Here is a 71,513-nt window from a genome sequence, read left to right on the forward strand (position 1 = left end):
AGCATTCCAAGTATATTCATATCTATCAAATATGAATGATTGTATGGTTACTGTGTCTTCAGACACAAGGTGATACTGTGATATTTGTGAATGAAATCTTGACCTAGCCATGCGGCCTGTTGCCTAAGACTAACTCATTAACATTTGGCTCAGAGTGCATTCCTCTGGGAAAGGGTGGGTTGAAATCTACACGCCGAAACGGTATTACCCTTACGTTGCCATACAATCTGAATTATCTATGTTTTGTTACGTAATTGATACGTGCTTGAGAGTACCTCCTAAAACACGCTGTAATAAAAACAGAAGGCAGCCCCGTGATTGTTCTCTTGGAATCCCCTCTTCTCTAGGAATCTCTCTCTCTCTAGAAAACCTTCTCCTCTCTTGGAACTCTAGCCTCTCTCAGCTTTGCATTCTCTGCCTTAAGCTCTTCCTCTACCACGTGTTCCATTGATTCTCATATTTTCCTCCCAAGGAGAATATCATAGGGGTTTTGCCTGCCCTATCTAAATACTGATTTGTCTGTGTCTGTCATTCTTCACCCTGGTTCTCAGACTCCCTGCCTCTCCTCGGGTCCCTACCACAAAGGAGAACCCCTTCTTGTGGGCCCTGCTGGACAGGGAACCCACACTATACATCTTTAGGTTAATTGTCCAGGGGTAGATATGAGGTCCATTATCAAATTTCTTTTATTATTTCCTAAAAACTTCATCAAATATATCTTCTATTTATATATAGGTTACTTTCATGAAAATTATGTACGCATCAGAGTAGACATATGATATGACATGCCTCAACTTCTTTTCAGTGGATCTAATAAACAGTCCAAGATTTTGTTAAAGTCTTTGGAACTTTCCCCTCCTTCAGATATTTTGTATATTGGCCCATCAGTGGCTTTACAATTATAAGGTCTTTTAAATATACTTGGTCTGCTCTGGTGGATTTTCCCATCCATGTTTTCACCATCTCTATCTCCTCAATAAGCACATCTGGGACTGTGATGCTAGGCTCCAAGTATAGTAATTTTAATATACTGATGACGTATAATTTGAGCAAAACTTCTTCATTTTTCTTTTGGTTGGAGCCCTTCCACTTTCATCCTAAAATGCTCTTGGGATTATTTGCTTCTTGGTCATCTTGCTAAGATCTCTTTTAACTGTTTTTGCCCTCCACTGCTTCTCTCTGCTTTAGGAGATGTTGCTGCTCAAAATCATACATCATCTTTTATCTTCATAAGAATTTACAAATATATATATTCTAATTTGTTACTGGCTTTCAGTTGGTTCATTTGATGACCAGGACTCTTTCTGGGCTCTCCTGGGCTCCTTGTGGCAATTAATTTGCAATGTGCAATTATTCAGTTTCCTCAACTATAAAATGGGGATAATAATAGCAACTTTCTCACAAGATTGCTATGAGAATCAAATATTTGTAGAGCTCTTAGCATAGTGCCTGGCCCAAGAACATGTTTAATAAATGCCACTTCAAAGAACACCTTAACAGCTCAGTAGATTGAGAGCCATTCATAGATATGTGAAGTTCTGGTTTTAAATATGGCCCCAGACACTTCGTAGCTTTGTGACCCTGGGGAAGTCACTTAACCCGCATTACCTCACTCTTATGCTCTTCTACCTTGGAACCAATACACAGTATTCATTCTAAGACAGGTAACAATTTTAATAAATAAATAAATGCATCTTCTTGTCAGAAATTAAATGAAGGGTTTAACCAGAATATGTGAGAAATTACAAAATAACATGTTGGTCACCAATTTAAATTATTATAGCTCAAAGTCAAAATGATTTTTAATAGCTTTTATTTACAAAAGAGGTGGAAAGATTGAAAGTAGAGAAATACAAAAAAAGGTAGAGAAGATGTCTAGCCGATCACACTAAATATTGCTCTGGGCTCAACCCAGCAGAGGGCTTCTTAACCCTTGATGGGAGGACTAGGTGTTCCATCAACTTGACCTCCTCCAAGAGGGAAAGGCCTCTCCAGGACTAATCTCTCTCCAGGAAACCAGGAAAGGAACAGCCAGCTACTCATTGACCCAAGAAACAGTCCAAGAACTGTGAAAAGGGAATCCATTATTCTCTTTGCCTAGTTGGAGTTAACACGATGGTTAACAGTAATTTAAGTACCCCGATTTAGTACCTCTCTAGATTGTGAAGACAGGATTAACTCTCCTTTGTCTAGCTTTTGATTGAATCAACACAACCTTGAACTAGGTGGAGGAGCTCACAAACCTCTTTGTGAATTCACACCCTCAAAAACTCTGTCTGTGGGATTCACACCTCCCATCCTCTGAAGGTGTAAACTCCCATTAAAAGGATTCACAAGTTCCTAACTGATTGAGTTTCTGAGAGTGTGAACTCTTCAAGTAAGTGACTTGTGAATTCTCTTGCTTGATGACTAATAAAGTGTTAAGTAGGGGTGTTTTCAGTTTTTGGTTGATTAAATTAAAAGTTGCTGATTGACAAGGAAAGTTTGATTCACACTATACATTCTCTTCTCCTTCCCTACCTTTTCATCCCCCCCCCACTTTTTCATGATGGTTAAACTATTAGATGTAATTATTACTGTCAATGTCACTTATATTCTCCAGTGCCAATTTTTTCTTTTTAATTACTTATTTAAATCATGGTGGTCACTTCAATTGCATGCCATGTCTTTTTATATTTTTCTTCTTCTTCATTCTGATCTTACTTCTGATAAGTTAATGGTCTAACCATTTACAGAGAGATGACACAGGTTTCACTCCCACATCAATAATAATCTGTTAAAATGCAATCTAATTCATTCTTTTTTGGGCATTTAGGTAGCTCAATGCTGGCCCTAGAGTCAGGAGGACCTGTGTTTACATCTAGCCTCAGACACTTACTATCTATGTGACCCCAAGCAAGTAACCTATTTGTCTCAGTTTCCTCATGTGTAAAATGAGCAAATGAGGAAATGGCAAACCACTCCAGTATCTTTACCAAGAAAATCCCAAATGGGATCACAAAGTCAAATGACTAAACAAGAAAATATCATTCTTTATTGTACTATTTGGTACTCATCATATCCAGCGTCTACCAGTTATTTTCTTGAAGAAAATACTCATGATATATCTTGTCATCTATAGTTCTTTGGTCTCTCATTCTTACTTTTTCTTCCTCTGCTGTGCCATATTTCTCCCATCTTCATCTTTTCCCATCTTTACATTGATCTCAAAGTCTCTGTAGAATTTCTCCACTGCTTCATATAAGCTACTATCTTTTTTTTCTAAGTAAAACAAAATCCTTCACTTACAACGTCCAAAATTTTTTTTCCTCAATCTGCACTCTATCAGTTCTATATCTAGATATAGCTAGCATGGTTCATTATGAGTCTTCTGAAATAGTGTTTGGTCATGTTGATCAAGGTACTGAGATTTTCAGTTGTTCATCTTTGCAGTAATGTTGTCATTGTACATATTATTCTGGTTCTGCTCATTTTATTTTGCGTCCATTCACACAAATTTGCCCTGTTTTCTTTAAAACCATACCTTTCATCATTCCTTCAACATCACATGCATATACCAATATTTGCTAAGTCATTCTCCAATTAACAAGTACCCTCATCAGTTCTAATTGTTTGCCACAATGAAAAGAACAAGCAGCTATATTTTCTGCAACTACTTATCATTAGCATTATATGTCATGAATAAATATCCAATGAAATAATGTTTCTTATTGCCTCTGGGAATACTACTGTATAAACTCAATATCTAGGAGATCATCAGATCCCAGAATTCTGAAGCCACAGGAATCATAGAGTCATGTAACTTAATTTACCAGCATGGCAGGTGAGATTCCTGATCTGCAGAAGCCAGGGAAGTGAGATGAAACCTGGGGCCAGTTGAAGGATCCTGGGCAAAGGTTTAGACTGAGCTTGAAAATTCAGGAAGTGATGCTTAGTCCAGTTATTGGTCATTCCTTTGAAAATTTTAATTTAATTAGGGTAGCATACCAGGCATGTTAGCATCTTAGAAGTATGGTTGATGTATTGATATTGCATCCTATATATTTATTTACCAGACACATGGTCACATCAGTTAATTTTCATTGTATAGAAGTTACAATCCAAAGGGCAGGAGAATTCCTGAGCAGCCACAGGGTCCTAGCTCACACCTTGTCAGACCACATTCCTTTTCAAGGCACATGTCAGGCTAATCTCCACCTCTTTGATCTATCCTCATTGTCAATTCAACCAATGTTAAAACCTATGCCATGTTACCTATTCATTGATCACCTCCCCATCCACATTCCTAAAACTTCCAATAAATGCTGGGGAACAAGCACAAATCTCTCTCTTACTTCCCTGGATCTATGATTATTCTGTCCTATATTTTTCCTCCTGGTCTCCCTTTCCTCCCGACGCTATCATTCCCATGCTTCCTATTAATCCTCTGCCACTCTTGTCCATAGGAGGCATTAAGGAGTTCTTACTCCCCACTTGTTTTCTTATTCCTCATATTTCCCATTAATTACTTGTCCATGGGAAATATTCACAGAGATCGTGCCACTACCCATCTGTTTTAACTTTTTGTCTCTGAGTCTTTATTATTCACCTATTTCCTTCAGTCTCCGTTCTCTTTCTCAGGTTATCACCCACAAGTAAAATATATAGGGATCACAAGTCAGTCTTTATACTTAGTCAATTTAGAACATTATTTCTTGGTTATAAGAATCATATTCTTTCCCTCCCTCCCCTTCCCCCACGCCTTCCTGTAGCCAAGGCGCAATTCCACTGGGTTTTACATGTGTCCTTGATCAGAACCTATTTCCATGTTGTTGATGTTTGCTCTACGATGATCATTTAGAGTCCACATCCCCAATGATATGCCCCTCATTGGTCATGAGGGCTTTGGGATCATGAAAGGATGCCTCTCTCTCAGTCATCAGGCTTATCTATGTAAGTCATCTCTGGAAAGCAGGAACCAAATCCTGGGGGAATCTAGGAACTTAGTCTCTTGGACCCTGTTCCTTCTTGAATTAAAGTTTTCTCCTTGGCTGGCCTTACCATGTGGGTAGTGGGGTAACTGAGGCAAACAGGGTTAAGTGACTTGGCCAGGATCACATTTCTACTAAGTGTTTGAGGCTGGATCTGAACTTAGATCTTCTGGACTCCAAGTATGGTACTCTATCCATCATGCCACCTAGCTGCCCAAGAATATGGCAATATTTGCAGTTTATCCTATTTTATACATAAGGAGACTGAAACTCAGAAGAAATAATTCTCCCAGAATCACCAAAGTTTTCACATGCAGAAATTGCTGTTGCTTCTATCCAAGTCTAATTCTCCATATGATATGGCAGAAAACTTTCCTAAGGAAAAATGAGGATAGAATCTTATTTCAAGGTCTAGTACTCCTGTCCTCATAGACAGAAAACTCAGGTGGGCTCATCATTTTGAAACCTGTGAATCTTTAGGAGCCAGAAAAAAGTGTGAACTTGGAAGACCTCAAGGGGACTGCATATTAGAGGTGTGAACTTACCTCAGTGCTAGTGAACTAGTAGGGAGGAGTCAGTGCAAGGGGGGTTCACACCATGTCCAGGAGTTCAATAAAGGGTCCCTATAAAAGGCCCAAAGAGCTCAGCTCAGACATTTCCTTTGGAGGATCTGAAAGTCAACAGATCACAGCTGCTGAAGGAGAGAAGCTACAGAGAAAAGTAAGAGCCTCAGAAGCGGTCTGAGACATCAGGACAACCAGACAGTTTCAGCAATACCAACTGCTTCTGGAAGACCAGAATGCTGGGCAAGCTTGGGAAAAAAATTCCGGCCCAGATCATCGCCCAGGCACTGATGAAGAGAAAATGCCAGCTTCTTGCTCTTCTCGGGGTTAATGGTAAGCAGCGCGCTGGTCCACGCCGGAATGCCACCAGCCAGCAGTCCACTTTCACAGTTCAAATGGATGAGCCCTGTGGTGAGAGGGAGAAGGAATTTCTTAGCCCTAAAAAGGTGCAATGTGAGGACAAGAGATGGGACTTCAATTCGGCTGTCTCCCTACCAGCCACAAGCAGACCTTTGGTGCCCTGCAATCAAACAATGGATGTCAGTTTTGAAGCTTCTCTTCCCCTGGAAACGTCCATGAAGCTGGAAGCCCCCCCAAAACTACCAAACATCATGGAAGTCTCTGACTACGCAGAAGACATCTATCTTTACTTGAGGGAAATGGAGGTGAAATTTAAACTGAATGTGGATTACATGAAGAACCAGCCAGACACCATTGATGGCTTGAGGGTTCTCTTACTGAACTGTCTAGTGGTCGCAGGGCAATTACTGGAGCTCCAGAATGAGACTCTGCACTTGGCTGTGAAGTATTTCGATCGGTACCTCTCCTTAGAGCCAGTGTCCGATGAGACCCTTTACCTGCTGGGCATTGTTGCCTTGCGCCTTGCCACAAAGTTTGAAGAAGCCTACCCACTCCGAATAATTCAGCTTATTCACCACATGGATGGCCAATGCACCAAAAAGCAGATCTCAGAAATGGAGTGCAGGATGCTGCAAGTGCTGGCTTTCGACCTTGCCCTGCCCACAATCAATCAGTTCCTCACTCAGTATTTCCTTCATCAACAGCAGCCCAACCCTCATGTGGAAAGTTTAGCCATGTTTCTGGGAGAGCTGTGTTTAGTTGATACGGTCACCTATCTGAAGTATCTCCCCTCAGTAACTGCAGGAGCTGCATTTCATCTAGCACTCTACACGGTCACTGGGAAGAGCTGGCCCGAGTCATTGGTCCAGAAAACTGGATATACCCTGGAAACTCTTAAGCCATGTCTCATGGACCTTCATCAGACCTACCTCAGCGCATCACAGCATGCTGTATATTCCATACCAGAAAAATACAGTCAGCCAATATACCATAGTGTAGCACTCATCCCACCTCCAGAGACACTCAACTTGGAGTGAGCAAGAGACTCAGAGCTGAAACTCCAACAGAAACCTTGCTGTGCAATTTTTATTATGGGCCCCATTTTGTTCACAAAGAATCACTGTAGCTGAAGGACACTAGATTTTTTTTTCAGCCCTTTACCTTTCTGTATGTCTATCACCCTGTTTTAAATGTATTTTTTTTTAGATAACATTTATTGGTATTCTGGCTTTGAGTCCATTCTGCTATTTTCTTCCATTTTATGGGGGTTTATCCTGTTCACATTACAGTTATTATGACTAATGATGTTGTTTCTCTTCATCTTATTTTTTCCATTCATCCTTCTGTTCTCCTTTCAGCCTTTTCCTGTTCAAAAATGCAGTATTTCTGTTTGAGTACTGCCTGACCTAGTTCACCCTCCCTTTCGTTTATCCAAGGGGAGCAAATATGGAAATATATATATTATACAATAACACATATACAACCTATATCATATTACCTGCCATCTTGTGAAAGAAGTGGGAGAGGGAGATAACATGGATGGAAAAATGTCAGAAATCAATTATTAAAAAGTGTATCAATATGTTATCTGGAAAAAATGAAAATAAAAAGCTTTTTAAAAAAATGACTTTGCAAAGCGTAAGTTGTGCTTACCTTTATGATTAATATGCGCATGCGCACACATACACAGAGGCAGGCAGGTGCAATCCTGCGCGCGCACACACACAGTTCGCGGTGTGCAAGACCCTAGGGGATGTCATTCTGAGAGCAAAAGGGCAGATGTTTTGCCAGAGATATGTAGCCCTACGCTTGAGCAGAAATATCCCTCCAATCCTTTGCCCCAGTCCCAATCCCAGTCCATGACTATATTTCCCAGAATCTCTTGGCTGAGAATCCTATTTGAGGACCAGATTCCATTTCCCAGAACACGTGACTGAAATGTACTTATTCCAATCCCAGTCCATTCTGGGAATTGTAGTTCGCGGTTCACCCTACCCAGGTGCAGGTCTTAGGGATGGAACTTTTTATTCGGCTCCCCCCCTTCCCCCCCGCTGCACTGGGCAGCTATTTGGTGAGTGTGGGTGTGTATCCGCTCACGCGCTCCTATGAATGGCAAAGCATGAGCGGAGAAGTAGGGGGATGGGTGGAGGGGATCGACCTTGGGCCAGACGTCAGAACGAGGCTGCCCCACATGCGACCAGCCCGGAGGCTAGCAGAGCCCGGAGGTGGGCGGTGTTTGGGGGAAAGCAATTACTGCCGACTACCGGCAAACCTTTAAAAGTTTATTTAAAAGTTAAAAGTAAAAAAAAAAAGTTTATTGTATCCCCGTGAGGGATTAAACGGTACTTAAGATCTTATCGCGTTGGTTGAAGCTCAGATGGAAGATGTACGGAAAGTGTCCTGTAAACCTGTGTCTCTGGTTCAGCTTTGAAGCTCAGTAATTCCGACCTTTCTAGTAATTCTCACTCTCATCAACGAGGTGCAGAGAAAAGTGTCCAAGATTGGAAGTCAACTGAGGGAGGCAGAGGCAGAGGCAGAGAGAGATGGAAGCGGGGGTGCGGGGGGGGGGGGGGGGGGGAGGGAAAGGGAGAGAATGTATCTCTACTGGTTCCTTCCCTTCTCTCTGCAAATATCCTCCGCTCTTCTCCATCTCCTTCACAAAACTCTCAACCTGTCATCCCCTCTCTCACCTTTCATTGGCCAAATTCCTAGAAAATTCTGTGAATTGCTCTTGCTTACTTCTGCCATTCTCTTGGAAACTCTGTTCTCACCACTCAAGGGAAACTGCTCCTACAGGCTTACTTAATTACCAAATCTAATGGCTTCTCAGTCTTCTTTCTTCTTGGTCTGCAACTGTGGTATCAGACTCAAATAGAAATGATCTTTGTGGCCCCAGATTCACTTAGAAACCACGGATTAATACGATTTGTGTTGTATGGTGCTTGTATTTATTCTGTTAAATAGTTCCCATTTATATTTTAATCTGGTTTTGTCTGACACTAGAGGACCATGAATTTTATGTCTCTGGTCTAAATTATTAAACAGTAACTACACTTCTTGAATAGATAGCTAAATAAAGTATTTACTAAGTACTTAGTGGTTTGGTTTGGTTTGGTTTTCTTTTTAAAAATTTATTTTTTCAGTTGCATGTAGAAACAAATTTTTACAATTGTTTTTTGACATTTTAGAATTCAGATTTTTCTCTCTCCATGGGGTAAATAGATTGATATAGGTTATATGCAATCTACATTTCATATCGTTCATACAATAAAAATCTCATGAAGGAAATAAAGTGGAAGATGACATTCTTTGATCTGCATTCAAACTGCAACAGTTCTTTCTTTAGCTGTGGATAGCATTTTCATCATGAGTCCCTTGTGGTTATCTTGGAGACTTACTTTGCTGATAACAGGTTAGTCCTTCACAGTTGAACACTGTATCATATTTCTGTTACTGTGTACATTGCTTGCCTGGTTCTGCTCACTTCAACTTGCATCAGTTCATAGAAATCATTCCAGCTAAGAATTTAGTTTATACTCTTCAGTGATCTAGTTGCTGAGGAATCAAAAAAGAGAAAATGGTACCTTCTCTTAAGGAGTGGAAGGGGGTGGCGAGGCCACCCTCTCTTCTCTGGGATTCTATGACACTGCTGGCTAGACCTGAAATTTATATCTTCCTGTGATGTCATTTTTCTGAGTCTCTGATTTCCTGAACTTGACTTTAGAGCTGGTCTGAGGCTGGTCTTCTGAACACCAGGAGTCTCATGGAACAAGAGACAAGCATCTTCTGGATGCCAGGGAGCCACAGGGCTTCTAGCATCCTCCCAGAGTTTGTTTTTGTCCCCTTTATGCAGATAAGCCTCAGATCTTGTTTTTAATTCAATCAGAAAGTAGGATTGAATTGCAACCTCAAAAGAACAGGAGTTCAAATTGGTAAATTCTCCCATGAGCATATTTGTAAATGCCAGGAAAGAGGGAAACAAATACATTTGCCACCTAGAAAACTACGTGACAATAGTTAAGGAATTTGAGAAACAGGATAAGCCCAAAATAGAATGAGGGTATCATAATGGGGAATTTCAAGTATCTGGATATCTGCTGGTTCTCCTGCTAGCTATAGAACTGCTCATACGATCTTGATTCACCATAATAATGTCATCCTTCACTTTGCTGTTTGATTTTTTTTTCACTTGCATCCTACTCTTCATGACCCCATTTGGGATTTTCTTCATAAATATCCATCAGTGCTTTGCCATTTCCTTCTCCAGCTTATTTTACAGATGAAGAAACTGCAGCAAATAGGGTTAAGTGACTTACCTAGGGTCACACAGTAAGTATGTAAGGCCAGATTTGAACTCAGGGAGATGAGCCTTCCTGTTTCTGGTCCCAATCCTTTATACATTTTGCCACCTCATTGCCCCAATTCTTCACTAGTTGCAAGAATTAAGCAGAATAAATTTTATACTAGATCTCCTACATCTGAGCTAGAGAAAACTGACTGAAACTTCTCTCTAGAAATTTTGATAAAGAAAGTAAAGGCATGGTCTGATGGGCATTCTAGATTTGGGGATAACAGAGCTCCTAGGAAATGGAAACATCCCATGGACTAAAATTCTTTAGGAAAAGTCAGAAGAGGAAAAAACAGTCCAAAGCAAAACAAAAAATGGGGGTTGTAGAAAGAGAATTATGTGGTTATAATTAAAGGTCACCAAGATACATTTTTTTAAAAGATATGCAACACATGGTAGTGTGAGTTTTAAAATGAATAATCAATGGGTATTTTTAAAATAAAGTTTTATTAATAATAACAAAAACAAAACGACTGCCTGACTTCAGCCCAGTCTCAGGTCCAAAAGAGGGAGAGAGGGAGGAGTTACAGCCACTTCAATACAATCAGGCCAAATGTGGGGATACAGAAAATTGGAATTTTGGGAAATACTAAGGGACTTCTGGGGGATGAAGTCCCAAGGCTCAAAATCTCCATTTATACAGTAGCAGGGCCAAGCTGATAGATCATGTAACACATATGACACCAAGAAATAATAAAGAATAGGTTGACTCAATTCCCCAAATTGGGTTAGAGCTATTAAAGCTTAGCATGACGTGAGTCTAAAGAAGAAAAAAAAATTACTTTCTATACAATTTCACTTGGTTTCAGTGATCATTTGTTTTTGGAAATTTTCTTAATTAATTAATTTAGAATATTTTTCCATGGTTACATGATTCCTGTTCTTTCTCTCCCCTCCTCCCAACCCCCTCCTATAGCTGATGTATAATTCCACCAGTTTTACATGTGTCATGGATCAAGACCTATTTCCATATTATTGATATTTGCATTAGGGTGATCACTTAGAGTCTACATCCCCCATCATATCCCCACCAGGTGATCAAGCAGGTGTTTTTCTTATGTTTTGTCAACATGGAATCTAGGAACCCCAAAATTATGGCCTAGTGGGATCTGATAAACCCCAAGTTTCAGGACTAGCTTATAGTTTGGGGACCCTAAAGTTTGTCCTCGTTCCCTTTTCCCATGGGATTCTACCCTGAAGGGATTCCAGACAGGCAATTTCAGACTGAGGGGGAGACCCTCAGGGAAATGACAATCCTAGCTGGGTGAGACTAAGCATGTGCTAAGGACCCTCTTTGTTTTAGGTAGTCTCCCCTATTCTATCAGAACCTTTCCCAAGAAGATCCACTCCTGGGCAGGAACCATCCCTTAGTGTCCATTATAAGCAACCCCTCCTCTTACACCCTCTCCTCTAGCTATGATTACTTTCCCAAGCTTGATTGTATCCTGTCAGTGTAGATTGAACACTCCCATTTCCTTGTGGCTATAGTGATATCCATCATCTTTCCCTGCCCCGGGATCCCCCAAATGGTATAGAGGTTCCCCTAATTCTTTTGTTTCATGAAGTCCATCTTGAGTGGTGGCACTCCCAGGCATCAGTGACCAGAGCAGCCAGAGTTCAATCCTCAGACTCTGTGCAGTCATGTGGTGGGCAGCTCTGTGTGGAGGCCTCCTAGTGCTGAACCCCTTTTTGCCCTGGATTAGAGAGATTTTGACTATTTGATTTTGGAGGTCCCCCGAGATCCGAAGTCCGGGCGGCCTGAGCCCCCATGCTAATGACGACCCCAAGACTTGAGCTACCCACACAGCCCCTTTGGGGTTGAGTCTGGTTAGCAGAGGGCCAGGCAAGTGGCTCTAGGAGGAAGGACTCCTGTATTTGGGACAGACTCACTCTTTAATTAAGGCATTGTGAAGTCTGTGGGGTACACAGAGAGCCGCATCGTCCAGAGCTACCTGGGTGCTGCTGGACATGGTAACAGCTTGTCTGTGACCCCAAAAATGGAGGTAGGGGCGGTTGGCAGCCCGAGGAACCACCTCATGATACAGCCGATTTCAGAGTTTGGGCCTGATGCAGGGAAGATGAGAAGATGAGCGGATGGCCCAGTTTGGCCCCAATGCAAAGTGGACAGCATGGAGCCTAGTTCAAGCTGGCTACAATCTTGGAGCATAATTAGAGTTGGGGGGAGGGGGTGTGTGTTGGTGCCTGAGTGAGTGCAGCCCTGTCTGTGCTAGAGGGGAGGGCCAGGAGAGCAGTTCAGAGGGGGAATGGTTGGCTGAAAGCTTTGAATGGGGAGCTGAGCTGGAATGAGAGAGCCTCAGTGTTCCATTGAGAACAGAAGCTTAAGAACTTTGTCACCCTGTTCATTGATTTCAAATACAAAGGTTTTTCTGAAACACGTGTGGCAATTCTGGAGTAAGGAAAAACCAACTACAGACGCGACTGGCCAGTGAATTGTTGGAAATGAGGAGAAATATTGGGGGAAAGGCTTTGCTTTTGCCCCTGCTACTGTATAAATGGAGATTTTGAGCCTTAGGACTTCATCCCCCAGAAGTCCCTTAGTATTTCCCAAAATTCCAATTTTCTGTATCCCCACATTTGGCCAGATTGTATTGAAGTGGCTGTAACTCCTCCTCTTTCCTTCTCTCCGACCTGAGACTGGGCTGAAGTCAGGCAGTCCTTTTGTTTTTGTTATTATTAATAAAACTTTATAAAATATAATACCCATTAATTATTCATTTTAAAACTCACACTACCATTTGTTGTATATCTTTTAAAAAAATGTATCTTGGTGACCTTTAATTATAACCACATAATTCTCTTTCCACAACCCCCATTTTTCCTTTTGCTTTGGAATGTTTTTCCTCTTCCTGAAGAATTTTAGTCCATGGGATGTTTCCATTTCCTAGGAGCTCTGTTATCCCCAAATCTAGAATGCCCATCAGACCATGCCTTTACTTTCTTTATCAAAATTTCTACAGAGAAGTTTCAGTCAGTTTTCTCTAGCTCAGATGTAGGAGATCTAGTATAAAATTTATTCTGCTTAATTCCTGCAACTAGTGAAGAATTGGGGCAATGAGGTGGCAAAATGTATAAAGGATTGGGACCAGAAACAGGAAGGCTCATCTCCCTGAGTTCAAATCTGGCCTTACATACTTACGGTGTGACCCTAGGTAAGTCACTTAACCCTATTTGCTGCAGTTTCTTCATCTGTAAAATAAGCTGGAGAAGGAAATGGCAAAGCACTGATGGATATTTATGAAGAAAATCCCAAATGGGGTCATGAAGAGTAGGATGCAAGTGAAAAAAATAAACAGCAAAGTGAAGGATGACATTATTATGGTGAATCAAGATCCTTTGAGCAGTTCTATAGCTAGCAGGAGAACCAGCAGATATCCAGATACTTGAAATTCCCCATTATGATACCCTCATTCTATTTTGGGCTTATCCTGTTTCTCAAATTCCTTAACTATTGTCACGTTGTTTTCTAGGTGGCAAATGTATTTGTTTCCCTCTTTCCTGGTAATTACAAATATGCTCATGGGAGAATTTACCAATTTGAACTGTTCTTTTGAAGTTGCAATTGAACCCTACTTTCTGATTGAAAGAACAAGATCTGAGGCTTATCTGCATAAAGGGGACAAAAACAGGCTCTGGGAGGATGCTAGAAGCCTTGTGGCTCCCTGGCATCCAGAAGATGCTTGTCTCTTGTTCCATGAGACTCCTGGTGTTCAGAAGACCAGCCTCAGACCAGCTCTAAAGTCAAGTTCAGGAAATCAGAGACTCAGAAAAATGACATCACAGGAAGATATAAATTTCAGATCCAGCCTGCAGTGTCATGGTATCCCAGAGAAGAGAGCCTGGCCTCCCCACCCCCTTCCACTTTACACTCACTAGAGTGTCAGCTCCTTAAGAGAAGGAACCATTTTCTCTTTTTTCATTCCTCAGCAACCAGCTCACTGAAGAGTATAAACTAAATACTTAGCTGGAAAGATTTCTATGAACTGATGCAAAGTGAAGTGAGCAGAACCAGGAAGACAATGTATATAGTAACAGAAATATGATACAGTGTTCAACTGTGAAGGACAAAACTATTATCAGCTAAGCAAGTCTCCAAGATAACCACAAGGAACTCATGATGAAAATGCTATCCACAGCTAAAGAAAGAACTGTTGCAGTTTGAATGCAGATCAAAGAATGTCATCTTCCACTTTGTTTCCTTCATGAGATTTTTATTATAAGAGCGATATGAAATGCACATTGCATATAACCTATATCAATCTATTTACCCCATCGAGACGGGAAAAATCTGAATTCTAAAATATCAAAAAACAATTGTAATAATTTGGTTCTACATGTAACTGAAAAAATTATTTTTTGAAAAGAAAAACCAAACCACTAAGTACTTAGAAAATACTTTATTTATCTCTCTATTCAAGAAGTGTTGTCACAGTCTAATAATTTAGACCAGAGGTATAAAATTCATGGTTCTCTAGTATCAGACAGAAGCAGATTAAAATATAATTGGGAAATATTTAACAAAATAAATACAAGTACCATACAACACAAATAGTCATCATAATTGTAAATGTGAACAGGATAAACCCCCATAAAATGGAAGAAAATACAAGAATGGACTCAAAGCCAGAATACTAATATATGTTATCTAAAAAAAAAATACATGTAAAACAGTGTGATAGACATACAGAAAGGTAAAGGGCTGAAAAAAAATCTAGTGTGCCTCAGCTACAGTGATTCTTTGTGAACAAAATGGGGCCGATAATAAAAATTGCACAGCAAGGCTTCTGTTGGAGTTTCAGCTCTGAGTCTCTTGCTCACTCCAAGTTGAGTGTCTCTGGAGGTGGGATGTGTGCTACACCATGGTACATTGGCTTTCTGTATTTTTCTGGTATGGAATATACAGCATGCTGTGATGCGCTGAAGTAGGTCCAATGAAGGTCCATGAGACATGGCTTAAGACTTTCCAGGGTATATCCGGTTTTCTGGACCAATGACTCGGGCCAGCTCTTCCCAGTGACCGTGTAGAGTGCTAGATGAAATGCAGCTCCTGCCGTAACTGAGGGGAGATACTTCAGATAGGTGACCTTATCAACTAAACACAGCTCTCCCAGAAACATGGCTAAACTTTCCACATGAGGGTTGGGCTGCTGTTGATGAAGGAAATACTGAGTGAGGAACTGATTGATTGTGGGCAGGGCAAGGTGAAAAGCCAGCACTTGCAGCATCCTGCACTCCATTCCTGTTATCTGCTTCTTAGTGTATTGGCCAGCCATGTGGTGAATAAGCTGAATTATTCGGAGTGGGTAGGCTTCTTCAAACTTTGTGGCAAGGCGCAAGGCCGCAATGCCCAGCAGCTGAAGCGTCTCAGGGGACACTGGCTCTAAGGAGAGGTACCGATCGAAATAGTTCACTGCCAAGTGCAGAGTCTCATTCTGGAGCTCCAGTAATTGCCCCGCAACCACGAGCCAGTTCAGTAAGAGAACCCTCAAGTTCTCAATGGTGTCTGGCTGGTTCTTCATGTAATCCACATTCAGTTTAAATTTCACCTCCATTTCCCTCAGGTAAAGATAGATGTCTTCTGCGTAGTCAGAGACTTCCATGATGCTTGGTAGTTTTCGGGGGGCTTCCAGCTTCACGGAGATTTCCAGGGGAAGAGAAGCTTCAAAACTGACATCCATTGTTTGATTGCAGGGCACCAAAGGTCTGCTTGTGGCTGGTAGGGAGACAGCCGAATTGAAGTCCCATCTCTTGTCCTCACATTGCACCTTTTTAAGGCTAAGAAATTCCTTCTCCCTCTCACCACAAGGCTCATCCATTTGAACTGTGAAAGCAGGCAGCTGGCTGGTGGCATTCCGGCGTGGACCAGCGCGCTGCTTACCATTAACCCCGAGAAGAGCAAGAAGCTGGCATTTTCGCTTCATCAGTGCCTGGGCCATGACCTGGGCCCGAACTTTTTTTTGAAGGACGCCCAGCGTTCTGGACTTCCTGAAGAGGTTGGTATTACTGAAACTGTCTGAGTGGATGGTCTCCAGGTTCTCCTGGGAGCTTGTTGCTGTGGGCCTCAGTTCTTCCCGAGCCAGTCCTTGCATCTCACCATGCCAGCTTCCCCAGACTGCATTCTGTGCCAAGGTCTGTACTGTTGGTTGAGTCGGGTATACTCCAGGCAGTCCCAAGGGGTGGCCAAACACATAGGGAAACATGTCCTTGGCAAGCCAGGGGAGAAGCAGATGAGTAGCTCCTACCCTTGGCTACAAGATTCAATCTCAAAATCTTAAAAAATAAAGTAATTCTGTAAGACACTTTTCTCTGTTGCTTCTCTCCTTCAGCAGCTGTGATCTGTTGACTTTCAGATCCTCCAAAGGAAATGTCTGAGCTCAGCTTTCTGGGCCTTTTATAGGGACCCTTTATTGAACTGGACAAGGTGTGAACTCCCCTTGCACTGACTCCTCCCTACTAGTTCACTAGCACTGAGGTAAGTTCACACCTCTAATATGCAGTCCCCCTGAGGTCTTCCAAGTTCACACTTTTCTGGCTCCTAAAAATTCACAGGTTTCAAAGTGATGAGCCCACCCGAGTTTTCTGGCTATAAGGACGAGAAAGAAGAGAGGAGAGGAGAGAAGACCGGGCTTAAGACTGAAATTGTCATAAATGGTTTTTTTTTCCTTTTTTTGTTTTATGAAAGAGCTTCTCATAGAAGCTTAAGAATTTTGTCACCCTGTTCATTGATTTCAAATACAAAAGTTTTTCTGAAACACATGTGTATGAGTTCTGGAGTAAAGAAAGACCAACTACAGACGCGACTGGCCAGTGAATTGTTGGAAATGAGGAGAAATATTGGGGGAAAGGCTTTGCTTTTGCCCCTGCTACTGTATAAATGGAGATTTTGAGCCTTGGGACTTCATCCCCCAGAAGTCCCTTAGTATTTCCCAAAATTCCAATTGTCTGTATCCCCACATTTGGCCAGATTGTATTGAAGTGGCTGTAACTCCTCCCTCTTTCCCTCTCTTGGACCTGAGACAGGGATGAAGTCAGGCAGTTCTTTTGTTTTGTTGTTATTAATAAAACTTTATTAAATGTAATACCTATTAATTATTCATTTTAAAACTCACACTACCATATGTTGCATATCTTTTAAAAAAATGTATCTTGGTGACCTTTAATTATAACCACATAATTCTCTTTCCACAACCCCCATTTTTCCTTTTGCTTTGGAATGTTTTTCCTCTTTTGACTTTTCCTGAAGAATTTTAGTCCATGGGATGTTTCCATTTCCTAGGAGCTCTGTTATCCCCAAATCTAGAATGCCCATCAGACCATGCCTTTACTTTCTTTATCAAAATTTCTACAGAGAAGTTTCAGTCAGTTTTCTCTAGCTCAGATGTAGGAGATCTAGTATAAAATTTATTCTGCTTAATTCCTGCAACTAGTGAAGAATTGGGGCAATGAGGTGGCAAAATGTATAAAGGATTGGGACCAGAAACAGGAAGGCTCATCTCCCTGAGTTCAAATCTGGCCTTACATACTTACGGTGTGACCCTAGGTAAGTCACTTAACCCTATTTGCTGCAGTTTCTTCATCTGTAAAATAAGCTGGAGAAGGAAATGGCAAAGCACTGATGGATATTTATGAAGAAAATCCCAAATGGGGTCATGAAGAGTAGGATGCAAGTGAAAAAAATAAACAGCAAAGTGAAGGATGACATTATTATGGTGAATCAAGATCCTTTGAGCAGTTCTATAGCCAGCAGGAGAACCAGCAGATATCCAGATACTTGAAATTCCCCATTATGATACCCTCATTCTATTTTGGGCTTATCCTGTTTCTCAAATTCCTTAACTATTGTCACGTTGTTATCTAGGTGGCAAATGTATTTGTTTCCCTCTTTCCTGGTAATTACAAATATGCTCATGGGAGAATTTACCAATTTGAACTCCTGTTCTTTTGAAGTTGCAATTGAACCCTACTTTCTGATTGAAAGAACAAGATCTGAGGCTTATCTGCATAAAGGGGACAAAAACAGGCTCTGGGAGGATGCTAGAAGCCCTGTGGCTCCCTGGCATCTAGAAGATGCTTGTCTCTTGTTCCATGAGACTCCTGGTGTTCAGAAGACCAGCCTCAGACCAGCTCTAAAGTCAAGTTCAGGAAATCAGAGACTCAGAAAAATGACATCACAGGAAGATATAAATTTCAGATCCAGCCTGCAGTGTCATGGTATCCCAGAGAAGAGAGCCTGCCCTCCCCACCCCCTTCCACTTTACACTCACTAGAGTGTCAGCTCCTTAAGAGAAGGAACCATTTTCTCTTTTTTGATTCCTCAGCAACCAGCTCACTGAAGAGTATAAACTAAATACTTAGCTGGAAAGATTTCTATGAACTGATGCAAAGTGAAGTGAGCAGAACCAGGAGAACAATGTATATAGTAACAGAAATATGATACAGTGTTCAACTGTGAAGGACAAAACTATTATCAGCAAAGCAAGTCTACAAGATAACCACAAGGAACTCATGATGAAAATGCTATCCACAGCTAAAGAAAGAACTGTTGCAGTTTGAATGCAGATCAAAGAATGTCATCTTCCACTTTGTTTCCTTCATGAGATTTTTATTATAAGAGCGATATGAAATGCACATTGCATATAACCTATATCAATCTATTTACCCCATCGAGACGGGAAAAATCTGAATTCTAAAATATCAAAAAACAATTGTAATAATTTGGTTCTACATGTAACTGAAAAAATAAATTTTTGAAAAGAAAAACCAAACCAAATCACTGAGTACTTAGTAAATACTTTATTTTCCTTATCTATTCAAGAAGTCGTCACTGTCTAATAATTTAGACCAGAGGTATAAAATTCATGGTTCTCTAGTATCAGACAGAAGCAGATTAAAATATAATTGGGAAATATTTAACAAAATAAATACAAGTACCATACAACACAAATAGTCATCATAATTGTAAATGTGAACAGGATAAACCCCCATAAAATGGAAGAAAATACAAGAATGGACTCAAAGCCAGAATACTAATATATGTTATCTAAAAAAAAAATACATGTAAAACAGTGTGATAGACATACAGAAAGATAAAGGGCTGAAAAAAAATCTAGTGTGCCTCAGCTACAGTGATTCTTTGTGAACAAAATGGGGCCGATAATAAAAATTGCACAGCAAGGCTTCTGTTGGAGTTTCAGCTCTGAGTCTCTTGCTCACTCCAAGTTGAGTGTCTCTGGAGGTGGGATGTGTGCTACACCATGGTACATTGGCTTTCTGTATTTTTCTGGTATGGAATATACAGCATGCTGTGATGCGCTGAAGTAGGTCCAATGAAGGTCCATGAGACATGGCTTAAGACTTTCCAGGGTATATCCGGTTTTCTGGACCAATGACTTGGGCCAGCTCTTCCCAGTGACTGTGTAGAGTGCTAGATGAAATGCAGCTCCTGCCGTAACTGAGGGGAGATACTTCAGATAGGTGACCGTATCAACTAAACACAGCTCTCCCAGAAACATGGCTAAACTTTCCACATGAGGGTTGGGCTGCTGTTGATGAAGGAAATACTGAGTGAGGAACTGATTGATTGTGGGCAGGGCAAGGTGAAAAGCCAGCACTTGCAGCATCCTGCACTCCATTCCTGTTATCTGCTTCTTAGTGTATTGGCCAGCCATGTGGTGAATAAGCTGAATCATTCGGAGTGGGTAGGCTTCTTCAAACTTTGTGGCAAGGCGCAAGGCCGCAATGCCCAGCAGCTGAAGCGTCTCAGGGGACACTGGCTCTAAGGAGAGGTACCGATCGAAATAGTTCACAGCCAAGTGCAGAGTCTCATTCTGGAGCTCCAGTAATTGCCCCGCAACCACGAGCCAGTTCAGTAAGAGAACCCTCAAGTTCTCAATGGTGTCTGGCTGGTTCTTCATGTAATCCACATTCAGTTTAAATTTCACCTCCATTTCCTTCAGGTAAAGATAGATGTCTTCTGCATAGTCAGAGACTTCCATGATGCTTGGTAGTTTTCGGGGGGCTTCCAGCTTCATGGACGTTTCCAGGGGAAGAGAAGCTTCAAATCTGATATCCATTGTTTGATTGCAGGGCACCAAAGGTCTGCTTGTGGCTGGTAGGGAGACAGCCGAATTGAAGTCCCATCTCTTGTCCTCACATTGCACCTTTTTAAGGCTAAGAAATTCCTTCTCCCTCTCACCACAGGGCTCATCCATTTGAACTGTGAAAGCAGACTGCTGGCTGGTGGCATTCCGGCGTGGACCAGCGCCCTGCTTACCATTAACTCCAAGAACAGCAAGAAGCTGGCATTTTCGCTTCATCAGTGCCTGGGCCATGACCTGGGCCCGAACTTTTTTTTGAAGGACGCCCAGCGTTCTGGACTTCCAGAAGAGGTTGCTATTACTGAAACTGTCTGAGTGGATGGTCTCCAGGTTCTCCTGGGAGCTTGTTGCTGTGGGCCTCAGTTCTTCCCGAGCCAGTCCTTGCATCTCACCATGCCAGCTTCCCCAGACTGCATTCTGTGCCCAGGTCTGTACTGTTGGTTGAGTCGGGTATACTCCAGGCAGTCCCAAGGGGTGGCCAAACACATAGGGAAACATGTCCTTGGCAAGCCAGGGGAGAAGCAGATGAGTAGCTCCTACCCTTGGCTACAAGATTCAATCTCAAAATCTTAAAAAATAAAGAAATTCTGTAAGACACTTTTCTCTGTTGCTTCTCTCCTTCAGCAGCTGTGATCTGTTGACTTTCAGATCCTCCAAAGGAAATGTCTGAGCTCAGCTCTCTGGGCCTTTTATAGGGACCCTTTATTGAACTGGTCAAGGTGTGAACTCCCCTTGCACTGACTCCTCCCTACTAGTTCACTAGCACTGAGGTAAGTTCACACCTCTAATATGCAGTCCCCTTGAGGTCTTCCAAGTTCACACTTTTCTGGCTCCTAAAAATTCACAGGTTTCAAAGTGATGAGCCCACCCGAGTTTTCTGGCTATAAGGACAAGAAAGAAGAGAGGAGAGGAGAGAAGACCGGGCTTAAGGCTGAAATTGTCATAAATGTTTTTTTTTCCTTTTTTTTGTTTTGTTTTATGAAAGAGCTTCTCATAGAAGCTTAAGAATTTTGTCACCCTGTTCATTGATTTCAAATACAAAAGTTTTTTTCTGAAACACATGTGTATGAGTTCTGGAGTAAAGAAAGACCAACTACAGACCCGACTGGTCAGTGAATTGTTGGAAATGAGGAGAAATATTGGGGGAAAGGCTTTGCTTTTGCCCCTGCTACTGTATAAATGGAGATTTTTGAGCCTTGGGACTTCATCCCCCAGATGTCCCTTAGTATTTCCCAAAATTCCATTTTCCTTTGTCCCAACATTTTGCCTGATTATATTTAAGTGGCTGTAACTCCTCCCTCTCTCCCTCTCTTGGACCTGAGACAGGGATGAAGTCAGGCAGTTCTTTTGTTTTGTTGTTATTAATAAAACTTTATTAAATGTAATACCTATTGATTATTCATTTTAAAACTCACACTGCCATCAGTTGTATATCTTTTAAAAAAATGTATCTTGGTGACCTTTAATTATAACCACATAATTCTCTTTCCACAACCCCCATTTTTCCTTTTGCTTTGGAATGTTTTTCCTCTTTTGACTTTTCCTGAAGAATTTTAGTCCATGGGATGTTTCCATTTCCTAGGAGCTCTGTTATCCCCAAATCTAGAATGCCCATCAGACCATGCCTTTACTTTCTTTATCAAAATTTCTACAGAGAAGTTTCAGTCAGTTTTCTCTAGTTCAGATGTAGGAGATCTAGTATAAAATTTATTCTGCTTAATTCCTGCAACTAGTGAAGAATTGGGGCAATGAGGTGGCAAAATGTATAAAGGATTGGGACCAGAAACAGGAAGGCTCATCTCCCTGAGTTCAAATCTGGCCTTACATACTTACTGTGTGACCCTAGGTAAGTCACTTAACCCTATTTGCTTCAGATTCTTCATCAGCAAAATGAACTGAAGAAGGAAATGGCAAACCACTGATGGATGTTGATGAAGAAAATCCCAAATGGGGTCATGAAGATTGGGATGCAAGAGAAAAAATAAACAACAAAGTAAAGGATGACATTATTATGGTGAATCAAGATCTTATGAGCAGTTCCACAGGGAACAGGAGAACCAGCAGGTATCCAGATAACGGAAATTCCCCAGTATGATACCCTCATTCTATTTTGGGCTTATCCTGTTTCTCAAATTCCTTAACTATTGTCACGTTGTTTTCTAGGTGGCAAATGTATTTGTTTCCCTCTTTCCTGGCATTTACAAATATGCTCATGGTAGAATTTACCAATTTGAACTCTTCTTTTGAGGTTCCAATTGAACCCTACTTTCTGATTGAATTAAGAACAAGATCTGAGGCTTATCTGCATAAAGGGGACAAAAACAGACTCTGGGAGGATGCTAGAAGCCTTGTGGCTCCCTGGCATCCAGAAGATGCTTGTCTCTTGTTCCATGAGACTCCTGGTGTTCAGAAGACGAGCCTCAGACCAGCACTGAAGTCAAGTTCAGCAAATCAGAGACTCAGAAAAATGACAACACAGGAAGATATAAATTTCAGATCCAGCCATCAGTGTCATGGAATCCCAGAGAAGAGAGCCTGGCCTCCCCACCCCCTTCCACTTTACACTCACTAGAGTGTCAGCTCCTTAAGAGAAGGTACCATTTTCTCTTTTATGATTCCTCAGTGTAAATCTTGAAATTTCTTAGACTTGTGAATGTTAAAAATTTCCACCTTGAGGAATCCTCCATTGGTACAATTTCCCTACTGGAAACATTCCCCATTTTGATGTCAGAACTCGCCAGGATCAGAAATGGGAGGAACTCTACTCCACCTGTACTTAAGACTGCTTTAGGGGAGAAAACTCCTTGCTAAACAATGAAAGTACTTGGACCCATGCTTATAATAAGGCAAGGTGTTCTTTGAGCCATGCCTGTTTTTTAGAATTGATACATTGGAATCCTAGGTACCTAAAAGGGTTGGGCAAATTTTCTCTTAATGAGATTAGTCGACTCAGCTGTGTTTTCTCTGGTTCACACTTACTGAGGGGATTAGTTGACACAGTAGCATTTTCTCTGGTTCAGACTTACTGAGGAGGTTAGTCAACTTAGCAGGAATTCAGATGGGCTGTCTTTTAGAAAACATCTACGGTGATTGGTAGATGGAAGAACTTAGGGGAGGTGACATAGGAAAAAACCTCCTATATAAGAAAAGGAATCTCTTGAGCAAGGGATCCTTGGAGGCTTGGAGAGGCTTGGAGATCCTTGGATCCTTGGAGATAGGATGCTTGGAGATAGATCCTTTTGGAGGAGGCCCTTTGAAGATCTCTTGAGAAGAAGTCCCTTGGGAGGCTGACTCTGGCTGGAACTCCCTCTGGGGAGACTCTGTTCCTCAAACATCCTTGCTTAAGACAAATCTTGTGGTGAGTGATAACTGACTGGTTTCTCTCTTAAGGCTTAGGCCTGGGTTGGCCAGGCCTGCCCTGGGCTGACTTATTCTTTTCTCATTAATTCCTTTTCTCTCTCCTTCTCTCTTTCTTTAATTCCTCATTGTATTATTAATTAAATTCTCTATAAAACCAGTTGACTTGGGCATATTCATAATTTGGGAATATATTCCCTGGCGACCACCTTATATTTGATTTAAAAACCAAGATACTGTAGTGAAACATATTTTCAGCGGTCAAATTTACTCACCCTCTCTTATATCTATCATAATTTATATCTTCCACCATTTTAACTCACTACAGTTTACAACATCAACCATTTTAATTATAACATCAGCAACTAGCTCACTGAAGAGTATAAACTAAATACTTAGTTAGAAATATTTCTATGAACTGATGCAAAGTGAAGTAAGCAGAACCAGGAGGACAATGTATATAGTAACAGAAATATGATACAGTGTTCAACTGTGAAGGACTAAACTGTTATCAGCAAAGCAAGTCTACAAGATAACCACAAAGGACTCATGATGAAAATGCTATCCACAGCTAAAGAAAGAACTGTTGCAGTTTGAATGCAGATCAAAGCATGTCATCTTCTACTTTATTTCCTTCATGAGATTTTTATTATAAAAGCGAAATGAAATGTAGATTGCATATAACATATATCCATCTACTTACCCCAAGGAGATGGAGAAAAATTTGAATTCTAAAATATCAAAAAACAATTGTAAAAATTTGTTTCTACATGTAACTGAAAAAAATAAATTAAAAAAAAGAAAAACCGAACCAAACCACTAAGTACTTAGAAAATACTTTATTTATCTCTCTATTCAAGAAGTGTTGTCACAGTCTAATAAGTTAGACCAGAGATATAAAATTCATGGTTCTCTAGTATCAGACAAAAGCAGATTAAAATATAAATGGGAAATATTTAACATAATATATACAAGTACCATGCAACACAATTAGTCATCATAACTGTAAATGTGAACAGGATAAACCCCCATAAAATGGAAGAAAATAGAAGAATGGACTCAAAGCCAAAATCCCACTATATGATATCTACAAAAAAAAAAATACATTTAAAACAGTGTGATAGACATACAGAAAAGTAAAGGGCTGAAAAAAAAATTTACTGTCCTTCAGCTAGTGATTCTTTGTGAACAAAATGGGGCCGATAATAAAAATTGCACAGCAAGGCTTCTGTTGGAGTTTCAGCTCTGAGTCTCTTGCTCACTCCAAGTTGAGTGTCTCTGGAGGTGGGATGTGTGCTACACCATGGTACATTGGCTTTCTGTATTTTTCTGGTATGGAATATACAGCATGCTGTGATGTGCTGAAGTAGGTCCAATGAAGGTCCATGAGACATGGCTTAAGAGTTTCCAGGGTATATCCGGTTTTCTGGACCAATGACTCGGGCCAGCTCTTCCCAGTGACCGTGTAGAGTGCTAGATGAAATGCAGCTCCTGCCGTAACTGAGGGGAGATACTTCAGATAGGTGACCGTATCAACTAAACACAGCTCTCCCAGAAACATGGCTAAACTTTCCACATGAGGGTTGGGCTGCTGTTGATGAAGGAAATACTGAGTGAGGAACTGATTGATTGTGGGCAGGGCAAGGTGAAAAGCCAGCACTTGCAGCATCCTGCACTCCATTTCTGAGATCTGCTTCTTAGTGTATTGGCCAGCCCTGTGGTGAATAAGCTGAATTATTCGGAGTGGGTAGGCTTCTTCAAACTTTGTGGCAAGGCGCAAGGCAGCAATGCCCAGCAGCTGAAGCGTCTCAGGGGACACTGGCTCTAAGGAGAGGTACCGATTGAAATAGTTCACAGCCAAGTGCAGAGTCTCATTCTGGAGCTCCAGTAATTGCCCCGCAACCACGAGCCAGTTCAGTAAGAGAACCCTCAAGTTCTCAATGGTGTCTGGCTGGTTCTTCATGTAATCCACATTCAGTTTAAATTTCACCTCCATTTCCCTCAGGTAAAGATAGATGTCTTCTGCGTAGTCAGAGACTTCCATGATGTTTGGTAGTTTTCGGGGGGCTTCCAGCTTCATGGATGTTTCCAGGGGAAGAGAAGCTTCAAATCTGACATCCATTGTTTGATTGCAGGGCACCAAAGGTCTGCTTGTGGCTGGTAGGGAGACAGCCGAATTGAAGTCCCATCTCTTGTCCTCACATTGCACCTTTTTAAGGCTAAGAAATTCCTTCTCCCTCTCACCACAGGGCTCATCCATTTGAACTGTGAAAGCAGACTGCTGGCTGGTGGCATTCCGGCGTGGACCAACGCCCTGCTTACCATTAACTCCAAGAACAGCAAGAAGCTGGCATTTTCTCTTCATCAGTGCCTGGGCCATGACCTGGGCCCGAACTTTTTTTTGAAGGACGCCCAGCGTTCTGGACTTCCTGAAGAGGCTGGTATTACTGAAACTGTCTGAGTGGATGGTCTCCAGGTTCTCCTGGGAGCTTGTTGCTGTGGGCCTCAGTTCTTCCCGAGCCAGTCCTTGCATCTCACCATGCCAGCTTCCCCAGACTGCATTCTGTGCCAAGGTCTGTACTGTTGGTTGAGTCGGGTATACTCCAGGCAGTCCCAAGGGGTGGCCAAACACATAGGGAAACATGTCCTTGGCAAGCCAGGGGAGAAGCAGATGAGTAGCTCCTACCCTTGGCTACAAGATTCAATCTCAAAATCTTAAAAAATAAAGTAATTCTGTAAGACACTTTTCTCTGTAGCTTCTCTCCTTCAGCAGCTGTGATCTGTTGACTTTCAGATCCTCCAAAGGAAATGTCTGAGCTCAGCTTTCTGGGCCTTTTATAGGGACCCTTTATTGAACTGGTCAAGGTGTGAACTCCCCTTGCACTGACTCCTCCCTACTAGTTCACTAGCACTGAGGTAAGTTCACACCTCTAATATGCAGTCCCCCTGAGGTCTTCCAAGTTCACACTTTTCTGGTTCCTAAAGATTCACAGGTTTCAAAGTGATGAGCCCACCTGAGTTTTCTGTCTATGAGGACAGGAGTACTAGACCTTGAAATAAGATTCTATCCTCATTTTTCCTTAGGAAAGTTTTCTGCCATATCATATGGAGAATTAGACTTGGATAGAAGCAACAGCAATTTCTGCATGTGAAAACTTTGGTGATTCTGGGAGAATTATTTCTTCTGAGTTTCAGTCTCCTTATGTATAAAATAGGATAAACTGCAAATATTGTCTTATTTTGGGGCAACTAGGTGGCACAATGGATAGAATACCACACCTGGAGTCCGGAAGATCTAAGTTCAGATCCAGCCTCAAACACTTACTAGAAATGTGATCCTGGCCAAGTCACTTAACCCTGTTTTCCTCAGTTGCCCAGCTACCCACATGGTCAGGCCTGAGAAATTAAGGCCAGCCAAGGAGAAAACTTTAATTCAAGAAGGGACAGGGTCCGAGAGTCCAAGTTCCTAGATTTTCCCAGGATTTGTTCCCTCCTTTCCAGAGATGGCTTACATAGATAATCCTGATGACTGAGAGAGAGGCATACTTTCATGAGCCCAAAGGAATGACCAATTAGGGGCATATTATTGGGGATGTAGACTCTAAATGATCATCCTAGTGCAAACATCAACAACATGGAAATAGGTTCTGATCAAGGACACATGTAAAACCCAGTGGAATTGCTCATTGGCTACGGGAAGGTATGGGGGGAGGGAAGAGAGGGAAAGGATATCATTCCTGTAACCAAGAAATACTGTTCTAATTTGACTAATTAAATTAAAATTTCCAAAGGAATGACCAATAACTGGACTGAGCTTCATTCCCTGAATTTTCAAGCTCAGTCTACACCCTCCCCCAGGTTCCTTCAATTGACCCCAGGTTTCATCTCATTTTCATGGCTTCCTCAGATCAGGAATCTCACCTGCCATGCTGGTAAATAGAGAAACATGACTCAATGATTCCTATGGCTTCAGAATTCTGGGATCTGATGATCTCCTAGATATTGAGTTTATACAGTAGTATTCCCAGAGTCAATAAGAAACATTATTTCATTGGATATTTATTCATGACATATAATGCTAATGATAAGTAGTTGCAGAAAATATAGCTGCTTGCTCTTTTCACTGTGGCAAATAATTAGAAATGGAGAGGGTACTTGTTAATTGGAGAATGACTTAGCAAATATTGGTATATGCATGTGATGTTGAAGGAATGATGAAAGGTATGGTTTTAAAGAAAACAGGGCAAATATGTGTGAATGGATGCAAAATAAAATTAGTAGAACCAGAATAATATGTACAATGACAACAATACTGCAAAGATGAACAACTGAAAATCTCAGAACCCTGATCAACATGACCAAACACTATTTCAGAAGACTCATAATGAACCATGCTAGCTATATCTAGATATAGAACTGATAGAGTGCAGATGGAGGAAAAAAATTTTTGGACGTTGTAAGTGAAGGATTTTGTTTTACTTGGGGAAAAAAAAAGACAGTAGCCTATATGACGAGTGGAGAAATTCTACATAGACTTTGAGATCAGTGTAAAGATAGGAAAAGATGAATATGGGAGAAAGACATGAAATAGCAGAGGAAGAAAAAGTAAGAATGAAAGACCAAAGAACTATAGGTGACAAGATATAGCATGAGAATTTTTTTTTTAAAAACTGCTGGGAAAATTGGAAGACAATATGGGAGAGATTAGGTTTGGATCAACATCTCACACCCTACAACAAGATAAACTCAGAATGGGTGAAAGACCTGAATATAGAGAAGGAAACTATAAGCAAATTAGGCAAACACAGAATAGTATACTTGTCAGATCTTTGGGAAAGGGAAGACTTTAAAACCAAGCAAGAGCTAGGGGAAAAATCACAAAATGTAAAATCAATAATTTTGATTACATCAAATTAAAAATGTTTTGTACAAACAAAACGAATGCATCCAAAATTAGAGGGGAAAGAACAAATTAGGAAACAATCTTCATTACATAAACCTCTGACAAAGGTCTAATTACTCAAATTTATAAAGAGCTAAACCAGTTGTACAAAAAAACAAGCCATTCTCCAGTTGAAAAATGGGCAAGGGATATGAATAGGCAATTTTCAGTTAAAGAAATCAAAACTATGAATAAGCACATGAAAAAGTGCTCTAAATCTCTTATAATCAGAGAAATGCAAATCAAAACAACTCTGAGGTATCACCTCACACCTAGCAGATTGGCTAACATGACAGCAAAGGAAAGTAATAAATGTTGGAGGGGATGTGGCAAAGTCGGGACATTAATGCATTGCTGGTGGAGTTGTGAATTGATCCAACCATTCTGGAGGGCAATTTGGAACTATGCCCAAAGGGCGATAAAAGACTGTCTGGCCTTTGATCCAGCCATAGCACTGCTGGGTTTGTACCCCAAAGAGATAATAAGGAAAAAGACTTGTACAAAAATATTCATAGCTGCACTCTTTGTGGTAGCCAAAAATTGAAAAATGAGGGGATGCCCTTCAATTAGGGAATGGCTGAATAAATTGTGGTATCTGAATACTATTGTGCTCAAAGGAATAATAAAGTGGAGGAATTCCATGGGAACTGGAATGACCTCCAGGAACTGATACAGAGTGAAAGGAGCAGAACCAGGAAAACACTGTACCCAGAGACTGATACACTGTGATACAATCAAACGTAATGGGCTTCTCCATTAGTGGCAATGCAATGACCCTGAACAACTCAGAGGAACCTAGGAGAAAAACCACTATCCACATCCAGAGGAAACACTGTGGGAGAAAAAACACCAAAGAAAAACAATTGCTTGAATACATTCAGGTGAAGGCATATTGTTGGGGATGGAGACTCTAAATGACTATACTAGTATAAACAACAACATGGAAATGGGTTCTGATCAAGGACACATGTAATACCCAATGAAATTGCATTTTGGCTGTGGGAAGAGTGGGTGGAGGGGAGGGAGGGTAATAATTTGATTATTTTAAGCAAGGAATACTACTCTAAATTGACTAAATAAACTTATTCAAATGGGAAAAAAAAGAAAGAAAATAACTGGTAGATGCTGGATATGATGAGTACCAAATAGTACAATAAAGAATGAAATTTTGTTGTTTAGTCCTTTGACTTTGTGACCCCATTTGGGATTCTCTTGGTAAAGATACTGGAGTGGTTTGCCATTTCCTTCTCTAGCTCATTTTATATATGAGGAAACTGAGACAAATAGGTGACTTGCTTGGAGTCACACAGATAGTAAGTGTCTGAGGCTAGACATGAACTCAGGTCCTACTGACTCTAGGGACAGCATCGAGCTACCTAAATGCCCAAAAAAGAATGAACAAGATTGCATTTTAACAGACAGGAAAAGAATTATTATTGATGTGAGAGTGAAACCTGTGTCATCTCTCTGTATATGGTTAAACCATTAACTTATCAGAAATAAGATCAGAATCAAGAAGAAGAAGAAGATGAAAAGACATGGTATGCAATTGAAGTGACAACCATGATTTAAATAAGTAATTAAAAAGAAAAAATTGGCACTGGAGAATATGTGACATTGACAGTAATAATTACATCCAGTAGTTTAACCATCATGAAAAGGGGGTGGGGGATGAAAAGGTAGGGAAAGAGAAGAGAATGTATAGTATAAATCAAACTTTCTTTGTCAATCAGCAACTTTTAATCAACCAAAAACTGAAAACACCCCTACTTAACACTTTGTTAGTCATCAAGTAAGAGAATTCATAAGTCACTTACTTAAAGAGTTCACACTCTCAGAAACTCAATCAGTCAGGAACTTGTGAATCCTTTTAATGGGAGTTTACACCTTCAGAGGATGAGAGGTGTGAATCCCACAGACAGTTTTTGAGGGTGTGAATTCACAAAGAGGTTTGTGAGCTCCTCCACCTAGTTCAAGCTTGTGTTGATTCAATCAAAAGGTAGACAAAGAAGAGTTAATTCTGTCTTCACAATCCAGAGAGGTACTAAGTAGAGGTATTTAAGTTACTATTAACCCTTAATTTAATTTCTGACAAGAAGCATTTATTTATTTATTAAAATTGTTACCTGTCTTAGAATGAATACTGTGTATTGGTTCCAAGGTAGAAAAGCATAAGAGTGAGTTAATTGGGGTTAAATGACTTCCCCAGGGTCACATAGCTAGGAAGCTACGAAATGTCTGAGGCCATATTTGAAACCACAACTTCCCATGTCTATGAATGGCTCTCAATCTACTGAGCTGTTAAGGTGTTCTTTGAAGTGGCATTTATTAAATATGTTCTTGGGTCAGGCACTATGCTAAGAGCTCTACAAATATTTGATTCTCATAGCAATCTTGTGAGAAAGTTGCTATTATTATCCCCATTTTATAGTTGAGGAAACTGAATAATTGCACATTGCAAATTAATTGCCACAAGGAGCCCAGGAGAGCCCAGAAAGAGTCCTGGTCATCAAATGAACCAACTGAAAGCCAGTAACAAATTAGAATATATATATTTGTAAATTCTTATGAAGATGAAAGATGATGGATGATTTTGAGCAGCAACATCTCCTAAAGCAGAGAGAAGCAGTGGAGGGCAAAAACAGTTAAAAGAGATCTTAGCAAGATGACCAAGAAGCAAATAATCCCAAGAGCATTTTGGGATGAAAGTGGAAGGGCTCCAACCAAAAGAAAAATGAAGAAGTTTTGCTCAAATTATACATCATCAGTATATTAAAATTACTATACTTGGAGCCTAGCATCACAGTCCCAGATGTGCTTATTGAGGAGATAGAGATGGTGAAAACATGGATGGGAAAATCCACGAGAGCAGACCAAGTATATTTAAAAGACCTTATAATTGTAAAGCCACTGATGGGCCAATATACAAAAAGTGAATAAAAAGCCTGCAGACCCCAGACTTAGGGCCAGCCATTTTGGGGGCTGAGCCTAAAGTGCAGTTTGCTTTAATAAAACTCTCTAGCGTGTTACATTGTTGGTTATCAGTTCATCTTTGGGATCAATTCACCTCACTGGGCACTTCGTGGGTAGCTGGGAAACTGAGGAAAACAGGGTTAAGTGACTTTCAGAGGTTCACATTTCTAGTAAGTGTTTGAGGCTGGATCTGAACTTAGATTTTCCAGACTCCAGTTGTGGTGCTCTATTCATTGTGCCACCTAGTTGCCCAAGAATATGGCAATATTTGCAGTTTATCCTATTTTATACATAAGGAGACTGAAACTCAGAAGAAATAATTCTCCCAGAATCACCAAAGTTTTCACATGCAGAAATTGCTGTTGCTTCTATCCAAGTCTAATTCTCCATATGATATGGCAGAAAACTTTCCTAAGGAAAAATGAGGATAGAATCTTATTTCAAGGTCTAGTACTCCTGTCCTTATAGAAGGAAAACTCAGGTGGGCTCATCATTTTGAAACCTGTGAATCTTTAGGAGCCAGAAAAAAGTGTGAACTTGGAAGACCTCAAGGGGACTGCATATTAGAGGTGTGAACTTACCTCAGTGCTAGTGAACTAGTAGGGAGGAGTCAGTGCAAGGGGGGTTCACACCATGTCCAGGAGTTCAATAAAGGGTCCCTATAAAAGGCCCAGAGAGCTGAGCTCAGACATTTCCTTTGGAGGATCTGAAAGTCAACAGATCACAGCTGCTGAAGGAGAGAAGCTACAGAGAAAAGTAAGAGCCTCAGAAGCGGTCTGAGACATCAGGACAACCAGACAGTTTCAGCAATACCAACTGCTTCTGGAAGACCAGAATGCTGGGCAAGCTTGGGAAAAAAATTCGGGCCCAGGTCATCGCCCAGGCACTGATGAAGCGAAAATGCCAGCTTCTTGCTCTTCTCAGGGTTAATGGTAAGCAGCGCGCTGGTCCACGCCGGAATGCCACCAGCCAGCAGTCTGCTTTCACAGTTCAAATGGATGAGCCCTGTGGTGAGAGGGAGAAGGAATTTCTTAGCCCTAAAAAGGTGCAATGTGAGGACAAGAGATGGGACTTCAATTCAGCTGTCTCCCTACCAGCCACAAGCAGACCTTTGGTGCCCTGCAATCAAACAATGGATGTCAGTTTTGAAGCTTCTCTTCCCCTGGAAACGTCCATGAAGCTGGAAGCCCCCCCAAAACTACCAAACATCATGGAAGTCTCTGACTATGCAGAAGACATCTATCTTTACTTGAGGGAAATGGAGGTGAAATTTAAACTGAATATGGATTACATGAAGAACCAGCCAGACACCATTGATGGCTTGAGGGTTCTCTTACTGAACTGTCTAGTGGTCGCAGGGCAATTACTGGAGCTCCAGAATGAGACTCTCCACTTGGCTGTGAACTATTTCGATCGGTACCTCTCCTTAGAGCCAGTGTCCCCTGAGACGCTTCAGCTGCTGGGCATTGCGGCCTTGCGCCTTGCCACAAAGTTTGAAGAAGCCTACCCACTCCGAATAATTCAGCTTATTCACCACAGGGCTGGCCAATACACTAAGAAGCAGATAACAGGAATGGAGTGCAGGATGCTGCAAGTGCTGGCTTTTCACCTTGCCCTGCCCACAATCAATCAGTTCCTCACTCAGTATTTCCTTCATCAACAGCAGCCCAACCCTCAAGTGGAAAGTTTAGCCATGTTTCTGGGAGAGCTGTGTTTAGTTGATACGGTCACCTATCTGAAGTATCTCCCCTCAGTAACTGCAGGAGCTGCATTTCATCTAGCACTCTACACGGTCACTGGGAAGAGCTGGCCTGAGTCATTGGTCCAGAAAACCGGATATACCCTGGAAACTCTTAAGCCATGTCTCATGGACCTTCATTGGACCTACCTCAGCGCATCACAGCATGCTGTATATTCCATACCAGAAAAATACAGAAAGCCAATATACCATAGTGTAGCACTCATCCCACCTCCAGAGACACTCAACTTGGAGTGAGCAAGAGACTCAGAGCTGAAACTCCAACAGAAGCCTTGCTGTGCAATTTTATTATCGGCCCCATTTTGTTCACAAAGAATCACTGTAGCTGAAGGACACTAGATTTTTTTTCAGCCCTTTACTTTTCTGTATGTCTATCACCCTGTTTTAAATGTATTTTTTTTTGTAGATATCATATAGTGGGATTTTGGCTTTGAGTCCATTCTGCTATTTTCTTCCATTTTATGGGGTTTTATCCTGTTCACATTACAGTTATTATGACTAATGATGTTGTTTCTCTTCATCTTATTTTTTCCATTCATCCTTCTGTTCTCCTTTCAGTCTTTTCCTGTTCAAAAATGCAGTATTTCTGTTTGAGTACTGCCTGACCTAGTTCACCCTCCCTTTCGTTTATCCAAGGGGAGCAAATATGGAAATATATATATATTACAATAACACATATACAACCTATATCATATTACCTGCCATCTTGTGAAAGAAGTGGGAGAGGTAGATAACATGGATGGAAAAATGTCAGAAATCAATTATTTAAAAGTGTATCAATATGTTATCTGGAAAAAATGAAAATAAAAAGCTTTTTTAAAAAAATCACTTTGCAAAGCATAAGTTGTGATTACCTTTATGATTAATATGCGCATGCACACATACAAACGCATGGGCGCACACACACAGAATTTGCGATGTGTAAGATCCTAGGGGATATCATTCTGGGAACAAAATGGCAGATGCTTTGCCAGAGATATCGGACCCTAAGCTTGCGCATAAATATCCCTCCCACCCTTTGCCCCAATCCCCATCCCTGTCGTTGACTATATTTCCCAGAATCTCTTGGGGGAGAATCCTATTTGAGGACCAGATTTCATTTCCCAGAACACGTGACTAAAATGTACTTATTCCAATCCCAGTCCATTCTGGGAATTGTAGTTCACCGTTCACCCTGCCCAGGTGCTGTTCCCAGGTGATGGGACTTTTTATTCTGTTCTTCATTCCCCCCGCTCTCCCCCCCCTCTGGATGCACTAGGCAGCTGTTTGGTGAGTATGGGTGTGTACGAGCTCAAGCCCTTGTATGAATGGCAAAGCAGGAGCTGAGTAGAAGTAGGGGGATGGGTGGAGGGGGGCGACCTTGGGCCGGACCTCAGAACGAGGCTGCCCCATGTGGGGCTGGGCGGTGTTTGGGGAAAGCAATTATTGCTAACTACCGGCAAACCTTTAAAAGTTTATTGTATCCCCGTGAGGGATTAAACGGTACTTATGATCTTATCGCGTTGGTTGAAGCTCAGATGGAAGATGTATGGAAAGTGTCCTGTAAACCTGTGTCTCTGGTTCAGCTTTGAAGCTCAGTAACTCTGACCTTTCTAGTAATTCTCACTCTCATCAACGAGAAAAGTTTCCAGGATTGGAAGTCAACTGAGGGAGGCAGAGGCAGAGGGAGAGAGAGATGGAAGCGGGGGTGCGGGGCGAGGGAGGGAGAGGGAGAGAGAGAGAATGTATCTCTACTGGTTCCTTCCCTTCTCTCTGCAAATATCCTCCGCTCTTCTCCGTCTCCTTCACAAAACTCTCAACCTGTCATCCCCCCTCTCTCCTTTCATTGGCCAAATTCCTAGAAAATTCTGTGAATTGCTCTTGCTTACTTCTGCCATTCCCTTGGAAACTCTGTTCTCACCACTCAAGGGAAACTGCTCCTACAGGCTTACTTAATTACCAAATCTAATGGCTTCTCAGTCTTCTTTCTTCTTGGTCTGCAACTGTGGTATCAGACTCAAATAGAAATGATCTTTGTGGCCCCAGATTCACTTAGAAACCACGGATTAATACGATTTGTGTTGTATGGTGCTTGTATTTATTCTGTTAAATAGTTCCCATTTATATTTTAATCTGCTTCTGTCTGATACTAGAGAACCATGAATTTTATGTCTCTGGTCTAAATTATTAGACAGTGACTAGACTTCTTGAATAGATAAGGAAAATAAAGTATTTACTAAGTACTCAGTGATTTGGTTTGGTTTTTCTTTTCAAAAATTTATTTTTTCAGTTACATGTAGAAACAAATTTTTACAATTGTTTTTTGACATTTTAGAATTCAGATTTTTCTCCATCTCCATGGGGTAAATAGATTGATATAGGTTATATGCAATCTATATTTCATATCGTTCATTTTGTGGTAGAAGACATACCACTCATACAATTAAAATCTCATGAAGGAAATAAAGTGGAAGATGACATCTTTTGATCTGCATTCAAACTGAAACAGTTCTTTTTTTTTTTAACCCTTACCTTCTGTCTTGGAGTGTTTTGACTCCAAGGCAGAGAAGAGTGGTAAGGGCTAGGCAATGGGGGTGAAGTGACTTGCCCAGGATCATGCAGCTGGGAAGTGTCTGAGGCCAGATTTGAACCTAAGACCTCCCATCTCTAGGCCTGACTCTCAATCCACTGAGCCACCCAGCTGCCCCCAACAGTTCTTTCTTTAGCTGTGGATAGCATTTTCATCATGAGTCCCTTGTGGTTATCTTGGAGACTTGCTTTGCTGATAACAGTTTAGTCCTTCACAGTTGAACACTTTATCATATTTCTGTTACTATATACATTGTCCTCCTGGTTCTGCTCACTTCACTTTGCATCAGTTCATAGAAATCTTTCCAGCTAAGTATTTAGTTTATACTCTTCAGTGAGATAGTTGCTGAGGAATCAAAAAAGAGAAAATGGTACCTTCTCTTAAGGAGCTGACACTCTAGTGAGTGTAAAGTGGAAGGGGGTGGGGAGTCCACCCTCTCTTCTCTGGGATTCCATGACACTGTTGACTGGACCTGAAATTTATATCTTCCTGTGATGTCATTTTTCCGAGTCTCTGATTTGCTGAACTTGACTTCAGTGCTGGTCTGAGGCTGGTCTTCTGAACACCAGGAGTCTCATGGAACAAGAGACAAGCATCTTCTGGATGCCAGGGAGCCACAGGGCTTCTGGCATCCTCCCAGAGTGTGTTTTTGTCCCCTTTATGCAGATAAGCCTCAGATCTTGTTCTTAATTCAATCAGAAAGTAGGGTTGAATTACAACCTCAAAAGAACAGGAGTTCAAATTAGTAAATTCTCACATGAGCATTTTTGTAAATGCCAGGAAAGAGGGAAACAAATACATTTGCCACCTAGATAACAACGTGACAATAGTTAAGGAATTTGAGAAACAGGATAAGCCCAAAATAGAATGAGGGTATCATAATGGGGAATTTCAGTTATCTGGATATCTGCTGGTGCTCCTGCCAGCTGTGGAACTGCTCATAAGATCTTGATTCACCATAATAATGTCATCCTTCACTTTGTTGTTTATTTGTTTCAGTTGCATCCCACTCTTCATGACCCCATTTGGGATTTTCTTCAAAAGCATCCATCAGTGGTTTGCCATTTCCTTCTCCAGCTTATTTTACAGATGAAGAAACTGAAGCAAATAGGGTTAAGTGACTTACCTAGGGTCACACAGTAAGTATGTACGGTCAGATTTGAACTCAGGGAGATGAGCCTTTCTATTTCTGGACCCAATCCTTTATACATTTTGCCACTAATTGCTCACATTCTTCCCTTGTTGGAAGAATTAGGCAGAATCCATTTCATACTAGATCTCCTACACCTGAGCAAGAGAAAACTGATGGAAAGGATGGAAACTTCTTTCTAGAAATTTTGATAAAGTAAAGGCATGGTCTGATGGGCATTCTATATTTGGGGATAACAGAGTTCCTAAAAAATGATACCATCCCATGGACTAAAATTCTTCAGGAAAAGTCAAAAAAGGAAAAAACATTCCAAAGCAAATGAAAAACTGGCGGTTGTAGAAAGAGAATTATGTGGATATAATTAAAGGTCACCAAGATAAATTTTTTAAAAGATATATAACACATGGTAGTGTGAGTTTTAAAATGAATAATCAATAGGTATTATATTTTATATAGTTTTATTAATAATAACAAAAACAAAAGAACTGCTTGACTTCAGCCCAGTCTCAGGTCCAAGAGAGCTAGAGTGGGAGGAGTTAGAGCCACTTAAATACAGTCAGGTGTTATATTTCTTGGGAAAAGACTGGGAAAATGAAAAACCAAGGGATAATGGGAGGTTTGTTCCAGGGTATGGAGGAGTTGAGGGAAGATAGGGAATATTGCTCAGTGAAGCAAAGGAGAGAGATGCCCCCTGCAGAGAGGAAGCAGCCGGGTTTCACATTAGGACTGTTTGTCATTGAATGACTGAACTGATGTTCAGCTCCCTCTATGCCCAGGAAAGATAGCCCACTTATTGACTGCGAATTCAAATAATATAAAGTTTAATAACCAGTTGGGAGTGGAGTTTGTATCAGGAAAGAGGTGAAGGATGCCCCCTAAATAAGGTTGGAGTTTTTTCCCAGCTTCAGAGTTGAGGCCAGGCCTCAAAGGCTGGTGGAGGGTTTCTCCCCCTCTGGTCTACTCTATATCTGTGGAAGCTTTGTCAAATTCAGAATATTAGCAGTAGACAGAAAACAACAAGCTCTGACCTTCAGAGATGAATGGGCCTGAATAGTGGGGCTGAACCAAGAAGAGGAACACCACACCAGATTGGCCTGAACAAGCTCCTCCCTCCTCCAATACCAGGAAAGAAGTAGAGCCCCACAGGAAGGAAGTGCTAGTCACAAGACCCAACTGCCACTCTCAGTTGCCTCTTTCCCCACCAACTGTCAGTCTTGTTTCCTTTCCACATAGGCAAAATGTGGGGACACAGGAAAATGGAAGTTTGGGAAATACTAAGGGACTTCTGGGGGATGAAGCCCAAAGGTTCAAAATCTCCATTTATACAGTAGCAGGGGCAAGTTGGTAGATCATATAACACATGTGACACAAGTAATAATAAAGAATAGGTTCACTCAATTCCACAAAAATAGGGTCAGAGCTATTAAAGCTTAGAATGAGGTGAATCTAAAGAGGAAAAATAAAGAGATAAAAAAATTACTTTCTATACAATTTCACTTGGTTTCAGTGATCATTTGTTTGTTTTTTTATTTAATTAATTAATTTAGAATATCTTTCCGTGGTTACATGATTCCTGTTCTTTCTCTCCCCTCCTCCCAACCCCCTCCTGTAGCTGATGCACAATTCCACCAGGTTTTACATGTGTCACTGATCAAGACCTATTTCCATATTATTGATACTTTCACTAGGGTGATTGTTTAGAGTCTGCATCCCCAATCATATCCCCATCAACACAGGTGATCAAGCAGATGTTTTTCTTCCGTGTTTCTACTCCCACAGTTGTTTCTCTGAATGTGGATAGTGTTCTTTCTCATAAGTCCCTCACATGGAATTCCTCCAGTTCATTATTCCTTTTAAAATAGTATTACATCACCAATGGATTCCACAATTTGTTCAGCCATTCCCCAATCAAAGGGAATCCCCTCATTTTCCAATTTTTTGTCACCACAAAGAGCGTGGCTATGAATATTCTTGTACAAGTATTTTTCCTTATTATCTCTTTGGGGTATAAACCCAGCAGTGGTATGGCTGGATCAAAGGGCAGACAGTCTTTTAGCACCCTTTGAGCATAGTTCCAAATTGCTATCCAGATGGTTGGATCAATTCGCAATTTCACTAGCAATGCTTTAATGTCCCAATTTTGCCACATCCCCTCCAACATTTATTATTTTCCTTTGCTATCATGTTAGCTAATCTGCTAGGTATGAGATGGCACCTCAGAGTTGTTTGTTGCATTTCTCTAAATATAAAAGATTTAGAACACTTTCTCACGTGTATATTAATAATTTTGATTTCTTTATCTGAAAATTGCCTATTCCTGTCCCTTGCCCATTTATCAGTTGGGGAATGACTTGATTTTTTGTACAATTGATTTAGCTCCTTATATATTTGAGTAATTAGACCTTTGTCAGAGGTTTTTGTTATAAAGATTTTTCCCCAATTTCTTGCTTCCCTTCTAATTTTGTTTGCATTGATTTTGTTTGTACAAAAACTTTTAAATTTAGTGTAATCAAAATTATTTATTTTACATTTGTATTTTTTTCTAACTCTTGCTTGGTCTTAAAAATCTTTTCTTTCCCAAAGATCTGACAAGTATACTATTCTGTATTCACCTAATTTACTTATAGTTTCCTTCTTTATATTCAAGTCATTCACCCATTCTGAATTTATCTTGGTATAGGGTGTGAGATGTTGATGTAAATCTAATCTCTCCTGTACTGTGTTCCTATTTTCCCAGCAATTTTTGTCAAATAGTGAATTTTTGTCTCCTAAGCTGGGATTTTTGGGTGATCATTTGTGCTGATGATTCTGTTAACTAATTTGAACTTATATTTCCAATAGGGTTTCTTTTTTTTTTAATCCCTTACCTTCCATCTTAGAATCAATACTGTGTATTGGTTCTAAGGCAGAAGAGCCATAAAGGCTAGGCAATGGGGGTTAATTGACTTGCCCAGGGTCACACAGCTGGGATGTGTCTTCTAATAGGATTTCTATAGACATAATAAACTCAACATGTCCAGAACAACTCATACCTGCCTTTCCTCATGCTCTCTCCTTCCTAACTTCTTTGTTATTATCCAGGACACCCCCATCCTCCTAGTCACCCAGGCTTAAATCCTCACTTTTACCACTACAACCTCCTTCCTATCCAATCTGTGACCAAGTCCTATTGATCCCTTTTCTCTTTGACACTGCCTATCCACTTATCCCCTCCTAATTATATTATTTTAGTAGCCTGCTCATGGGCCTGCCTGCTTCCTGGGTTTCCTCCCCACCTCTATCCATCTTCCATTCAGCTATCAACCCTCTCACCTCCATTGAGTAAACTCCAGTAACTCCCAGTCACTTCAGTGATTAAACATAAAAACCTATTTGATGTTCAAAACCTTTCACAAGCTGGCCCCTTCCTAACCTTCTAGTCTTACACTTCCATTCTCCTTACTCAGCTATCTGGTGAGAGTCTATTTTCTAGTTGGGGTGCTTTCACTGTGTGGCTCTCGTGCGGAGAGTCCTGCTCCCCTCCCATCTCTACATTCTGGCTTCCTTTAAGTTCTAACTAAGACATCATCTTCAATGAGAAGCCTTTCCTGCTCTCCCTTAAAGCTAGTGCTTGCTGAGCCCTTCTCAGGGCAGCTCATCCCCCTTTGGTGTCTACTTGTATATAATTAGAATTTGAACCCTAGGAATCAAAATCCCAGCTTCCCATGTTCCTTCTCACATTGTGTCCTTACATTCTGGAGATAAAGTTTGTGTGTGACCTGTAATAAGTGATTATTTGAATGATAAATGATAACTAAAGATCTGATCTGCCAATCTCCTCCTTTCTTTCCCTTCCTTCCTTCCTCCCTTCTTCCCTCCCTTTCCAGTTGATTCTTCTTTTGGTCTTTCTAAATCAACTCAGAGTGAGTATTATGGTATATCAAATACATCACTCCTTTCTCTTCCTAAGATTAAGTAAGGGGTTTATTGGGGAGAAAGGGAAAGAAAGGAAATGGAGGGAAAGAGAGTTTGGGGTTTCCCTAATACTAGGATAGTTCCTAGGTAGGAGGATGGTGGAATATAGTTCAGATTGGGAAAATGGGTTAACAGGTCTAGAAATTCAGCCACTGTAGCACAGCAGAGAAATCAGAGAGAGCTGGACTTTGTCCTTCTTTCTTTCTGTCCCCAAGCCAAGAGACCAAGAATTTCAGGTTGACTCCTTCTTCTTAACTGTTTTTTTTTTTCCAGTCCTCATTCCAAATAGAATATTCTCCTTCGTTAACAGTTCTGGAGTCTTTGCTTTTCCAGCCTTGTTGCAGGCTTTTCAAATTCTCTCCTCCACAGATCCCACCCCTTGCTCTTCTCCCTCAAACATGGCTGGGAAAACTTTACTCAGGTTTTTACTTTTGTCCTTTTATTTCTTCTTCATTAATAAATAAATAAATTAAAATAAATAAGTGATAAAAATTATAAAACATAATGCTTGAAGTTATTGGATATTAATTTTAATCTTACACCTGTCACCGAACTTTCCCCTGTGGCTCCAAGAAGCTGTAGGGTGGGCATCCACCTCACCCCAGTAAAAACTTTTCAGCAGGCTGGCTAAAATCAGGTTAAAAGTAAGTGACAAGCTTCCAATCCGCTTATAAAAATTATACAGTCTCATATTGCCTCCTGTGTTGGACCCCTGTCAGTCAGATCTGACAGTAGACACTAAATTAAGTTTATTGACTGACCTCCCATTTAGTCCATTTCTGTAATAGATGGTTTTAGATCAAGACCTGTACTCCTGGGTCCTTCTATCTTTTACAGCTTGCCTCATCTTGACCAGATCATCAGCCTTAGATAAATCCAATTATTAAAAGATTTGAAACAAAAACCTAAGCCCAGAAACTAAGAGGAACTTTTCATATATGCAATAAGGGTTAGATTGCAATATTCCACATGGAGTATGAGTGGGGATGGACCTGCAGGATGCATCCCAAGGAGCTCTTTGGACTTTTTCTGGATCAGCATTAAAAGGGGTCATTGCTTCAGGATGACACAGTAATCCTTAGGTAGTTGTTGTTCCTCTGTACTGTGATCAGCATTTCTATTTCCTGCCTACAAAGCCCAACAGCTAAAGATAGAAAAGGAAATTCCATTCAAAATAACTATAAATGATATTAAATATCTGAGGGAATACCTACCCAAAACAAACCCAGCAACTATATGAATACAATTATGAAACATTTTTCACACAAATAAAGCCAAATCCAACCAATTGGATAAATATTAATTACTCATGGATAGGCCAAGCCAATAGAATAAAAACGACAATCATAACTAAATTAATTTACCTATTCAACACCATACCAATCAAACTACCCCAAAATTATTTCATAGAGCTAGAAAAAAATGATAAAATTCATCTGGAAGAACAAAAGGTCAAGAATTTCAAGGGAATTAATGAAAAAAAATGAAGGAAGGTGTTCTAGCCAAACTATATTATAAAGTAGTAACTATCAAAATAAATTTGGTGATAGCAAAGAAATATAGTAGTGGATCAAAGGAATAGGCTAGGTAATCAACACATTATAGTTAATGATCATAGTAACTTGGTGTTTAATAAATCCAAAGATATAATCTTTTAGTGGAAGAACTCACTATTTGACAAAAATTGCTGAGGAAAATGGAAAATAGTATGGTAGAAAATAGGCAGAACCAATATCTCACACCATACACCAACATGAAGTCAAAATAGATCCTTAATCTAGAAATAAAGGATTGCACTATAAATAAATTAGGGGAATCATTGACCATTAACAAATAGTCAAAGGATATAAACAGGAAGTTTTCAGAAAAAGAAATTGAAACTATCTATAGACATATGAAATAATGTTTCAAATCACTATTGATTAGAGAAATGCAAATCCAAATAACTATGAAATGTTACTCATACCTGTTGGCTAATATGACCAAAAGGGAAAATGATAACTGTTGGGGAGGATGTGAGGAAATTGTGATACTAATACATTGTTGGTGGAACTGTGAACTAATACAACCATTCTGGAGAGCAATCATACCATGCTCAAAGGGCTATAAAACTATGCATACTCTTTGACCCAGCAATACCACTACTAAGTCTGTATTCCAAAGGGATCAGAGATGAAGGAAAAGGATATGCCTATACAAAAATATTTTTAGCATCTCTTTTTGTCATGGCAAAAAATTGAAAATTGAGGGTCTGTCTATCAGTTGGGGAATAGCTGGACAATGTGTTGTATATGGTTGTAATGGAGTACTATTATGCCATAAGAAATGATGAACAGGATGAGTTCAGAAAAACCTGAAAAAATTTATATGATGCAAAATGAAGTGAACAGAACCAGAAGAATACTGTATTCAAAAATAAAAATATTATTAATAATAAATAATGTTATAATGAACAATAAATATTAAAGGACTAAACTATTATTAGCAAAGCAAATTCCCAGATAACCACAAGGGACTCATGATGAACAATGATACCCACAGCCAAAGAAGGAACTGTTGAAGTCTGATTGAAAATCAAAGCATGCCATCTTTCATTTTATTTCTTTCATAAGTTTTTTTTTTAATTGTATGTGTGAGTTATGTGTCTTCTGTCATAACATAACCAATATGGCAATATGTATTGCATGAAAGCACTGGTATAACCTATATCAGATTATTGGCTGCTTTGGGGAAGGGTCAAGATTAGAGAATATAAATCATAAAATGTCAGAAAATAGTAAAAAATTATTTCCTCATGTAATAAAAATAAAAACTATGCATGTATGTATATGTGTGCATGTGTGTGTTTTGGAGACACTGGTCCCTAATATGAGGACAGGAGTTGGGGAGGAGAGAAAGACTGTAAACTAGACACTCACAAAATTAAGAAAAATAATGTCCTGGAGGTTATAGATAATAGCTATAGAATGTTAATTGTTTGGTAGATATGGACTGAATGAAATTCAGAGGAATAAATAGACTAAGGTAGGAACACTTGGAAGAAGTCTATTACCATAGTCTTATAAAAATGGAGATTTGAACCCCGGACTCCAATCCCCAGAAATCCTTGGCCACTTCCCAGAATGCTTTGTAATCTCACTGAGATCCTCACCTGGGCCAGATAAAAAAAAATTTCTATTTAAACTGATTGTAAAGCCTACCGGCTCTCTTTTCCTGTTTCTGCTTCTAAGCAGACGCATCTCTCATGATGTAGGTGAGGTTGAATGGGCCTCTCGGCCCACCCAGGCATGTGCTTTCTTACTTGTATTTTCTTAAATTCTTAATCTTAAATAAACCTCTTAAAAATGTAATACTTCTAGAGTAAAACTAATTTTCTATCTGCTAAAGTTTGGCCTAAATTTTAATCATAACAGTCTATAAGATAATAATAATATAATAATGATAGATAGGTAGATAGATAGATAGATAGATGTATAGATGGATAGATGGATAGATGGAGGGAGGGAGGGAAAGAGGGAGGGATAGATAGATGGATAGTTAGATAGATAGATAGACAAAATTTATCTCCTGTATGTCAAGCACCATGCTAAACACTTTATAAACTTTTCTTGTTTGAATACAACCCTGGGAGGAAGATGCTATTTTTAGCCTAATTTTACAGATACAGAAACTGAGGCAAACAGAGGTTAAGTGATAAAGACCTGAACAAGTATTTGGAAGGAGAAGGCAGATATAAGAAATATTGTGGAAATACACTGGGCTTGGACATTGATTGGATTGTAAAGATTAAAATTTAGGGGAGACTGAGGCAGGTAGAAATTAGTTTCTCTCTGCAAGGAGTCTTATATTTTTAGAGGTTTATTAAAGGTTAAGGATTAAAGAAAATGCAGAATAAGAAAAACACGTGCCCAGGCCAGAGGCCTAGACAAGATAACCTCACATCATGAAAGAGACGCGTCTGCTCCAAAACAGAAGTCCAAAAGAGGCCGAGCCTATTTACAACCAGGTTTAAATACCCCATTTTGCTCTCAGCCCAGGTGAGATTACAAAGCATTCTGGGGAAGTGGAGCAAAGGCTTGTGGGGATTGAAGTCCTGGATTCGAGTCTACTTTTACAGGATGCATAGATTAAAGAGACAAGAGACAAAGATGCCTCCAAGATTAGGAGTCTGCATAACACGGAGAACAGTTGATCAATAGGCATTTATTAAGCATTTACTATTTGCTAAGCACTACGGAGAAGAAGATAGACTCTGCCCCCTTGGAGTTCACAATCTAATGGGAGAGGACAAGAAGTAAACAAATACATATAAATGAGCTAAACTGGATAAGCCAATATGCATCCTGCAGGGATCTATTTATGTTTGATTATGACATTAGTGGATTAGAGTACCAGAAAGAAAATATGGAAAATGAGACCAATGACAGGCCATAAATCAATAATAGAAGAAGTATGAAGTTCCAGGAAAGGTGAAAGTAGGATTTTTGGAGACAGGAAAGGATGGTTGTATGTTAAAACCAATGGAGAGGTCAAGAAGGATCAGGAGATAAAGACAGCTGGGTGGCTCAGTGAATTAAGAACCAGATCTATAGGCAAGAGGTTCTGGATTCAAATTTAAACTCAAACACTTCCTACTATGACCCTGGGCAAGTCACTTAACCCCCATTGCCTAGCCCTTACCACTCTTCTGCCTTGGAACCAGTACACAGTATTGATTCTAAGATGAAAGATGAGGGTTTTTAAAAAATCAGTGCAGAAAAGAGCTTCCGAGTTTAGTGGTAAGGTCATTCGTGACCTTGGAAACTGTTTCAGTCAAGTGGTATGGATGAAATCCAAATTTACAGGAGTCAAAGGATTAGTAGTTAGTAACAAATGTAGCAGTAACAAATAGATTCAGTATTCTAGAAGCTTGTCAATGAAGAGAGAGAGAGAGATACTCAAGATGCATCAGGCTTAAGGAAATAATATTTTCAGTTGATGAGATGGGTATATTTGTGGACTGAGAAAAGACTCACAACAATCGTTCCCTGCAGCCCTCAACTCCAGGCTTTGTAATTCAGCATTTGGCGAGTCTTGAGTAGAAGGAAAAAGGATGTGACTGAAAGAATGTTTCCTATGGGGAAGAAATGGTGTGTGTGATGGAGGAAGAAGGACCAGCCCAGATCTTCCTCCTATTCAGCTCTCCAAGTCAAATCCCCGGTGCCGGACACTTAGCTCTATAGACGCCAGAGGGAGCCCTCTCCTCTCATGTGCCAGGACTCCGAAGATTAACTAGCTCAGACTGTGAAGCCCAGGAATTTGGTTCTTTGGATACCTAAGCACACACCCAATCTGCTTTGCATATTCCTTCCAATAGCTCCCTCCAGCTCAGAAATTGGATAAAGGGCATTGCAGCTTCTGGGGTTTCTGCTAATCTTCCAGCAGCTTTGAAGATGGTGTCCCCCACACAACTCCTGGGCTTGTTAGTACTCTGGATCCCTGGTAAGGGACCGAGGAATGAAGGACAAGGAATGAGAAGAGAGGAGAACCAAATAACTTGGCCTCTGTCTAACTCCATAGGGGAATAGCAAAGGGAAAGAAAGATAGAAGGAAGGAAGGGAGGGAGGGAAGGAGGGAAGGAGGGAAGGAAGGAAGGAAGGAAGGAAGGAAGGAAGGAAGGAAGGAAGGAAGGAAGGAAGGAAGGAAGGAAGGAAGGAAGGAAGGAAGGAAGGAAGGAAGGAAGGAAGGAAGGAAGGAAGGAAGGAAGGAAGGAAGGAAGGAAGGAAGGGAGGGAGGAAGGGAGGGAGAGAGGGAAGGAGGAAGGGAGGGAGGGAGGGAGGGAGGGAGGGAGGGAGACAAAAAGAGAGAGAGAAAGGGAAAGAAGGAAGGAAGGAAAGGGGAAGGAGAAGGAGAGAGAAGAGGGAGAGACAGAAGAAGGAAGAAAAGGAGGGAAGAAGGGAGGAAGGTTATAATGACAGTAAGTGATTTGGGCTTGATGGACCAACAATAAGGGAATTAGAAGGTGCTGTGATGCTGATTGCATTCTGAATTTTCACTGATTGTGTTTCTGATTTCAGGTTCTCAAGGACAGATTGTGGTGACTCAGTCTCCATCTTTAGTGACTGTATTTCTGGGGGAGACTGTCAATATAAATTGTAGAACCAGTAAGAGTGTGACTCAGGAGGGAGGTTATCATTCCCTCCATTGGTATCAACAGAAGCCAGGACAAGGACCTAAACTGATCATGCACGGGGCATTTAATCCCGTCCCTGGCCTCTCACCCAGGTTCATAGGCTCTGATGACACTTTCTTAGGAGATGATTTCACTCTCACAATACGCAGTGTGGAAACTGAAGATGCTGCAGATTATTATTGCCAGCAAGGCTATAGCCGCCTTTACCACATTGTTTCAGCCTTGAACAAAAAGCCCCCTAAATCAACTCGTTTGCTGTCCTACCTGCTTCCCTTTCCTCCTTCAGCGGCAGCTGCAGGACCACTCAAGGGCAAAGTATGTGGATGTCTTTTAGAAGCTCCTGCAGATTCAAGACTTGCCAACTTCAAGACTTGCCCTTCAAAGTTGTTATTGTTGTGTGCCTTTTAATGTTGTAGCCATTGGAACTCTAATCCTAATCCTAAATCCATGCTCTTCCTCATTCTTAGCCAATGAGGGCAGAGCCAAATCTGATTATCCTAAAATTAGTTTTTTCCTTCCTTCCTTTCTTTCTTCCTTTTTTCCTTCCTTTCCTTTCTTCCTTCCTTCCACCCTTCCTTCCTTCCACTCTTTCACTCTTCCTTCCACTCTTTTTTCTTTCTTCTATTCTTTCTTCTATTTTCTTCCAGTCTTTTTCTTCTAGTCTTCCTTCCTTCCTTTCTCTCCCTCTCTCTTTCTTTCTTTCTCCATTACTTTCTGACCTAGAATCAACATTACGTTTCTGTTCCAAAGCGGAAGAGCAGTGAGAGCTAAGCAATGGGGGTTAAATGCCTTTCTCTGGGTTACCCACCTAGGAAGTATCTGAATCCAAATTTGAATCCAGGACCTCCTATTTCTAATCATGGTTCTCAATTTACCTAGTCACCTAGCTGACCCAGATCAGTTTTCTTGTACAGGTCCTCTCATTTTAGTCTGGATGACCATACTGATTTGAATAGGTTGGCTCAATCTCTGGTTTCTCTCTCAGACTCATGATAGGCCAGGGCAGATTCTAGCCTTAGCCAGTTTCTTCTTCTCCTTGTAATAGCCCTAACTAGGAATTTGTTCTGTCTTTCACTGTGGCAATGAAGAGCCTTTAGAGATTGTCAGAAATCACACTAGTCTCCTACACACCTCCACCACCACCCATTGTCCTAAGGTACAAATATTATGTTAGTCCTATCTTCTGCTGTGACTCCCAGTGGTCTGATGAGTGCTTGGCCAGGCCCTGTCTCCTCTTATAATAAGCTATGGATTCCAGTTCTATTCCCCACTTTTGTTCTGGTGGGCTAGGGTTGAGATCTAACTCTAGATTCACAAATAATGAGCTCATTCTGGTTTGCAACCCCTATCCCATTCAGAACCATGGTCAGCTCCAGGTATCTTTGGAGGCTTCTTATTTGCAGATCCTTCTACCTGCCTCTTCATTTCCCTTTTCACCAGAACTCCTGTGCAGTTCGGGACTAGATGGAGGGACTTGTTTCTTTTGTATTTTCTTTATCATTAGTCTTCTTATAATCTTTTTCAGATATTTGCTGGAAGAATTGGTTTTCTCTGTGACCTTTTGTTATCATCTTAAGGTGTCATAAGATTGTACTAAAGAGTTGTTATTATAACCTAGTGCTGTCCTTGGCTGCCTTCTCCATCCTTGTAAAAAGATTCCAAATTTTCTTCCTAAGGTGGTACTGAGGCTCTTTGAATCTCCTTCTTACATAAGTTCATTCTCTTTAGGAGATGCTGACATTCTTTGTTCATATGTTCCTTTATCCATTTTTTCCCTTTTTTTATGTCAAGTCAGTTAATTTTTTTTTTCAAATTTGATGTCATTGTCCCATTTTTATTTCTTAAATTTGGAATTGATTTGATTTTTGCTTTAACAGAGTTGATGGTCTTATCAACAAATAGCTGATTCCAAATGACTCATGCATTGGTAACCAGTCATTTCGAGACTATCATTTTTTTGTAGCTTTATTTAGTGTTTTGCATTGCTAGTGCCTACAAACACCTTTTTTGAAGAAAGTATTTTCAGAACATAGGTAATAAAACTGCTCTACAAATAAGCCTTTGGCTTCCTTGGCTTCCTAATCCCATGCCATATTTTCTACCATTCTCTCTTATACTGAAGTTACCTAGTATTGAAGTTGGAGAGGGAAATGGCCAACCATTCCAGTATCTTTGCCAAGAAAACCCAAAATGGCGTCACATTAAAGTATATATTGGCTTAACTTGGAGCATCTTATTGAGTTCTTCATAGAATTTTTCTCTCATAATCTCATATAATAAATGTTGGCCCAGAAGCTGCAATTATCTTTGTTAGTCTTTTTTTACATAAATGTGTATATATTAAACAGTTTTACTTTGTACCATATACCACAGCAAATTCTCCCAATGATTATCCATTTTCCTTAAAGTTTCCTCAGAGGGGAGAGAGAAGCTTTAAGGTAGGAAGATAGAGAAAGGATAGAAGTTTAAGATACCACGAGGGGGATGACGGAGTCGAAGTAGAGATATGAGGTGGCAGGAATGAGTCTTTATTAATTACCAATGAGTCACAGCCAAGCTCTGATCAAAGCGCCCTTCCGAAGGCTTTTACCAGTCCAGAGATCCAGATTCAATACCACACAGGTCAGAGAGATGATAGAGAAAGATTAGAGATGGAGCCTGGCCAAAGGCCAAAGGCCAGGCTCCAGCAAGGACAGGCATCAGTGCAAGCTGGAAAAGAGGAAGAGCAGAAGAGAGAAAGGCGGAGCTGGCTGAGGCATACTTAATCTTTTTGATATGCAAATATACACAGTACACAGGGATGATCATCATTGGTTAATGACAAGGTATAGGTGTGGTTTCTCTCAACCAGGTGAGCAAAAAGAAACCTGTGTTCCTGCCTAACCTGGGAGAAGCTGGGGTCAAGGGTCATAGGTTTTCCCAGCCATGTGCAATACTGAGCATGCTTTTAAGGCAATCTGTACATACCAACTGTTCCCCTTGCCCATAGCTAGGGGTGGACTGCTACATTCCTCATCAACATTTAATAAGTATCCATAATTTTCCTCTTCAATTTCATGAGGTTTATTGTATTTTAATATTGTATTTTAAAAATATTTAAACATCAAAATCACATAAAGAGGACATCTAACAAATCATAACTTGTTCCCTTTTTGCCTTTGGTTTTTCCCCACACTATTTGCTGGGGGTTTTTTCAAATGTATATCCTTGGTTTTTTTGTCATTGTGTTTGGGGTCTTCTCTATTTTTCTTAAGTTATAATAATTATTTTCCAATATTTCATATAGATCTTTCAAAATTTCTTTAGAGTTCTCAACCTTTATTTAGTAATCTAGAACTTTCCTATGCTACATATTACTCAACCATTCTGTGATTATAATACATTCTAATTATTCCATTGTCTTTTTTCAAAAAAACAGATATTTAACTTTTTCCTCTATAAAATACTTTCTGGTATTATTGAGTACAAGGTATGGTTTTTCATAACTATTACAATTTGCTTACAGATTTATCTTTAAAAAGATTCTCCTAGTTGAAATTACCTGTATAATGTCTACCTATATCTCTATAACAGTCAGTATTGACTTTTATAATTTTAAAATATTTTGCCATTTTCATTCATGTCATGTAAAACTTGATAGTTGTTTTATTTTTCACTTATCTAAGTACTTGTCAATTTATCTTTCTTTTTAAGAGGTGATTTTCAAAAAAATATTCTTTTGTAAATTCCTTACATATAGTATGATCATGACCACTTGTATTTTTGGAAGTTGGGTCTTGCTTTCAATATTTTTACAATTAAAATTCATTTTAGACATGTTGCTTTTACATATTTATTTTCCATATTTCTCCATTTGTTATTTTTCTCATTGTGTTTTTTTTAATTATATAAATTTTCATATTGGAGAGAAACCACATTCATGCAATGAATTTGGGAAAGATTTCTCACAGAGCTCAGGCCTTATTTGCCATCAGAGAATTCATTCTGGAGTGAAACCTATGAATGTAAAGAATGTAAGAAAATCTTTAGTTGAAAGGGAAGTCTTGATTCTCATGAGAGAATTCATACTGGAGTAAAACTATATTCATGTAATGGATGTGGAAAAGCTTTCAACCATAAGCAAACTGTCAATACAGATGAGAAAATTTGTACTGAAGAGAAACATTTCAAATTAAATTAAATGAAAGGAGTCTTTAGTCAAAACTCAAACTTTAATACACATAATAAACTTCAGGAAAAAAATGGAGGGGGCAGCAGGGTAGCTCAGTGGATTGAGAGCCAGGCCTAGAGACAGGAGGTTCTAGGTTCAAATCTGACCTCAGACACTTCCCAGCTGTGTGACCCTGGGCAAGTCACTTGATCCCCATTGTCTAGCCCTTACCACTCTTCTGCCTTGGAGCCAATACACAGTATTGAGTCCAAGATGGAAGGTAAGGGTTTAAAAGAAAAAAGAAAAAAATGGAGACCTTTGGAATGTAAGAAATTTGAAAAAATTCACAGAGTTTATCAGTCAAAAGGCATAGAATTCAAACAATGTAGAAACACTGTGACTATGGGAAAACCTTCTCCTAGAAAGAAAAATTTAATACACACAAGAAAACTCATACTTGAGAGGAATCAAGTTTACTAACATGTAATTCACATCAGAAAGATTTCAGGGGTAGCTGGATAGCTCAGTGGATTGAGAGCCAGGTCTAAAGATGGAAGGTCCTGGGTTCAAATCTGGCCTCAGACACTTCCCAACTGTGTGACCCTGGGCAAGTCACTTAATCCCCATTGCCTAACCCTTACCACTTCTGCCTTGGAACCAATACATAGTATTAACTCCAAGGAAGGAAGGAAGGAAGGAAGGAAGGAAGGAAGGAAGGAAGGAAGGAAGGAAGGAAGGAAGGAAGGAAGGAAGGAAGGAAGGAAGGAAGGAAGGAAGGAAGGAAGGAAGGTTTTGACATTGTGTCAAAACCTTAAGGCATGTCAACCTTAAAAACAATGAGGCATACAGCTCTATAGCAAAGATGTTGATTTCCATTGAAAGAATTAAAAAACACATTAGAGAGGAAGTGGGGGTTGGATAGACCCAGCAGTCCCCAAGAGACTGGAGGAGGGTACAAGCTTGTATACTGTCTCAAGACAATGAGGAGAGAGGTCTTTCATAAAGGATTATGTAATGTGGGAAATTTCTACTCAGCACAAGAAATATACCATCAATATTTTGGACTATGCCAGGATGCAACTGATAAGTGTAGGCATTGTTCAATGCATGCTGACCATTTTGGGTCAAAACATTGCAGAGATGTCACCATTCCATAATCTTGGTGCTCTAAAGCAATTCTAAACATCACTAAAGCCATTAGAAAAATTTTAACCCTTAACAGGCATCTCAAATGGTGCTAGAGAGAAGCCTATAAATAATATATCATGAAAAAAAGCTTCATGAGAAATCAAGACATTCTGTACCTCAACTTTTATAAGAAAAGCAAAAACTAAATGTCTTTGTGGGTAAAACGTGTGGGCACACTTTGAGACAGAATTAAAACGTTGACAACTATAAGCGATTTAATGTTAAAATGAAAAATCCTTTGAATATAATGAAAAGATAACATGCCAGTGAAACTTCATAATTATGCATGTTCAATAGATTCTTTTAACTTTTGCAAAATACTTCCTTTACCTCCCACACTATGATAATAACAGTATTTTTGAAATCTTTAGAACATTTAGAAGCTTCTCCATCCTGAGAACTTCCATTTCCCAACGTATATCATCTGCATGTTAATTATAAGAACCAGTTCTATATAGCTACCTGCTCATCAGAAGTTCCTCACATGCACCAGGCCCTCATACCTGAGGCTACTGAGGGTCTTGGACACATACCAAGATCAAGAACGAGATGCCACAAAGAGTAGAGAAAGAACCATCCTCTATCTTCACCCAGGTACACTAGCCAGTTAGCACTCAGAAAAAAAACTGTCAATGAGATCAAGTTTGCTTCCCCTGGCTAATTAATCCTCTTAAATGTTCCATTATTCTCTTGGGGAATGGAATCACTGATTAAGAGTAATGTCAGAAAAGCTCAGATCGCATTGCTGCTGAAGACTCGTCCTGTGATCATCACATATATCCTAGTGCTTGTCTTAGCATGGCTAATGGAGGAGCAGAAACTTTACCGGCCCAACCATGAACAATGAACACCACTGCAACTATTTGCCTTCTTTTGTTCCATAGAGGTTGTTTTAGAGTTAACTAAAAATGTGTCTTGGAAGATGAATACTTAGCCATTTGGTAGCAATTTCAAATTAAGTTTTCTTTTTTTAATCTCCTGATAGGTTTTATTATTATTTGAAAAAGTTAATGCTTTTATAGCTTATTTGGTTACTTGATGAAATGAAAGCACAAGTCCAATCTATATCTCTATAACATTGCTATAACTAGTATTTCTAGAAGTAGGTAAAAAAAAATAATGGTCCTAATAAACATTTTTGCATTACTTCTGATTTTATTGGGTGGCTTCTATTATTTCTCTATTGCAGATCAAGTCTTTTAAAAGCCCTTATTTTCTATCTTAGTAACAACTCTAAGACAGAAGGGCAAGGGCTATGTCAAAAGGGTTAAGTGACTTGCCCAGGGTCATTCAGTTAGAAAGTGTCAGAGGCTAGATTTGAACCCAGGTCCTTCAACTCCACTGAGCCACCTAGCTGCCCTCAAATCCATTAATTCTTATGTTTATTAGTGTTTATGTATTGTTGTTTAACACAAATGAGTGTTGTAAAAGCATTTACTTCATCCATTACTTTAATCATGTGCTGTGAAAAAATGTTTTTGGTCTCACTATGTTCTGTTATGATAAATGATATGACCAATCATGATTTCAAAAGCCTGACAATGAAACATATGTCCAACCTTTTGTCAGAGTTAAGGGCTAACGGTGCAGAAAGAGGTACACATTTTTTTTTAACCCTTACCTTCTGTATTGGAATCTAATACTGTGTATTGGTTCCAAGGCAGAAGAGTGGTAAGGGCTAGGCAATGGGGGTCAAGTGACTTGCTCAGAGTCACACAGCTGGGAAGTGTCTGAGGCCAGATTTGCTAGGACCTCCGGTCTCTAGGCCTGGATCTCAATCCACTGAGATACCCAGCTGCCCCTGGCACACATTTTTAGATAGGGCCAATGTGTTGATTTATTGCTTCAATATAATTTTTGTGGAATGGACAAGTGAATTAATGGGGAGGGATAAAAATGCACCTCCCTCCCAAAATTAATAAAATGCTAAAAATATAGGCATAAAACAGGGCAATTTCTATTATTACTTTGTTATCCAGAGATTTAATATACAGTTTTTCAAAGCACGTTACATAAAAATTCAGTTTCACACAGTCCTCTTTTTTGTTCCTTATAAATTGAAATGTTTGTTTTTGTGGATCATTGATAAAGTCATATAAAAACAAAAAACAAAAAAAATCCTTCTCTGGAGGTACTGAGAAAGGGAATCGTGGCTACTGTTACAATTTTTGCCTTCCTTTTTTATTCAAGATTTGGCTTGCTACATTTCAGATACTTTGATGAACCCCAATGGATTTTACATGAGTTGTGTGTTGATTTAATTTTTCCATGTTATTAGCATAGAGGTAATGTTGATCACACATCTTTATTCAAAGACCATTTGCCATTGAATACTGGGGAATAGGTAGGAGTACATGATCACCTGTCCAAACCTCTAAATTATTCCCCTCAGCCTAGGATACAAAGGTCCTAGGAATTTTTGGAGAATACAATCAAAATTATAAAATCCTACTCAATTGATAATGGTCATATTTTCTTATCTTTCTCTGTAGTGGGGAACTGATGGAAGTTGTTAGGCAATTACATTACTAGAAATACTATTTACCTAGCAATTGAATGAGGTAATGGGTTGTCCTCTTCTAAGTCTAATAGAAGAAACATAGCTTCACCTGAAGAAAAAACATTAAAAAAAATTATATTCAACTCAACAACTATTAGGTGTGAGTGGTCCCTTCCCCTTAACGCACTGTCTTTCACTGGACACCATCATACTACTGGAATACAGCTGAAATTGGAGTAAAGAGTGATGAAGAGGTGGCCAAAGTCAACACAAGCCATTTTGAAGATGCTGACTATGCAGCTAATAGAAAAAGGTTCTTCCCAACCAGAACTAGTTACAGAATGTCCACATGTGTTCTAGTCTCCAAGACACTGTCATCATGATTCTCCAAGAAGACCAGCTCCTAAGTGTCCTCTATTTGGAGACATTATGTGATAATATCATCTGAGCAAACTAATGGGGGTCTGTGAATGAGATGTGCTTCTGTTCCACAAAAAATAGGAATTACATATGAAACTCTGAATCTCTGGATCCTCTGTGTGCATGTATTTTTTTTTTCTAATAGCATTTATTCCCAGGTATCTCAGCCTCTCCATCCCCTTACCACACCACAGAAGGTATCACCCAATAAATAGAAACACACACACACACATATATGTATATATATACACAAATTACATCTTTCAGATTTCCATTTATCAGGACTCTCCAAAGGTGGACATTCATAGGTCATTCTTCAAATATTAATTCTGTAGCTGTATATAATATTCTCTTGGTTCTACTCAGTTTCCTCTTCATTATTTCCTGAAGATCTTTTCAAGTTCTTAAAAAAATAATTTGTTCATCATTTCTCAGGGCACAGTAGTATTCCAAGTCCTTTGTATATTAGAAATTTAACAAGGCAACTCCAATAAAATTCTACTCATTTGTATCCTTTGATGAATTTCCTTTTTTTAATGACATCCTCATGTCACTCTTTTCCTTTCTCTCTTTTTTAGTATGAGGTGATCACTCCCTCATTACTCCCTTAGAACCTATTAAAATGAAGAGCCTCTTAGGTACCATCCAGCCAATGGTTGAAGAGAATGGAGCAATGAGTGACATTGAAGTGGCTGAGCCTGACTCAAGTCCTTTTAAGGACCTTGGGGTCCTGGCTATGCAGCCCCATAAAAAAAAAAAGTAGAAGCCTTCCTTGTATTAAGTGTAGAGGGAAATAAAACCACCGTGAGCTGCACCTGAAAATGAAGGTCTCATTCTAAGCATCTGTCTGGTCCATCTCTTCTCTCTCCATCATAGCTAAGCACAACTTCTCCTTAGCCTCCCAGGTCTTGAGTCATCACAGTCTATCCCAAAGTATTTCATTAGCTATTTTCCTTACAGTGTTCAAGTCATGTAAAATCTTCTCTTGCTTCTGCTCGATTCACTCAGTTCTTTGATTTCTTGGGAGCCATTCCATGCCTAATTTCTCATAGGGACAATAATATCGTCTTGCATATGCCATGATTTGTTCAGTTATTCTATTTTCAGTTGGGGGAAGAGGAGAAAGGAAAGGGTAAGGATTTATTAAGCATCTACTGTGTGTCAGGCACTGTATTAAGCCCTTTAACAATCATTATCTCATTTGATCCTCATAAGAACCTTTGGAGGGCGATGTTATGCTTATCCCCATTTTACAGAATAGGAAACTGAGGCATGAAGAGGTGAAGTGACTTGCACATGGTCATCCAGGTAAGATGGGGTAGGATTTGAACTCAATTTTTCGTGACCCAGCCCAGCATTCTGTGCACTGTGGTACTATCTCAGTCCAAATCAAATGTTTTCTTTTCCATGAAGCCCTTTTAATCCCCGTTATGATTTTTCTCCACATTTTCAGCCCTGGGACGTTTAAAACGAATGAACCGCTACCTAACTCCATTTTGCAGAAACCTCTGGACTGATGGGGAGGGGGGGGGGTTGGGGTTGTTTTGATTTTAAACAGAGCAAGACTCCATTTCCCAGAATCCGCCTCTCCGGAGGAACAATTCTCCAAGGTGGGGTGCTGCACCCCGCCCCCTCTACTTTCGGTCCCGCCTCGTCCACGCTTCTGATGAATTCTGGGAATCGTAGTTCGAGGCTCTCCGTGAGCAACCTTTGTGAGCATTTGATTACGGTTTGAGCCGGACATTTTAATTTAATTTGGGGGGGAGCAGGTGAGTGAGGGGGCGGAAGCGCGGGTTGTCGGACAGTCTGACCTCTCTCTGGTCGCAGGACCCCGAGTCAACCCTTTGCCCTCTGGACCTCAGTTTCCTTCTTAGTCAAATGCAGCCCTTGCTAGGGAAGAGGGAATCGTCCATGGGGCCGCTAAGGCACCACGTCTCCCCTCCCCCAGCCCCAGAGGGAAGAGCCTTATGGGGCGGGGCCTGAGGCGGGGCTAGGAGCAACTACTGCCTAAGTAGTTGGGGGGGTGGGGGGAGCGATATTCTTTGTATCTATCTACCTCATCATCCGTCTCTCTCTTCAATGGGTCAGAACGAGGCTCTGGCAGTCCGGAGAGTCCTGGGTTCAAATTTTGTCTGCATTTTCCAGTTTCCTAGGAAGATAGTCCGAGATGACTCAATGGATTGAGAGTCAAGCTTAGAGATGGGAGGTCCAGAGTTCAAATTTGACCTCCGACACTTCCTAACTGTGTGACCCTGGGCAAGTCACTTAATGCTGTTGCCTAGCCCATACCACTTTTCTGCTTTGGAACCAATTCACGATATTGAGTCTAAGACGGAAGGGAAAAAGAAGGAGAAGAAATTTCAGGGCTGTAATCAATCAGTCAAGCACTATGCTGGGCTTTGGACATACAGATGCAAAGAATAAAAATAATCCCTACTCTTAAAGAGGGAGATGTGTGTGTAGCTTCAAAGTATCTATAGAATACATATAAAGGAAATGCAAATCAATTGTTCAGTCCTAGCTGACTTCATGCCCCATTTAGGGTATTCTTGGCAAAAAAAAAAATATTACAATGGTTTGTCATTTCCTTCTCTGACTCATTTTACAGATGAGGAAACTGAGGCAGACAGGGTTAAGTGACTTGCCCAAGGTCACAGCACTGGTAAGTGTCTGAATCTAGATTTGAACCCTAGACCTGGTACTCTATCCTCTACCTTAAAAACCTTACACCTAGCTGCTTTACAAATCAGTATAAAGTAATTAAGACAGTTTTGGAAATAAGGCTACTAGCTTCTTGTTAAAGGTGGTGCTTGAGAGCAGGAAGAGAATTCAAATGTGACTTCAGACACTCACCAGTCAGGTGACTCTGGGCAAGTCACTAAACCTCTCTCTGCCTTGGTTTCCTCAATTGTAAAATGAGGATAATAATAATTATCTCCCAAGATTGTGTTAAGGATCAAATGAGATATTTCTTTTTTATTTCATTTTATTTTTCCCCAATTTCATGTAAAAACAGTTTCTAACATTTTTAAAAGAATGGTAATCTCATAGAAATTTTATGTGTGCGATCATGTAAGACATTTTTTCCATAGGAATCCTTTTGTGGAAGGAAACAAAAAATTAAGAAAGTGAAAAAAAGTTTGCTTTGTCCAGGATTCAAATTCCAACAATTTCTCTGGAAGTATATGGCATTTTATTTTATCATGAGTCCTTTGGGATTGTTTTGGATTATTATATTACTGAAAATTGCTAAGTTATTCACAGTTGTTCCAAATGAAATATTTTGTAAAGTATTTAGCACAGCACATGTATTAAGTACTTAATAAATGTTTCCTTCCTCTCTTCCTCCCTTCCCTTCTCCCTTCCTTCCTTCCTTCCTTTGACCTCCTGACTTATTTTCCCTCCTAAACCCAAATTAGTTGATGGCACGGACTGCTGACAACACTTATCAGACCTATCATCTTGCATTTCTAAACCTGAAATTGTGGAGGGTCCAGATGTATTAGTCTTGTTACTCTGTCCTGTGATATGTCTGAGTACCTTATGGACAGCTCCTATAGCTAATGTGCTAGTCAGGAAAGGTACTGACTCTGGATTCAATCTGTTCCCATTATTTAGATTGGTTATTTGCTTTGGCCCTGGTTTTACTCCAGCAAGGCTCCAGAAGCCCCAGCTGGAGGATCTACAGTAAATTAAGCAAGGGCACCAATCATAAGGCCGCCTCCTCCAAGATGGAGGGGTGGGGATCTCTCCAGAGGCTAGTCCCTCCAGGAGCCAGGAAAGGAGTCAGCCTTTTCACTTGCCCATGTGGTAGTCCTAAAGGAAGATCCAAGAGCAATCTGAGGTCCCAAGCCAGGGCTCCGAGAAGGTCAAGTTAGAAGGAGAAAAGCTAGTCACAGGAAGTTCTTGCCACCTTTAAATTCTCTTCTTTGTGTCACTTCACTTTACATAGACCAATAGCAGTTTATAACTTTGCTTAGGACTACCCAGGGGGGAAATCAGTCATTTCTGAGTTGCCACCCATTTCAGCATGTAGGTTTCCAGCCTCCCCTCACTTAATCCGTAAGGTGGGGGTGTATTCATTTCTGGTGATTAAATCTGAAAGTAGGCAGGGGAGAGTTAATCCCATCTTCACAATATAGATGCTAATAATAATAAGTCATGGATAAAGCACCATGGACTGGCAGCATTTCCTACAGGAGACTAGCAGATGTAAAGTATTTGCCAAAATAAGGAAGAAGGAAGAGCTCAGAAAAACTCTAAGCAATAACTCCTTGATTGTTTATGTCCCTTGTGAATTTCATGTATTACTGTCCCAAACTCCAAGTATGTGTGTTCAACACTCCTTTGACTGGTTCGGATAAGTCCAAGTGATGTCTGCCTCTCCTCCCTCCTCTCCTCACACATCCCAGTGATGAGACACACAGTTGGTACCACCTTTGTCTCTTTTTTCTTCCTTAGTGCAATTCTTCCTTCCCTTTTATTTCTTTCCTCTCATAAGACCATCGACATGGAGCAAAACTATTCCCATCTTCTTTTGTTTTACTGAACTCCCTCTGTGACCCTTAGAGGATCTGAAGGCCACCTGCCTCCTCGCCGTGTTAGAATATAAGTACTTCATCATCATTGAGCTCCTTCCAGTTGCTCAAATGTAATTACCTTCCTATGCATCTCTTGATTCCTGTATTTATATTTCAGGGTTTCTACTCAGCTTTGACCTTTTCTTTTTTTTTCTTTTTTTTAAATTATATTTTATTTGATCATTTCCAAGCATTATTCGTTAAAGACATAGATCATTTTCTTTTCCTTCCCCCCACCCCCCATAGCCGACGAGTAAGTCCACTGGGCATTAGATGTTTTCTTGATTTGAACCCATTGCTTTGTTGATAGTATTTGCATTAGAGTGTTCATTTAGAGTCTATCCTCTGTCATGTCCCCTCAACCTCTGTATTCAGGCAGTTGCTTTTTCTCGGTGTTTCCACTCCCATAGTTTATCCTTTGCTTATGAATGGTGTTTTTTTCTCCTGGATCCCTGCAAGTTGTTCAGGGACATTATACCGCCACTAATGGAGAAGTCCATTACGTTCGATTATACCACAGTGTATTAGTCTCTGTGTACAATGTTCTCCTGGTTCTGCTCCTCTCGCTCTGCATCACTTCCTGGAGGTTGTTCCAGTCTCCATGGAACTCCTCCACTTTATTATTCCTTTTAGCACAATAATATTCCATCACCAACATAAACCACAATTTGCTCAGCCATTCCCCAATTGATGGGCATCCCCTCGTTTTCCAAGCTTTGACCTTTTCATCAGAAATATGTGAAATTCTTCTGTTCAATAAACATGTATTTTTTATTATAGTATTAGATTCAGTCTTATAGGGCAAGTTATTTTTGGTTATAAGCCTTTAGATTTTGCTTTTTGATATTTTCTACAATTTTTCTGTCCTTTATACTAGTTGTTGTCAGTCCCAGCTAAAATTCTCTCTTCTGTAGGAAGCCTTTCATTTGACCTCTTAACTCTCACATCCTTCCTCTAATTCTAAGACTGTCTCCTATTTAATGTCTCTTGCTTATTTGTACACAGTGGTCTACCATGCTGTCTTCTGGGTTGGACTGTGAACTCCAGAGAGTCTCTATGCCCAGCACACAGTAGGTGCTTAATTAATATCTATTGACTGACTTAACTGAAATCTTATGGGATCTCAAATATAGTTCCTTGGAATTTGAACTTTTTTCCCCTGACTGTTTGCAATATATTTTTCTTAGACCTAGGAACTCCAGATTTTCCCTATGATATCCCTGAGAGTTTTCATTTAAGGATTTCTTTCAGGAAGCAATCAGTGGATTCTTTTTGTTTTCACCTTAACTTCTGGTACTTATAAATTCAGGCAATTTTCATTTGTGACTTCCTGAACATGGTAGGCTACTCTTTTGGGGGGGGGGCATGTTTTTAAGAGAATCTGACAGTTCTTAAATTATCTTTCTTTGACCTGTGTTCTGGGCCAGTTGTTTTTGATAATTGGCACCTTCTATTTTCTTTCATTATTTTTTGTGTTTTTGCATTTTTTACTCTCTCATAGAATCATTGAATTCTGTTTGGTCTCTTCTGTTTTCAAGGAGTCTCCTACATGGATAAAGTTTTGTTCCTTCTCTTTCAACATGCTTATTTTCTTTTCAGTTCTTTTTTCTGTGAGATATATATTTTTAAAAATACTTTTCTTCACTTTCCCCAGGTAGTATTATGTGCCTTATGACCAAGTTATTTCCCCCTGAAGACTGATTGTTCATGTTGTAAAGTTACTTTCTTTTTCTGGATTTTATCCTTTGAGCATCCTTTGATCTGTAATACATTTTCATTGTTTTCAATGTCTTTTTATATTTTTCTCATTTCTCCAGCTTAAGCTTCCAGTTTAGGACTTTGTGCCAGGGCTAAGGTATATGAGGTAGTCAGTCAGGCTTTCTTTGGTCTTGATCTTAATCACTTAATAGCTTGCTGTTAGCTATCATCTCTCCTAGTTTTCAAGTGCTGAAAGGCTTCACTTCTCCAATCATAACACTGGGACTGGTGTCACTAGTTAGGGCACCGTCATAGTCTTCTTTCCAAGTTGAGGTTTCTTTGGTTATGATTCGCCATGATCTTCTGGCCTCTTCAGCTGAGCTCATGCTTACTTTCCTCTGGTAGGATCTTTCTTCCAGCCCTGGAGCTTTTTGGAGACCTTTTAGTGCAGTGCTAGACTAGATGAAGGACTTTACTGATGTTTCTTTATATGGATTTCTTGATATATTTTCAGTTTCTTGTTGGTGTTTACATGGGAAAGCTGGGTTTTCCCCCACCTCTTCCCACTGCCATCTTAATGAAAACATCTTAAATCATGGGTTAAGTTGGAAGGAGAACAGTGAAATGGATTTGTCATTGTTTCCTTCATCTTCATCTTCAGCATGCCATAAGAAAAACTGAAAATGACACTAAAAATGAAAACAAGAGTACTTGGAGTGAGTAATAGCGATCCAAGCCAAAAATTTGTGGGTCTGTTTCACCTAACAGGAAATTAATTTGTACTAATAGAAGGGAAAAGGTGTAGCATCAGTCAGTCAACATTTGATGAACCCTAGAAAGGCTAAGTGCATGTAGTAGGCTTTTGAAAGCCTCTAAGTCAAAAAACAGAAACACACGCACACATTTATGAAGTAGACCAGACACAACACATGAAACTCTTTAAGCTTGGCTGGTTTCTCACCCACCCCAGTAGTTGGAGGCATGTAGACACTTAACAACCCCTACATGTCCTTTGGTTTGTCCATGATGAAGGCTAATATTTGCATAAAATATAATCTCAGATTTGGAGACATATCTTATAGGTCTTCCATCAAAGCACAGAGATATAACCAAAATAATTAATAGCATGTTGTCAGACTGCATACAAAGTACAGATAAAACACAAATAACCTTTTTAAACCCTTACCTTCTGTCTTAGAATTAATACTAAGTGTTAGTTCCAAGACAGAAGAGTGATAAAGGCCAGGAAATTGGGGTTAATTGACTTGCCCAGGGTCACACAGCTAGGAAATATCTGAGGTCAGATTTGAAACCAGCATCTCCTTCCTTCACTGGCTCTCAATCCACTAAGCCACCTAGCTGCCCCCACAAATAATTCTTTAATATAGACTGTTAACTGGTAAAAAAACACAAAACTATTAAATAATCAGGAAAAACTACTCTTTAATTAAGGAAAGGAGTTTTAGTGCTAGATTTAGGCCTCCTCGAAGAGCTGTGTGTTATAAATGCACTAAGAGTCCCAGACTCTGGCATATCTAGTCACCAAACTCCTGGGAGTGCCACCATGCTAGATGACAACTCCAAAGAGCCATTAAAGTGGAAAGCTTAAATACCTTTCTAGGGGAACCTAGGGACTGAGGATGAGAGGGATAGTTGATTGACTTTACAATGGTAACAAAGGAAAATGAGGACAGTGAGGGGCTGATGCTTTACAATGGACACAAAAGGAAAAGATCCAGCAAGCCCACCTAGATAAAGGACATTGACCTAAGGGGAGAGAAACCATTGTGTCAAGACCTGATGGGATTAGCCCTCCTCACTTAAACTACGTTCAGGTCTATTTTTAGTCTGAGACTCTGAGGTTGGACTTTCCCTCAGTACCTATATAATGGACTATGAACTATGAAGCTGTTCTTGACTCAGTAACACATATTTTTACTGTTGTGAGTTGGCAAACACCAGACTTTACAAGTTATCAAATTGTAGGTGTCCAGAGGACGCTGTTGAGGCATACGGATATGATGCACAAAGTCAAAGAAGCCTAATATGTGAGAAATGGCAAAAGAAAAAAAAGATGTCCTAAAAAACGAGCCAGAAAAGAAGGTGGGCTCAGCCTCACTCAGTCAGTAATCATAGACCTGCATGATCCCTTGTCGTGAAGGCTACGGCGGGGATTCTTTCATTGAAGAGGACCAGATTCTGTAATTGTCATTTCTAAAGCACTTCTATGACCCAGGGACTAGGCAATGTGCTGGAAATGCAAACTCCAAGATAAACGAGTCCATACCTTCAAGGTGAAGACAACATACAAAGATATGGACAAAATAGATACGGGATAGTATCGGAGTGATGGGCAGTGACAGAAGCAGAACCTCTCGTGTTCGATTTTCTCACCAGTTAGCACCATCTTGGGTCTGTTCCTCCCACAACAAGAGGAAGGCACCCAAAGCTGGAGAAAGCAGGAAGGCCCTCCAGGTAAGAGGGACAGCCACTACAAAGACAAAGGAACAGACATTGGAGTTCCATGTTTGAGGAACAGACCAGTCTGGACAGGCTGTGGAGAAGGGATATGTGAGCCTGCAAAGGCTGAGAAACATCTCAGATGTCCAACAGAAGAGCTTCTTTCTCTTGAGGTAATAGAGTGCTTATCAGATTTTTTTGACTTAGAGTCAAATGGAGTTTATTGAATAAGAAAATGATGTCAGGGATGAGCTTTAGAAAAAAAATCTTTTGGCAAGTATGTGGAGGAGGGATTGGAATGAGAAGAGACTCAAGGACACAGAGAGCTGTTAAGAAGGTATGGTAATTGTGCCTGCTACATGCATGACAGTCTTAATTAGACTAGTAGGTGGGTGTGGGTAGAAGAGGGAGATGAGATGCTGCAAAGGTAGAAATAATAAGATTTGGTCATTGTTTGGCTGTGCAGAATGAGGGAGAAGGAGCCGGGTTGTCTAGGATGACACTGAAGTTACAAGCTGAGATGAGTAGAGGGAGGAAGGAAGGACAGGCATTTATTAATTGCCTATCACTCACCAAGCAAGGTACTAAATGTCTCACAAATAGTATCTCACAACAACCCTGGGAGATAGATGCTCTTATACCCATTTTACAGTTGAGAAAACTGAGATAGGCAGAGATCAAGTGACTTGTCCAGGGTCCCATAACTAGTAAGTGCTTGAGGCCATATTTGAATTCAGGTCTTCTTGACTACAAACCCAGTACTCTAATAACCCCTAAGCCTCCTATCTGACCCTAGAGGTTACCTTAAATAGATGGGGGCATCCTAAACAGAAACAGGCAAGCAGGAAAAAAGATTGAGTTGGGGGGAGGGGGGGAATGGTGATGAATTATATTTTAGATGTGTTGAGTTTGAGTTGCCTGTTGGGCATCCTGTTTGAAATGTCCAGTAAGCAGTTGATGTTGTAAGACTGCAACTGAGGAGGAGGCCTGGGCTGCATCTATGGATGGGGAAACTTCAGCTTCTTGAGGATAAAAACATTCATGTGAACTGATGAGGTCCCTGGGAGAGAGGGGAGTGAGTCCAAGACAGAACTTGGGCTGGAGACATGCACAGGAAAAGGGCTTGGGATGAAGAAGCAGCAGCTTAGGTGGGAGAGAGTGGTTCTGTATTAAGTAGAGATATAACAGGAGGGAAGATTTTATTTTAATATTTCATCTGTGGCCTGAATAATACTGCCCCAAATTGGGTGATCAATATCTCTAGAAAGAAGTGTGACTTTGGGAAGTGGTTTATAAGGCTGACCTTGAGCAACAAAGTAAAATTTTCTATGGTGTAGAGAGTAGAAAAGGAGGAAAATGGGAAATAGATCCTCAAGAAATCCTTGATATGGGGGTGCTCCAAACCCTGGAGAATCCCTCCTTGTAAGACCAACTTCCTATCTCCTAACTTCCTGACCATCATCATCTTTAAAAAAAAACCCTTACCTTCTGTCTTAGAATCTAGACTGTGTATCAGTTCCAAGGCAGAAAAGTAGTAAGGACTAGGCAATTGGGATTACAGTTAGGAAGGGTCTAAGGCCACATTTGAACCCAGGACCTTCCATCTCCAGACCTGGCTGTGTGGCTATCACTCTCCTATATTTAAACTTCTTGAGGGAAGTAACTGTCTTTGTTTGGGGTTTTATCCCCAGCACCTTGCATAGTTTTTAGCACATAATAAACCTTTCATTCATTCATGAGGGATGGTCCCTGTGTGAGAAGGGATGTCTTTTGCTATTTCAGAAATCCCTGACATTCCAGGATGTGACTGTGGACTTCTCCCAGGAGGAATGGGGGCTGCTGGAGCCAGCTCAGAAGGACATGTACAGGGACAGGTTGCAGGAGAACTATGAGAACTTTGTCTCCCTGGGTAAGGATGGCTTTTCTCTCGTGAATTATCTGGCTACTGGGGCTTCTGGCTTCCTCATTTGTGGCAGGTTATGTGATGGTTAAAGTGCTTCACTGAGTTTTAATTTCATCTGAAGGCATGTCCACATCCATATCAGTAATGTGGAAAGATCTCTAAATCCTTTGGTGTTATTTCTGCTTCCTTTTTCCTATTGTATATTCATCCAGAGTCAAACATTTTCACTAAAGTCTTAGTATAATTACTTGAAGATAGGAAACATTTCCATCTTCATAGTAGAAAGTTTGCTAAAATGAAGAATTTTCTTTCAATCCCATTCAAACCCTGCCACTGCTCCGATAGAATACAATACAGTATATCTTTCAGAGGTCCTTTCTAGCATTCCTTCTACTTCCCAAAGAGAAAACAGCCAAGACTCAATTCTAATATGTCTTTTCACTCACAGAAATTGTTCAATTATTTTTCTCATAAGTAGGACTGTTCGTTTCCAATGGAGATGTCCTTTCACCATTGGAGAAAAGAGAAGCCCTAAGATTGCCTGAGAGAAATTCCAAGAAGTTCTTCCCCCGGTGAATGAACTTTACTTTTTGAGGCAGTGTCATACTGGAGATGATCACAAGCATCACTCCAGTGAGTCATACCAGGAAGAATGTCTTACCTTGAAATGTTAGACTGGCCCTTTTCTTTTTCTTTATTATTATATTATATTCTGTCTTAGAGTCCACATTAAGTACACCAAATTGAGATAAGGGGGAGTCAGTAGGGGTTAAGGAATTTGTCCAGGGTCACATGGCTAGAAAGTGTCTGAGGCCAGAAATGAACCCAAGATTTCCCATCTCCAGGCCTGGCTCTTATCCACTAAGATACTTAGTTGTCCCTTGGACTGGCATTTCTTCTTAAAGGTCCAAAGCCATGGAAAGACATTCTGATTTTCCTTCTGAAACTTCTTTCTCATTTTCCCCCTGAAAAATCACTGTCCTCAGTGTTCTGACCTCACAGTTCCCTTTACTTCTTCCTCCAAAAAATAGTTGTTTGGGTTTTTACTGATGCTAATTTTTCTACCTGTACTATCCTTTCTTATGGTGATTTTTTTGTCTTTTTTAATCTGGAGTCCCTCCCTTTTCCAAGTTTTTTCCTTCTGCTTTCAGGTATATTAGTCTGAACTTATTTAAAAGAGCAAAACCTTTACTTCCCTCTTGCTTGTTTTATCTGCCTTCCATTTCATCTCTGTTCACTTCTAAACACCACAAAAATATGGCCTATCACCTTTTCCTTCATTTTCCCCTAACTTCTTTTCTTCCTTGAAATTCTACAACCTGCCTTCTATCCCTATTGTTCTATGATTGACAGCTTCCCATTTATAAGCTGCTTCTGGGTAGCTTATATAGCAGTAAGAATTTATGATTTACAAAGTGTATTTCCAACCTATGAGGTATAAATGAAAATAACATTATCCTCATTTTAGAGATGAGGAGTCTGAGTGAGACTTGGTGAGATTCTGACTTGGCCATGATCACTTGACCTATAATATCAAACCTAGACTTTCTACTGTAAGTGTTAATGAATCTTGGTTTGGTTCAAGCCTTACCTTGGTCATTAATTGGGCAAACTCAGTGGGTAAGACAAAGGAGTTTATTAGCACCCTAAGGCAGCTTACAGTTGGGTGCAACTGCCAGATTCAAACTGCATGAACTTTTATAGATAGAAATAAACAACTTCCATATTAAGGATCAGGACACATTTTCATTGAGGAGATGGAATTAGTGCCAGTTTAGCTTGAAAAGTGCTTTATCTCCTTTGGTCCTCACAACAAAACACCTAGCTGCCTAATGTGACTTCCTACCAAACCAAATCTCCTAGATCTGAGTAATTAATATTTTAACCATCATCAACTTGCAAAGAAGCTACCAAAGTGGCAATAATAAGGATTTCTTAATTGAGGCAAAGGGATTGCAATCCAGAATCATCATACAGTACTGGGGTCCTGGAGTGCCCACAAGGGGCAGGGGGTACAGGATTCAAATACATGACAACAGGGAGGGAATCTCATGGAAGGCTGTTACAGACAAAAAGAGTGGTTGCCATAAACTGTTACAGACAAAAAGAGTGGTTGCCATAAACTGTGACCGCGAAAATATGGGTTCAAGACTTTGAATTGACAAAAGCATAAAGATAATTTTTAGTGTCTTGATTTAAATCAAAAATAAGTGGTCGCCATGGGAAAAATTCCCAAATATGAAATACCCAAGTCAGCTGGGTTTTATGGAGATTTTAATTAATACAAATGAAGGAATTAAAGAAAGGGAGAGAGACAGAGTAAGAGGAAATAATAGGAAGACTAGGGCCTAGAGAGAGAAAACTAAGTCAGTCTTTAATCACTCACCACAAGATTGTCCCAAGCAAAACTCTAGTGTTCAGAGAGACCCTCCAGTTCATCTCCTGAGCTCAACTAAGTTCAGCCACCGAGAGAGAGCCAATTCAGCTTCCTAAGCTGAATTAAGTCCAGAGGCCTCTGACCTCTTTTTAAAGAGAATTTTCTCCTATGTCACCTCCCCTAAATTTTCACATCTAACAATCACAGTAGATGTTTTCCAAAGGACTGACCATTCTTAGTTTTTAGTTCTCACCTTCTCTGGGTAGATTACATCTTCTGAGTAAGTTCACACCTCTTGCTAAGCTTGCCCCTTGCAAGTTGCCTGACCTTTTAGTGATTAATTTGACCTTCATAGGTACTTAGCACCCTTTTGTATTAGATCTAAAAATAGACCTAGCTTAAGGGCTTTTGCCTCACTATAAGTATGGGTTAAGGACTTTCATTGTTCACTAAGGAGTTTTACAACTTTATCTTCCCCTAAGGTGTGCCTAAGTATGGGTGGAGTAATGTAAAGTTCTCACATACATTCCTGACTAAGTACCTTCATTGTTTAAAATGGGGAATAGCCTTAACCAAATGTTTTAAGGTAGAGTTTGAGAAGTTTTAAGATTCACAAGGCACAGGATCTAGAAGCTGTTTTGCGTAACAACTGAAAGTCCAGAGAGAAGGCTAGGTGGAAGCAAGATCATCTCAGAGTCGGCTACATTTAATACCCTGCACATAGAACTTCACATTTATTCATGTCAAATTTCATAATTTGTTTTGGCCCATTCCTTCAGCCTACTGAGATATTTTTAATTTTTCCTATTCAGTTTCTATCAAGTATCCTTATACACTTTTATGTCATCATCAAAAGATGAGTAAGTACCTTCTGTGATTTCATCTGGAATATTGCCAGAATTATTGAATTGAACAAGACCACAGAGAATCCATAAGGCATGAAACTAGAGAAAAATAATCCAGATGGACAGAATCCTTTATTCCAGGAAGTTTTTTCATGAAGTTTTTTAACTGGCCCTAAACTCAGTGCACATTTCTTCATCTTGTCAAGAAAGACAGTTTAAAATATTTTATCAAATGCATTGTTTGAAAGCTAGATATCTGCTCTTTCCTCCATCATACCCAGTTCATAAAACTTATTAATAAAGAAAATGAACTTTGTTTTATGTGATCTGCTTTTATTAAATCAATGCTGGCTCTAAGGGATAATCACGTTCTTTTCTAATGCTTCAGCCCCATGTTAACAAGCAGCTAAATTTTTGCCAGAGCATGACTTCAGATTTTAAGTCTCTATTTTTCAGAATTGATTCATCTCGATAATTCAGCTATTTATGAAGTTCTTTGCCATTAACTATCATGTTCCTCTCTTCCCACTTAATTTGGGCTTTAGTTTCTCTAAAAAATTTTTTTCTACCTCTTTCAGATGGATAGTCATTCCCCTTGATAAAGGAAATCGATCTCAATATTAGTATAAAGCAGTGATGGTGAACCTATGGCATGAGTGCCAAAGATGGCACACAGTGCACTCTCTGTCAGCACTGGGCCACCCTCCCTTCCCACCCCCAACCCCATCCTGGTTTGTTACTAGAAAAGCAGAGGGACTCAGGTGGAGCTGCTCCCTCCACCCCCTCCATGTGCCTGAAGACATTTTTTTTCACATCCCCCACCCCTTTGCCCAGCAGCGCAGTGTGAGCACTTTCTCCCTCCCCTGTGTGGGGTAAGGGGAGTCGGGTGTACCTAGCATGTGGGTGGAGGAGCATGACACTTGGTCTCAGGGATAGGGTGGGGGTGGGGCCCAGCACTCCATCTCTAAAAGGTTTGCCATCACTGGTATAAAGCTTTTTTTTTTCTTTTATCACAGAAAGCACTGAATGTTGGCATTTCTTTTTCTCTCCAGTCTCATCAGAAATGTAATCTGGACAGAAGTCAAACAAAAGTTGGTCAAAAATATAGTCAGAAGTCAGTCCTTGTTGTACAACATCAATTTCCTAAAACCAACTTCAAACAGTTTTTAGATGTATGTGAATATAATGGAACTGCTCTATGTAACTTTATAATAAGGACAAGAAACCCTTCACTCACCATTCAAACTGTATTCATAACTGTGGAATATATAGTTAAGGAAAACACCTTAAACATCATGAATCTGGCAAAGCTTTTAATATCAATTCATGCCATCTAGTACATCAAAGAATTCATACTGAAGAGAAGCCATTTGGATGTAATGAATATGGAAAAAACTTAGGCAATAAACAAAACCTAATTGCACATCAAATAAATCATATTGGAAAGAAACCTTTTAAATGTAATGAGTGTGGGAAAGCCTTTAACAGTAATCAAGTCTTATCTCAACATCAAAGAATTCATACTGGAGAGAAACCATTTGAATGTGATGAATGTGGAAAGTCATTCAGCCAAAAGGGAAACTTGCATAAACATCAGAGAATTCATAGTGGAGAGAAACATAAGAAAATTCACAGTGGAAAGAAGCCATATGTGTGTAATAAATGTGGCAAAAGCTTCAGCTCTAAACAGCTTCTTGAAATCCATAAGATATTTCATTCTGGAAAGAAGCCCTTTGAATGCAATGTATGTGGTAGAGCCTTCCACAATAAACATTACTTAGGAAAACATAAAAAAATTCATAGTGGAGAAAAACCATATAAATGTAATAAATGTGGAAAAGCTTTCAGAGAGAAGGGCAGCCTTGAAAAACATGATGGTTCATACAGGTGAGAAACCCTTTGAATGTAGTAAATGTAGGAAGGCCTTCAGCAGTAATAGGTACCTAATTCAACATCAAAAAACTCATACTGGAGAGAAATCCTACAAATGTAATGAATGTGGAAAAGCCTTTACCAGTAATAGCTATAAAATTGAGCATCAAAAAATTCACACTACAGAAGAACCTTATAAATGTATTGAATGTGGAAAAGCCTTCAGTAGTAATAGGAATCTAATTCAACATCAAAGAATCCATACTGGAGGGAAACCATGTAAATGCA

General features: G+C 40.0%; 5 protein-coding genes, 1 long non-coding RNA gene and 1 gene segment (V, D, J or C); 4 read left to right on the forward strand and 3 right to left on the reverse strand.

Annotated features, from left to right (window-relative positions):
* Positions 1-6,051: 6,051 nt before the first annotated feature.
* LOC100026636 (cyclin-A2-like) lies at positions 6,052-6,930 on the forward strand. Its single transcript, XM_056818594.1, has one exon. The coding sequence runs from the start codon at positions 6,067-6,069 to the stop codon at positions 6,928-6,930; it is 864 nt and encodes a 287-aa protein (XP_056674572.1). The 5' UTR covers positions 6,052-6,066.
* Positions 6,931-15,019: 8,089 nt separating this feature from the next.
* LOC130456440 (cyclin-A2-like) lies at positions 15,020-16,096 on the reverse strand. Its single transcript, XM_056812250.1, has one exon. It carries the CDS (start codon positions 16,073-16,075, stop codon positions 15,074-15,076), a length of 1,002 nt encoding a protein of 333 aa, XP_056668228.1. The 5' UTR covers positions 16,076-16,096; the 3' UTR covers positions 15,020-15,073.
* A 3,372-nt stretch (positions 16,097-19,468) lies between these two features.
* LOC100026662 (cyclin-A2-like) lies at positions 19,469-20,495 on the reverse strand. Its single transcript, XM_016430073.2, has one exon. It carries the CDS (start codon positions 20,468-20,470, stop codon positions 19,469-19,471), a length of 1,002 nt encoding a protein of 333 aa, XP_016285559.2. The 5' UTR covers positions 20,471-20,495.
* Positions 20,496-24,482: 3,987 nt separating this feature from the next.
* On the reverse strand, positions 24,483-25,998 carry LOC100026685 (cyclin-A2-like). Its single transcript, XM_016430078.2, has one exon. It carries the CDS (start codon positions 25,971-25,973, stop codon positions 24,972-24,974), a length of 1,002 nt encoding a protein of 333 aa, XP_016285564.2. The 5' UTR covers positions 25,974-25,998; the 3' UTR covers positions 24,483-24,971.
* A 6,138-nt stretch (positions 25,999-32,136) lies between these two features.
* LOC100026704 (cyclin-A2-like) lies at positions 32,137-33,624 on the forward strand. Its single transcript, XM_056818605.1, has one exon. It carries the CDS (start codon positions 32,464-32,466, stop codon positions 33,622-33,624), a length of 1,161 nt encoding a protein of 386 aa, XP_056674583.1. The 5' UTR covers positions 32,137-32,463.
* A 12,432-nt stretch (positions 33,625-46,056) lies between these two features.
* Positions 46,057-51,046, forward strand: LOC130456442 (immunoglobulin kappa variable 6D-21-like). The segment is given in 2 exon segments: positions 46,057-46,541; positions 47,117-51,046. Coding segments are annotated over 2 exon segments (573 nt in total).
* Positions 51,047-57,074: 6,028 nt separating this feature from the next.
* Positions 57,075-71,513, forward strand: part of LOC130456443 (uncharacterized) — a 15,863-nt gene continuing 1,424 nt past the window's right edge. The window contains exons 1-4 of one of the 2 annotated variants that reach the window (XR_008915299.1): positions 57,081-57,259; positions 58,099-58,152; positions 66,011-66,137; positions 70,406-71,513. The exon at positions 70,406-71,513 is cut by the window's right edge and continues 1,424 nt beyond it. This is a non-coding gene — a long non-coding RNA (uncharacterized LOC130456443). Of the gene's footprint in view, positions 57,260-58,098; positions 58,153-66,010; positions 66,138-70,405 lie in introns of both variants that reach the window. The other variant, XR_008915298.1, reaches the window with a different exon arrangement.

Source organism: Monodelphis domestica, chromosome 1 (genome assembly GCF_027887165.1).
Source record: "Monodelphis domestica isolate mMonDom1 chromosome 1, mMonDom1.pri, whole genome shotgun sequence".
NCBI lineage: Eukaryota > Metazoa > Chordata > Mammalia > Didelphimorphia > Didelphidae > Monodelphis > Monodelphis domestica.

Excerpts from the sequence above, each read along its gene's own strand:
- LOC100026636 (XM_056818594.1), top strand. The coding sequence starts at position 6,067 with ATGGATGTCAGTTTTGAAGCTTCTCTTCCCCTGGAAACGTCCATGAAG.
- LOC130456440 (XM_056812250.1), bottom strand. The coding sequence starts at position 16,075 with ATGGATGAGCCTTGTGGTGAGAGGGAGAAGGAATTTCTTAGCCTTAAA.
- LOC100026662 (XM_016430073.2), bottom strand. The coding sequence starts at position 20,470 with ATGGATGAGCCCTGTGGTGAGAGGGAGAAGGAATTTCTTAGCCTTAAA.
- LOC100026704 (XM_056818605.1), top strand. The coding sequence starts at position 32,464 with ATGCTGGGCAAGCTTGGGAAAAAAATTCGGGCCCAGGTCATCGCCCAG.
- LOC100026685 (XM_016430078.2), bottom strand. The coding sequence starts at position 25,973 with ATGGATGAGCCCTGTGGTGAGAGGGAGAAGGAATTTCTTAGCCTTAAA.